Raw genomic sequence first — 69,415 nt, forward strand, 5'->3', positions numbered from 1 at the left:
AATCCCCTATGCATGGGGATATCCGATTTTTCTGCGTTTTTCATATAAGGGGGGAAATCATAAGGTTTTCTCCCTTCAGCAAGGCATGGAGCTTCTGGAGAGCTTAGGTTTGGGTCCGCATGGAGAAGCTGGTGGTGACGCAAAGAGTGATGATGAAGAAGAAAGAGGTGCAGTAGGGGGAGTGGTGTAAAGTGGATATTATAGGGATGATAAGAAGTATAACCATATTAGATCCTGCTGGCTTTGGGTTCCTGGCTGCCTTCCCCCCCCAAAGGGTTAAAATAATGGCCGGAGTGTTAGACTCCCGGAGATATATTGGGGGGAAAAGAGATGGGAGGGAAAGGGAAAGTGGGGTGGGAGGGAAGGGTTTGTGTGGGTTGTTGTATTTTTATGTATGTAAGTTAAGTTTTCAACACGTTCGGGATCGAGAAGAAGTTCAAAGAATTAGATATGGATAAGAGGATAAGAATCTCAACACTCAATGTTAAAGGTCTGGGGGCGGTCGTAAAAAGGAGAAGGATTGAACAATTGTTAAATAGGGATGGTTCTGATATAATTTTTTTGCAAGAAACTCATCAATTCAAGGAAAAAAATAATGTTATTCGCTTGAAATGGCCAGTGTATTATGAAGTGTCTTTGGGGACATCAAAAAAAAATGGAGTGGCCATCATGATTTCAAAAAGAAGTGGGTTTGTGATGGAAAATATTAAAAAAGATGAGAATGGGAGATATCTCATGATAAAGGGTCAATTGGAAGGGAAAATGTATACTTTGATCAATATGTACGCTCCAAATAATAAACAAAAAGAATTTTATGAGGCGGTATTAAGAGAGATTGAAGAATTTAAGGAGGGGTATGTTATTTTGGCTGGAGATTTTAATATGGTTATGAACAATAGACTAGATAGGTCAAATCCCTCTGAGATAGAAAAAAGAAATAATATCACTATGTTAAACAAATTAATTAAAGAAAAGGACTTTGTTGATTCTTGGCGAGTTCTTAGAGGGGCAGACCCAGGATTTACATTTTATTCTCCAGTACATCATACATACTCTAAGATTGATCATATTTTCGTATCCAGAGATTTTTTAACTAAGATATGTAAAATGGAATTGGGGACAATCAAGGTAACGGATCATGCATTGGTAAGTTTGGATTTTGCAGTTAGTAAGGATTACAAACAAGCATTAAGGTGGAGATTGAATACTAAGATATTTAAGCATGATAAAGTAATTGAGAAAATGCAGAAGGAACTGTCAGAAACATGGGAAATAAATGAGAAGGGGGGAACAAGAACGGCAGTGGTTTGGGATACCATGAAGGCTGTGTTTAGGGGGAATTGTATTAGGGAAATGTGTAATCTAAAAAGACAACAGGAGGTAAGGCAGGTTACTTTAGAGAAAGAGATAATTAAGTTGGAAAAAGAATTTTGGCAAACTAAAAATAAATATAAATTAATAGAAGTACAGGCAAAAAAAAAGGAACTAGAAAATATTAATTTAGAAGAGGTTCAGAGGAACTTAATTTATATGAAAAGGGAATACTTTCAAAATAGTAACAGGAACTCGAAGATGCTTGCCAAGCTTACACAAAAGGAAAAAGCTAAAAATGGGATAGGGGCAGTAAAAAATAAGCAGGGTAATTATTGTCACATGATGAAGGATAAAATAAAAAATTTTCAGCAATTTTTTGAAGATTTATACAAGGAAAGAGATACTCAAACGAAGAGGAAGGAAGAGTATGTGGGTAAATTTTTGAAAAAAGGATTAGAAAAAGAGCATAAGAAAATTATGGATAGTAACATACTGCAAAGTGAAATAGAGGAGGTCATAGACCAGCTTAAAGTAGGGAAATCACCGGGGGTAGATGGCCTGGGACCAGAGTTTTATAAAAAAAATTAAAACATTAATAGTGCCAAAGTTGTTGAAATTATATAACGCAATAATGGAAGGGGAGAAGATTCCAGAGTCATGGGAGCATTCTATAAGAATTTTAATCCCGAAACCGGATAAGGATTTGACTCTCCCTGATTCATATAGACCAATTTCGTTAATAAATCAAGATGCTAAAAAATTTTCAACTATTTTGGCCAAAAGATTAAATAAATTTATAGCTAATTATGTAGGGGAAGACCAATGTGGTTTTATAGCAGGCAGACAGATGCATACATTAATAGGGAGAGTCTTAAATGCAATACAGGGGATAAAAAAGTCAAAGAATAAGGCGGGTATTTTAGCGTTAGATATTTTTAAAGCTTTTGATTGTGTGAGTTGGCAAACTTTAAAGTTGGTTTTAATCAAAATGGGATTTGGTAACAAATTCAGAGCAATAATAGAGCAGTTATACTCTAAAAACACAGCTGTAGTGGTAGTAAACGACGGAATAACGGATAAGATACGACTAGCCAGAGGGACAAGACAAGGATACCCACTCTCGCCAGTCCTGTTTGTATTGGTGATGGAATTGTTGGCAAACGCAATAAGAGAAGATGGGGAGATAGAGGGGATAGGTAGTAGAAATAAAATTAAGTTGAATATGTTTGCAGATGATACATTGATGACTATTAGAGATCCGATAAGCAAAATGGAAAGAATTAGACAGCAGTTAAAAGAATTTGAAGAAGTTATGGGGTTAAGAATAAATTGGGCAAAATCCGAATTGATGTTATTTAATTACACTAAAAAGGAAGAGAAGGAATGGGAAGGGAAGGCTTCAGTTTTGAATAGTAAAGAAAAAATTAAATATTTGGGTATTAAGATTACTAAAAAATTAGAAGATTTGGAAAGTGAAAATTTAAATGGATTGAAAAAAGAGGTAATAGAAAAGCTAAAGAAGTATAAGAAACTGAATCTTTCTTGGTTTGGAAGAATAGCTTTAATAAAGATGAAAATTTTACCTAAGATCAATTTTTTTTTCAGGATGTTACCAATAAGAATTTCAGATTTAGAGTTAAAAAGTTGGCAGAATCTTATAAATAATTACTGCAATGCGGAGAAGAAAGCAAGAATTAACAAAAGTAAATGGTATATAAATCAAAAGAAGGGTGGATTGGGTCTCCCGAACCTTGAGTACTATTACATAGCAAACAGGTTAAGACATATTGTTGAAGCAATTTTAGGGGTAGGGGACTTAGAATGGATGGAGGAAAATACATTAGATAATATTGAGCTAAATTTGCAGAATGTATTTTTTAAGGAAAAAGGGAAGGGTAATTGGCTTAACGAAATAGATAACTACTTTTTGAAGTTCCATTGGGAACTTTGGAATAAATATAAAAAGGAATTGCTTTCAATTAATTCCCCTTTAACACCGGTGATAATGCTAAAGAAATTTCCTGAAAATTTAAAGAATAGATTAGGTAAAGTTTTAAAGGAAAAAAATAAAATGAGATTAAGTGAATGGTTAAAGGGGATGAATACAAGAGAGAGATTGGAAGATGTTTTAAAAGATTTGAAATTATCATGGTTAAACTATGGGCAATTGGAACAATGGACTAAAAATTGGGTAAAAGAAAATTGAGAGTGTGGAGAGAGGACGAAATTTGAGGAATTAATTGAAAAAAAAGAAATTGATAAGGGACAAAATATAGGGATAAAAGGGTTAATGAGTCAACTATATAATGTATTAACTGAGAAAGGAGTGTTGGACAGTGTCGGGAAAGTAGTTTGGGAGACTGATTTGAAGATACAGATAGGACAGCAGAGATGGGAGGGACTATGGAGACAGAGAGTGTTGAGAAATATGTCAGTAAGAATAAAGGAGAATTACTACAAACTGGTATGGAGGTGGTATTTAACTCCGGTCAGATTAAATAAGATTAATAATCAGCTTTCAGCAGATTGTTGGAGGGGTTGTGGTGAAAAAGGAACGTATTTACATATGTGGTGGGACTGTAAACATGTGCAAAAGTTGTGGAAGATGGTTTTTTATGAGACTGAGCAGATAGTGGGATTTAAAGTAGAAGTCACACCAAGGATTGCACTACTTTCACCGCAAGAAGAACTTAAATGTAATAAAGAAACGAAAGAGCTAATAACGAATCTGTTGACGGCTGTGAGGCTGATTGTAGCCAGGAACTGGAAGATGCAAGGAGACTATTGTACTGAAGAATGGTATAAAGAAGTGTGGGACATTGCTATAAATGATAAATTGACATGTAATATCAAAATGAAAAAAGGTATAGTAAAAACAAATGATTTTGAGGGTATATGGGAAAAGTTCCTGGAGTTTGTATTTTCTAAAGGAAGTGGGAAACCACCAACAGAAGAAACTATGAGTTTTTGGAAACAGGAATGAGATCCCGAGGTGGGGGGAGCACTGTTATGTTTAGTATTAATATGTTTAATAGGCAAAATTTGAATATATGATATTAAGGTAATTTTATGTTTGTGTAACAAGTGATTTTTTATTTGATGTTTTGTTGTTGTTATATATTGTTTAATAAAAAATTAAAATAAAAAAAATAGAAAGATAACGAAGAATATATATATATATAAAAAAAAGCCTCTTGGATCCAGAATACAACTAAAACCCTCAAAGGCCCACTTTGGACATTTTGCAGATAAGATAGTTTGCATTAGGGCTGTGCTCCACTTCGCTTTGGATCGTAGAAGCAGCATTGGATCGGCCTGATTCGCCTCCGTTAAATGCGGATCGGGTCGGGGGGGGGGCAGCGGAGCAATGCAGGTTGGGTCGTCCATTTGCAGATCGACCTGCTTCCTCGCGGAGCTCTGCCCGCCATGTTGGAAGGTTTTCCAACATTGTGAGAACAAAGCACGTATAACTTTATTTATTTATTTAAGGATTTTTATGCCGCCATTCAGCCAAAAAAGGCTTTCACGGCGGCTTACAAAAGTATTTCTTGACAGTCCCTGCCCACAGGCTTACAATCTAAAAGACATGACACAAAAGGAAAGGGGATTGGGAGGGAGGAGGAGGAGGGGTAAAGGAAAGCAAATTCAGGCACTACAATCTTAGTTGCAAAGTTCAGCAGTTACAGTTGACAGCAGGAGGGAGGGGGCTCTCAGCTGGAGCTGGACCCAGGCATGGTGGAGAGGTGCCTGGCTGCTGCTTCCTCCCTCACTGGTGGCCTCTGCAGAGACAGTTGGTAGCAGGAGGGAGGGGGCTCTCAGCTGAAGCTGGACCCAGGCACGGTGGAGAGGTGCCTGGCTGCTGCTTCCTCCCTCACTGGTGGCCTCTGCAGTGACAGCTGGTAGCAGAAGAGAGGGGGCTCTGAGCTGGAGCTGGACCCAGGCACAGTGGAGAGGTGCCTGGCTGCTGCTTCCTCCCTCTCTGGTGGCCTCTGCAGAGACAGTTGGTAGCAGGAGGGAGGGGGCTCTCAGCTGAAGCTGGACCCAGGCCCGGTGGAGAGGTGCCTGGCTGCTGCTTCCTCCCTCACTGGTGGCCTCTGCAGTGACAGTTGGTAGCAGGAGAGAGGGGGCTCTGAGCTGGAGCTGGACCCAGGCACGGTGGAGAGGTGCCTGGCTGCTGCTTCCTCCCTCACTCTTTTTGTTTTAAAAACTATGTTTTTGAAACTTACTGTGCTTAGAGAGTGCTTGTTGGGGGTCATTTGTGTCGATTTTCAGATTTTTTCATTGTGCGGTTTGCTTGCTATTAATTTTTATAGAATGGGTAAAACAGGAGGGGGAAGCTCTTCTTTTCCACCTGGATTGACAGATTGAACTCCCAATCGTGATGATAATGTGAAGCATCTTCCAATCCTAATGTGGGAGGACGGGACTAAGCCAGAGGGAGCCAGAGACAGTTTCCTTTCTCGGAGGGTTAGTTAGTTCTGTACTGTAGCTGCGTTTGTTCGGAGGAGATAGGATTTAGCTTGGGGTGTGGGTGGGTGTGTTTGCTGCACACTGCTTGTTAAGTGCAAAAAGCATTCAACTAAAGTTTGGGCAAAGCACAATACACACTTGTCCCATTTCCCCAAATAATAAATACATTAGTAGTATTAGTCCTTCCTTGTGATGAAAAAGTCATTGTTGCCCAGTTGTATCTGTAAAAAATGTCGGAGCTATTTGCATTTTTGAAAGTGGGGTGTGGGATTTTGAAATATTCCCCAAAAGTCAGTGGATGCTTGGATTTGATCCAAACTGGCCATGAATGTGGATAAGCTCTCATGGTGCCAATTTTGAGGTTTCTAACGTTAAAAGTAACAGAAGTGTAGAAAGGTTTGTTAATTGGGGTTAGGGTTGAGAGTTAAAAAGTTTTTTAAAATTGCTAAAAATCAGGGCGTGCTCGGATTTCCTTGAAACTTGGCATGAATGTGGATCTAGGTGGAAGCTAGGATGGTGCACATTTTCAAGTTTGTATCTGGAAAAATGACAAAGATATTTGCATTTCTGAAAATGGGGTGTTTTTTTATTTTTTACATATTTGCTAAAAATCACTGGATGCTCGGATTTGCTTCAAACTGGCCATGAATGTGGATGCATGGATAAGCTCTCATGGTGCTGATTTTGAGGTTTCTAATTTAATGTTAAAAGTAAAAAAGTTATAGGCATTTGATTTTCAAAGCATGTCTATGGGGGGGACGGGACACGGAGCTCTGATCCGGATCCGGAGCCCCACCACGGATCATAGGCGGATCGGACCTGATCCGGAAGTTGCGGATTGGGATCCAGAGCGGATCAGGGGGTCCATGCACAACCCTAGTTTGCATCCATGCCATTGTTTTGACAGAATCTAGTGTGCCAACTAGTCATGTTATAGATGCCTTTTAGCTTGTACAGCCTGAAGATATGCATACATTGCTTGGAGAATTGAGGGATACTATTTGCTCCTTATTTCCCTATCCATCCTGGCTTCTTAAATCTGCCAAGGGCAGGGGATCTGGACTTCTGAGGTGATCAATGCCTCCTTGAGGGATGGTGAGGTTCCTGTAGCTATGAAAGAAGCAGGTGGGGAGGTCCTTGTTGAAGAAACCATATCTAGATTGCATGGTTTCAGAAAACATCAAATTTGCCATTATTGGCAAGGTGATGGTGGTCTGGTCTCCCAAGCAGTGTTGGATGATACTGATGATTTAGAATTATTCCAATCAGGTTTCAAATCTACTTATGGGACGGAAACAGCCTTGGACTCTCTGACTGATGACTTACACTGGGATGTGAGGAGTGCAACCCTGTCGGTTCTTTTCGACCTCTCAGCAGCTTTCGATACTATCAACCATGGTATCCTTCTGGCTCGTTTATCTGGGTTGAGCTTAGGAGACATAGTGTTAAAATGGTTCTGGTCTTTCCTGAAGAAGAAGGTCTTAGAAAATGGTGCTGGAGTTTTGCTTCACCCCACGGCCACTTGCCTGTGGGGTGCTGCCAAGTTCCATCCTGTCCCCCATGCTTTTTAACATCTACATGAAAGTGCTGGGGGACGTCATCAGGAGGTGTGGGCTGAAGTGCCATCAGAATGCAGGTGATACTGAGCTCTACCTCTGGTTTCCATCTACACATCCCAGGGAGGCTGCAGGACTCTTGGACCAGTAGCTGAAAGTTGTCTTGGGTTGGTGAGGGTAAAGAAGTCAAAAATCCAGACAAGGCCAAAGTACTATGGGTTGGGAAACCAACTGCTCTGGATGGAAGTTTACAACTGGCCTTAAGAGGGATTGCATCCCCCTAAAAAAACCAAGTGTGTAGTCTGGAAATGCTCATGGATCTCAGGCGGCCGTGGTTCTCAGGGGAGCCTTTCACCAGCTTAGGCTGGTGCGCCGGACCTAACTGGAGAGGACGGGACCTCGCCTCCGTCATCCGTGCCTTAGTGGCGTCCAGGCAGGGCCGCCCCACCGACCGCGCGCGCAGTCCTTTGCATGCTCCGCAGCAGCAGGCTCGGGAGGGAGGCCGGATGCTCAACCGTCCTGCAATGCAGTGCCGCCTTAGGTGCTGCCGGCGGCTGCCGCGGCCCCCCCTCCGTCGCAGGCGCTTGCGGGAGGCGCGGATGCCAGGCCGCGCGTGGGCTTTCCAGCGGGGGGGGGGGGGGCGGCGGCGGCAGCGGCGGCGGCCCTGGCAGTGGCACTCCACCGCCCGCCGCCAGGGGCGCCCGCCCGACCGCCCACTCCAGCCCGGCCTTTCGGCCTCTGGGGTGGGGCCGGAAGGGACGGCATCCCGGCGTCCCCTGCGCCAGGCGGAAGCGCAGATGCCTGCGGGAGCCCCCGACGCAGCGAGCCAAGGGACAGGCGGCCGGGCGGCCGGATGACCGCGGGCGCTCGGACTGCGCGTGGCGGCGGGCGGGCGGGCGAGCCATGGCGCCGACGCGGACCGGCCTCGGCCCGCCGCTGGGAGGAGCCGGTGAGGCTCGTTCTTCTCCCCTGGTGAGGCCGGCCCCGTGCTCCGCCTCTCGGGCCGCTGCCTGCCAGCCCTGCCCTCCACACACACCCAGCCGCCGGCGAGAGTTGCTAGGGGGCGGCGCGGGGATGCCCGCCGCCCCTGCCGCGTGTGGGGGGCGCCGGGACGGCCCGGCAGCGCGAGCAGCTGCCGGGGGACGGTGGGGGCGCCAGGCCGCGAGCCCTGCCTCCGCTGAGGCCGCTTCCAGCCTCCTCCCGAGCCCCTCCAAGGCCGCGGCGGGCGACTCGTGGCCCTCCGGGTGTGTTCGGCTTCCGACTCCAGGCAGCCGCCGCCATCATGGCCAGTGGTGAGGGTGATGGGGATTTCAGGCCAAGACTTCTGCAGGGCCACAAGTGGCCCTCCCGGCCGGGGCCGAGGCCGGGGCCGGTGCCGGTGCGGTCAGCGTGCCTGTGTATTAGCCGCTGGAACTTTCTGGATCTGAAAACTTGACTCAGGCCTATGCATGGTTATTGCTTGAAAATCTGAGGCTGTCTCCTATGTATTTGAAATACGTTGGTTTTTTTAAAAAAATTAAACAATCAACAACCACCACTTGCTGTGTCAAATGTCCCAGGGGAAAGGGGTGAACTCTCACACTTGAGTACAATAGCAGGTGAGGTTTGGTTGTGATTATGTTATCCTAATTTGTTTTTATTATCTGAAAATAACTTTTCTGCAAAGTGCCCAAAGCGACTGTACAATGTTAAAAAAATAATCATCAGCAAAAGATCACCTAAACCAAATGCAACCTCAAAGAACGTAAATAAAAGTAGATCCTGGAAAATAATGACGCTTATTGGATGTTCAGGGCTTCTGCTTCAGATTTGACCTGACTCTCCTCACCATGCATTCTATATTATTCTCTTTACAGATGAGTTGTCAAGTGTTCATTTTATGAGTCTACCTGAATTCCACTAAGCCATGGGGGAAAACAGTCCTGAGAATGTCATCTATTACAAAGTAGAGGAAGATGACTTGGCCCAGGATAATAAACTGTTGAGGTGGGTCGACAAGAATGGCCTTGTCCCATCGCCATCCAGGACAGTGTATGACAGGACAATGGTTCTCATTGAACAAGACCAAGGACCACTGGAGGATGAGGAAGAGGAAGAGGAAGGGCAGTGTGGGGACCATCTGCCTTTTCTACCTGATAATCATGAGGACAGGTTTATTTTGATAGCTGACCATGAAGGAATGTCCCAGGGTTATGTGCAGCACATTATTTCTCCAGATCAGATTCATTTGACTATCAATCCTGGCTCAACGCCCATGCCTCGAAACATTGAAGGAGCCACCCTCACTTTGCAATCAGAGTGCCCGGAGACCAAGCTCAAAGAAGTAAGTAGTAGACTTTAATCTGACTACATTATCCTTTCTGGATGCCTCTTGTCTGTCTGTCTGAACTTCTTAACACAATGTATTACTTTTTATGTTGCTTTTAAAATCTATGGGGTCACTTTTGGATTTCATCTTTGTTCTAAGATGCATGAAAAGTGAAAGTATGGATTTCTTGTTTTGCATTTGTTCTTTGGGGTCAACAACTGCCTTTCCCTAAACTTCAGTCTGCATCAGAGAGGAGGTACCTGAGCTTCCAAACTGATTCTGGATGTTTTCACATGTTCCTTTCCAAGACAGGCTTGTGGAATGCAAGTCCAGGGTTACACTTCCATGCATCTTCAGGTAAAGGAAGATTTCTGAGGTGCACAATTGTGTCTCTTCAAAGTGAGATGGAAAGCAGGCTTAAGATTCCCAGTAAGACTCTTACGTTTTTGGTGTGATATGAAGCAATGCTTTTTCTTTTATAGCAGACCAGATAGTCTTGACCACTCTCTCCATAGTAAGTTGAGTATGGTCATGGGTGGGCTTTCACTTCTCTTACGTGCTGTTTATCCTCCTTGGGAATTTTCACAATACTGAAACAGCATAATTTATTTATTTATTATTTATTTATTTATCATACTTATACCCCGCTCCTCAGCCAAAAAAGGCTTACACTTAGCAAAAAAGACAGTCCCTGCCCTCAGGCTTACAGTCTAATAAAGACATGACACACAAGGAAAAGGAGTCAAGGAGGGAGGGAGGGAGGAGAGAGAAAGAGAGAGAGAGAGAGTCCAGCAGGAGCAGGCCCCGATGTTACTTCTGCCTGCTCCTGTCCCCTCGGTCCTTCTTCTTCCCCACAGGGCCAAGATGGCAGTTTGCCCTGTGGGGGGGGGGGGGGAAGAGTCCAGCAGGAGCAGGTCCCGATGTTACTTCTGCCTGCTCCTGTCCCCTCGGTCCTTCTTCTTCCCCACAGGGCCAAGATGGCAGTTTGCCCTGTGGGGGTGGGGGAAGAGTCCAACAAGAGCAGGCCCCGATGTTACTTCTGCCTGCTCTTGTCCCCTCGGTCCTTCTTCTTCCCCACAGGGCCAAGATGGCAGTTTGCCCTGTGGGGGGGGGGGAAGAGTCCAGCAGGAGGAGGCCCCGATGTTACTTCTGCCTGAGCCTGTCCCCTCGGTCCTTCTTCTTCCCCACAGGGCCAAGATGGCAGTTTGCCCTGTGGGGGTGGGCAGAGAGTCCAGCAGGAGCAGGCCCCGATGTTACTTCTGCCTGCTCCTGTCCCCTCGGTCCTTCTTCTTCCCCACAGGGCCAAGATCTTCTTCCCCATAATGTATGCTAAAACAAGGAAAATAGTTATGTGACCTGTATAAATTAGGGTTGCCTGATTTCTCCGTTTTTAAATACTTCTGTTAGTCACAGATTAGGGCAAAGCCAGTGAAGCCCTACCCTCTGACCACTGGAAATTTCTAGCTATTAACAGTTAAGCAGACATTTATTGCCCATGATTTCAAGTGCACATCCTTGGCCCAGAAAACCACTATTTAGAAACTAGAGAAGTTGAATTATACACTGAATACTACAACAACACTCCTGCAGAATAGCTGGGTATATTCAAGCCTGAAAGTAGTTAGGCTAAACTATAATGGAGAAAAGCTCCAAATTGTCCTGATACTACTTCATGGAGCAGTGGCAGGGAAAGGGATACTTAGAGCAGGAATGGGGAATGTATGGCTCTCTGGGTGATGATGGATTGCCCCGGTCAGCATTACTAATGGCGAGGAATGATGGAAATTCCTATCCAACAACATCTGGAGGGACAAAAGTTCTTCATCTCTGCTTTAGAGGCACAGTCAAGAGACACTCCTTGGCTTCAGATAGCAAGAACAAAGCTTCAGTATTGGTGTGTTTCTGAAAATGGGTGGGAGGTAGAAGATTTATTTCATCTATCCCTGAACAGTACAGAAGCAGGTGGCACTTACAAAGTTCCACAGAAGTAAATATGCCATCCACCTTTGATTATCTGTTTGCATGTTAGGCTGCAGTCCAAACATTCTTCAGAAAGGAAGTGAGTGGTTGCCTTATTCACAAATCCTAAACTGAATTTTCCAACTACCTACTTTCAATTTCTTTCCATAGAATAGTGTTTAAAATGGCAAACTCTCTTTAATTCTCTATTCATGGAGCTGCAAGAGTGACTATGCCTGTTCTGGGCATGGTTGATCTTGCAATCTTCCACTGAGGTGCTGCTGCATTCAGTTGCATCCTTCCCAGTGATGGGCAGCTCCTTTTGCAGCTGTTGTGTGGTCTGTGCTGCTCCTTGGTTCCCTGAGGCTTTTTGGACTAGATATAGAGCAGATGAATTTTCTATCAGGAGCAACATGTCCCTGTGGAGCGGGAAGACTTCAGTTAACAAAGCCACACAAGTGGATTTTCTCAAAATGAGCAGCTACGATACTTTCCTGTGGCAGTGAGCAAGGCATGAAGGCTAGAGCACATTGGAGGAAAATTCAGGATGAATCTGATCGAGCACAGACTAGAATCCAACTGGAGACCTACTTTATAATGGTGAAGGCAGCTAAGTAAGCTCTGCCATCATCACAACCACACAGAATAGAGTGCCAATGCTTTTTTACACTGGGCCTGTTCGGATGATATGCTATACCATGGTTAGGCCACTAACCCTTTCGCAGCAAATGGATAGTGAGTGTGTTTAAACCATGGTTATTTATTACATTTTATTAAATTTCTATACTGCCCCATAGCCGAAGCTTTCTGGGCGGTTTACAGAAGATTAAAACATGAAACATTAAAATCGATATACAAAATTTAAATCATAAAAACAGACAATATCCATTTGAAAACAACTTTGAAGTCTCAGCCAGACCTAAAGATAGATCTGGGGTTCTGTAGCCGCCTTGGTTTACCCGACACGCTAAGCCATAATATTCTAGATAGTGTCACACTCCCCTTGAACGATAGATTCGCCATTTGGGAGTGCTCCTTGGTCCTGCCCTGTTCTTGGATCTTCAGGTGGCAGCAGTGAAAAGGAATGTGTTTGCACAATTACATCTAGTGCTCCAGTTGCAACTTTTCCTCATTCAGACTGTTCTGGCAGCTGTTATCCATGCCTTGGTTACATCACAGCTAGGCTATTACAGTGTACTCTTGTCTTAAACTAGGGGCCTTGTTCAGCTAGCACTCATACACTAAATAGATTCAAGGATACCAATATGACTCAAGCCCAGTTGAGCGAAAGTATGATAGTATTGATGGAAAATGGATGCAGAGGATAAAAGCAAAGAAAGCTTACATATCCTTAAGTCTTAGTTCAGTCACTCTGGTTCCCAGGGAAGTGATGGATGTGCCTAATGGGGCTGGGATCTGAGGAGGTGGCGTGCCTTCCCCCTCTCAGATGAGAACAGGGACCAGGCCAATTTACTCAGGATTTTACAGAGCAAGTCTCACTGAGTTAGAAAACTATCAGGGATCACGCCCACACTGCCCTCCCCCTTTACCAAGGCCTTTGCCTCTGGGAACAGAGAAAGGAGCATCCTTTATTAGGTGAGAAAGTTACAGACCGTGCAGAGCTGTGCAAAGCAACACTGCATTGTCTGTTAGTAGCAAAAGACATGGCCCTTCACTGTATGTGAATGCAGCTATGAGAACAAAGTCTAACATCATAAAAATTGCCAACTGCTCTAACAAATAAGTGTAATGCCATTAACTATTGCTTATGACTCTGGGCAAGTTCACACCTAATGCCTCAGTGTTGTTTTGAAACCAAATCCAATGAACTCCACCCGTGGAATTTTCAGAGATCCTATATGCAGTTATCATTAAACAATTAAAACACATCATAGATCGTTAAGGGTACACATACTGCTAGGCTGTTTAAATTTTTTGGTAAATGAATTCCATTAATCCATTCACAATGTCATACTGTTCCAGAGATTTCTGTAAGATTATTTTTCTCCTTCCAGTAAAGTACAGCAGAAAAGTTATCCAAATATGAATGATTAACCTATTAAACTAGAGATAGTTCACCTCACAATAATTTCATAATTATATATCTAAGATGTGTTTCTAATAGTATAACCAAATCAGTATTTTTGATATAATTGTAAAACTAATCTGAAAAATTGCTATTCTCAAAATGAAACCTTCATCTGGTTGTAAATATTAAGATTATCCCAGCAAGAATGAGTCTTTGGTAACTCTGAGTTGTGTAAAATATAGCGAGGAAGAGTGCACTTTTTTTGCCGGGGGGGGGGGGGGCAGGGAGTCATATGATTAAATCAAATCTTTCTGAGTAGTGATTTAAATCAAATCCACCCTGCTGCTATCAGTTAAGCAATTAAGATAATAGAATCCCAGAATAGTAGAGTTGGAAGGGGCCTATAAGGCCATTGATTCCAAGCCCTCCTCAATGCAGGAACCCACATTGAAGCATACCTGACAGATGGCTGCCCATCTGGAATGCCTCTAGTGTAGGAGGGGGCCCTACCTCCTTAAGTAGTTGGTTCCATTGTCGTACTGCAGTGAGGAAGGTTTTCCTGATGTCCAGCCAGAATCTGGCTTCTTGTAACTTGAACCCATTAGTCTGTATCCTGCACTCTGTGATGATCGAGAAGAGGTCATGGCCCTCCTCAGTGTGACAAACTTTCAAGTAGTTGTAGAGTGCTATCATGTCTCCCCTCAGTCTTCTCAAGGCTAAACATGCCCAGTTCTTTCAATATCTCCTCATAAGGCTTTGTTTTCAGACCCCTGATCATCCTTGTTGATAGATAAATGTATGAAACACTTATGCCAAATTCAAAGCAAAAAGATAAAGCAAGAAAATAACAATAATCAATGCAACAATGGAATAAAGCATAATACATAAGATTTCAAATCCAATGTTATGACAATGTACAAATATATCCCACCAAAGATTTTCAGTAAAAGTTTACTCTTGTTTAGACCATTTTAAAAATCTCATTCTCATCTTGACAGCATCACTCCAGCATATGCAGCATCCTTCAATGAACATTCAGTTTAGCTTGCATTTTCTTACATACAGTTCAAAAGGCAGCAGTCTTCATTCACCTCACTGAGATGGCCAGATCCCACATCTATCCTTGTTAAGATGTTTTCTACCCTGACAAGTCAGGGTACAACTTGGGAAGCTGCTGGATTGGGGTCTCTTCTTCACTCCACTCACGATCTGGCTCCGGTGGTACAGTTGGAGTTGCTCCCCATGATGTGCTCCAGATTTGCATTTGTCTACACCATGCTCTTTTCAGAGTTCAAACAATAGAGGGGTGAGTTTCTCATCAATCTCACACAGCGACAATCCACCTTTAATCAATGCCAAAAACTTGACTCTGTCAGGACTTGACTTCCCAGAGATGAAGCCCAGTTCACAGTAAAACCATTTATTGCCATAATTCCAGACAACAGATTTAAACCTTTGCAGCCCCAATAAAGATGTACAGATTACGTTTCTCAGCACACGAGTTAAACCAGGTTCAGTTCATGATCAGCAAAGCAAAATCCCCAAACAGTCGAGTAAAGAGCTGGCAGAATAAATCCCAATAAGTTCAGAAAGTCCAATAACACATAGGGAACCTTTGCAGGCTATCCAAGCGTTGTCTTCAGCAAAGACTATTGCTAAAGGCTCTTGCTTAAATATAGGGGAATGGCCACTAAGGTTCAGAATGGGGCATTCGGCCCTGGCAGGTGAACCTGCACCTTAGGCAACGGCTATGCCTCACAGGATGCCTTGACTCAGTCCTCTTTAATTGACGACACCATAAAGGAGACACTCCTGAACCACCCTCTCCTGGAGAGACCTCCTGTGGCCCTGTTCCCATGGAGGGCTCCCCTGGATGAGAAGCAGGGGCCTCCATCAAGGTCAGGTCTCTCAGCTGCGGACATAGGCTGAATCCGTGTCCTGCGTCTCTCCCTCCCTGCCCCCAGGGCTGACAAGCCAGTGGGAGGCCTGGTACAACTGAGTTCTCAGGCTCCCGGCTTCCCACACCTTGGCCTGATTCTGCAGCTTCTCCTTCTGTCAGACTCAGAGTTTATAGCACCCCCTGAAATAGGGTAAGGCACCTTTGTGACACCATTCACTTCTTTTTCTCCTCCATCCCTTGTTTAGTAGCTCTTTTTCAATACCGCACAACTGTCCAAGCAATGAAATCATTTTTCTCTCTGGCTGTCCCAGGGCAGTTCCAGAGAAGCAAGCAAGGCTCTTTTCAAATGTGGCAGCCACTATGTCTGAGTCAGAACTTCATGCTGGCTGTAAAATCCTTTTCATCTGGCTCCTCAAAGTTGCCAGAATAAACTGCAGCCTAAGTTGCCATAGGCAGTAACTGCCCAGCCTCTACTGCAACCTTCTACGACTGGATTGTTCTCTCATCCCAGTGCAAAACATTAAGGTATTGACCCTGCCCAGCAGTTAGAATCCAGTCCATTAATGTCATCATATCAAATTGAACACATTGCAAAATCTGATGAAGATTTTGCTTGTTAGACAAAACTCCCAACTTCTGCAATTCTGCTGAACTAAGGAACAAACCCTGTGGTTCCTGCTCCCAGACATAAGAAAGCCAAGTGCCTAGGTTCTCTTTCAGCAATCAATGACTTCATTTACCTAACTCCTGCAATTGAACTTAAAAGGAATCCTGCACAGTGCATACATCTGTGCTCCAGGGCCCCCCTTAGCTTTCTAAATCAGTGGATAAAAAGAGCCCTGAGGATGGATCAGACCAAGGGTCCATCTAATCCAGCACTCTGTTCACACAGTGGCCAACCAGCTGTCGACCAGGGATCCACAAGCAGGACATGGTGCAACAGCACTCTCCCACCCATGTTCCCCAGCGACTGGTGTATACAGGCTTACTGCCTTTGATACTGGAGGTTGCACTTAGCCATCAGGACTAGTAGCTATTGACAGCCTTCTCCAGGAATTTATCCAAACCCCTTTTAAAGCCATCCAAATTGGTGGCCATCACCACATCTTGTGATAGTGAATTCCAAAGTTTAACTATGTGTTGTGTAAAGAAGTGCTTCCTTTTATCTGTCCTGACTCTCCCACCAATCAGCTTCATGTGATGACTCTGGGTTCTAGTATTATAGGAGAGGGAGAAAAATGTCTCCCTATCCACATTCTCCATTCCATGCATAATTTCGTACACCTCTATCATGTCTCCCCTCAGCCTCCTTTTTTCCAAGCTGAACAATTCCAGCTGTTGGAACCTTCCCTCATAGGGGAGATGCTCCAGTCCCCTGCTCATTTTAGTTGTCCTTTTCTGTGACCACACTTAGAATACTTTACAGTTTTGTTCACCACACTTTAAAAAAGATATCGTTATGCTGGAAAAAGTGCAGGAAAAGGCAACTAAAATGAACAGGGGACTGGAGCATCTCACCTATGAGGGAAGATTACAACTGCTGGGATTGTTCAGCTTGGAAAATAGGAGGCTGAAGGGAGACATGATAGAGATGTACAAATTTTTTGGAGGAAAAGGCTATCATAGATCATACAATCATAGAATAGTAGAGTTGGAAGGGGCCTATAAGGCCATCAAGTCCAACCCCATGCTCAATGCAGGAATCCACCTTAAAACATCCCTGACAGATTCAAGCTGCCTCTTGAAGGCCTCTGGTGTAGCCCAAGACCTCCCTAGGTCATGGGTTCCATTGTCGTGCTGCTCTAACAGGAGGTTTTTCCTGATGTCCAGCTGGAATCTGGTTTCCTGTAACTTGAGCCCATTATTCCATGTCCTGCACTCTGGAAGAGATCCTGGCCCTCCTCTGTGTGACAACCTTTCAAGTATTTGAAGAGTGCTGTCATGTCTCCCCTCACTTCTCCAGGATAAACATGCCCAGTTCTTTCAGTCTCTCCTCATAGGGCTTTTCTATCAATGGCTACTAGTTCTGATGGCTAAGTGCAACCTCCAGTATCAGAGGCAGTAAGCCTGTATACACCAGTCACTGGGGAACATGGGCGGGAGGGTGCTGTTGCACCATGTCCGGCTTGTGGTTCCCTGGTCAACAGCTGGTTGGTCACTGTCTGAGCAGAGTGCTGGACTAGATGGACCCTCAGTCTGATCCAGCATCAGGGCGCTTCTTACGTTCTTAACCAGGTGTTCCATTTGAGAAACATCCCAGCTGCTAAGTGGTGATGAATGTGAAGGTTTTTCCAAAACAAAACATTTTCTGATGTTTCATTTCCCGCCAGGAAATTTTCCATTTTATATGTTCATTAGTAACAATGAATGGATGCCAATTACAAATACAAGGCTAGGCCAGCTCAGCAATTTCAAAGTTGTAATTAAAGTTTTTTAGATGATTATCCTTAGCAAACATGTGGGAGAATAGGTACATGTCATTGAAATGCATACATGTCAGACTGAAATGGAACTAATAAGTAGTAAAAATGAAACTGAAGGTGCTCCAACAGTCATGGTGGGAGAGAGTTCAAATTCACTGAAACAGATGAGCAGTTGTCAGCTTATCATTCACAGGTCTTTGGGTTGCTAAAATGTATTAGTATGTCACCAGTTTTCAGTACCTTTCCCCCCTTACATTTGAAGAATGTAATACTTAGACAATTGGAATACTTGTAAAAATGTATTTCCCTTACATTGTTTAAATGTAAGAGAAATGCATTTTTACAAGTATTCCAATACGTTCTACATAATATAAAATTTAAATCACATTAAGTGTGTTTAATGAAATGAGGCAATCTGTAAGATGACTCAGAGATGCCTGAGGGTGAGCGCTGGAGTGAGTTTTCCTCTCACAGTTTGGCACAAGGTTTTGCAAGGCTGCTGCTGTCCATGGAAGTGGCTGGCTTGGATTGCAGCGCCAGAGCGAGACTGGTCAACGGGTGCTTTAGGGAAGGCAGGCCGGCCGGCAGGCCCCTTCCTCCCGAGGGAGGGATTCCTGGGCTACGTTGCATTGCATTCTGTTTTCTTAACTTTTGCTATCTACCGAGAGACATTTGTTATTGGGAAGATTAAAAATGTAATAAATAAAATAAAATGAGTGTGAGGGGGCTGGGGGCAAGGTAGGCTAGTTATTGGATCTAGTCCTGTTGAGTTGTGCCAGCTCTTTGCTTCCCCTGGATTTAGCTGCTGTTTTTCTTGGCCTGGCTGAGATTTATTTCTCACGTTAACACCCTGCTCTCTCTTTCTCCAAGGAGCTCTCTCTTTCTCCACAGGATTTCACTGTGGCCCTCCAATATTTTTTCCCTCTCAATAGTCCTGTGAAGGAGGTTGGGCTGATAGATTGGCTTGCCAGGATTCTAGTGTGACGTTTAAATTGCATCATGTCCGTCTGTCTGACAGGTGAAGCGCTACCAGTGCACGTTTGAGGGCTGCCCTCGTACCTACAGCACAGCAGGCAACCTGCGCACCCACCAGAAGACACACCGGGGGGAATACACCTTTGTGTGCAACCAGGAGGGGTGTGGGAAAGCCTTCCTGACATCCTACAGTCTCAAAATCCATGTTCGAGTCCACACTAAGGAGAAGCCTTTTGAGTGTGATGTTCAGGGCTGTGAAAAAGCCTTCAATACACTGTACAGGTAAGAACAGGAGTATTCCATCCTTCCAGACTGTGAGCTTCTTACCTTCCCCTTCCCACCCTCCACCCCTGCCCCCACGCAGAAGAATTTAGTAAGATTCTCCTGGATAGAAACATCAAAAGTGTAAGCACTTCATTTACATAAATTATTTTCTAGTGGGAAATACTTTATTTTCCCTGCAACAGTCTCTCACATACCCACATCTATGCTTCTTAACTACTCTGAAGTTAATTCTCTGAGGTGTAGCTTCCCCACAGCCTCCTCTTATGGGCTGTGGCTGTATTTGATGGAGCTGCAAGGTTTGCAGGGGAAACCATGCTTCACCACCGGAAAGCTGGGCCATTTCTGTTTGCAGTTCCCTAGCTTGCATTTGGGATTGTGTCCAAATGGAGCCAGCTGTTTTATGTGCCTGTAGGAGTTTACGCTTTGTCCCTGTAGGGCGGGTCTCAGTCTGGCAGTAACGGAGAGCCCTTGTTCCCCATTTGTAGGTTAAAAGCCCATCAGAGGCTTCACACGGGGAAAACATTTAACTGTGAATCAGAGGGTTGCAGCAAGTACTTCACTACGCTCAGTGATCTGCGGAAACACATTCGGACGCATACTGGAGAAAAGCCATTTAGGTGAGCCTTTGGCGGGGGAGGGGGAGCAGGGGGGATCTTGGGCCACTGGCCAAATACTGTGCAGTGCCCTGTGCTGGATCTCCTCTCAGGCAGTTTTGGGAGTTTGAGCTATGGCTCATTTTGAGATCCAAGGCTCTCTGTGGAAAGGCCAGGCATTCACCCTAGCCTTTGAGCTACGCATTCCCAGACTTCCTCTTCCTGATTCCACAGTGTGGTTTGCTAATTGCTCAGGAGGTAGAGTTTCAGCATCACCTACAGATTCAGGACAGTTAAAAGGAAGGACTTCTTACAGTTAAATTACAGAATTCGCTACCTCAAGACTAGAGATGGCCACCAAACAGAGGCAGTAAGCTGTTGCACTCGTGTCCTGCTTGTGGGTTTCTGGCTGATAGCTGGGTTGGTCACTGTGTGAACAGAGTGGTGAACTAGATGGACCCTTGGTCTGATCCAGCAGAGTTGTTCTTATGTACAAGTTTTTCCTTTCTTGCGAAAACTCAAAGGCACAAGAATTCCATCATGCCTTGAAGCTAGGCCCAGTGCTGCTGCCCTGGTCAGCCCCTGACCTCCTTTTCAGTGAGCTACAATGAAATTGCAAGGGCTAATATTCTGCTTGTCTCCTTGATTTCTTTCTCAGTGATACTGCCCATCCGGCAGAGGTTTCTACCACTCTGTGTGCAGATTAACACCTGTCCTACTGCTGCAGTAAGAAGCAAAACGTATGATTAGAAGTGGCTTTTGCAAGAAACTTCTTGCTGACCTCTTCTCTTTGCTCTGTAGGTGTGATCATGATGGCTGTGGGAAAGCCTTTGCTGCAAGTCATCACCTGAAGACGCACGTCCGGACACACACCGGTAAGACACTGGGGACAGGTGGCTTTTGAAATTTGTTTGTGACACCAGGAGACCAGAAGCATCTTTAGCATTGACACAGCCTAGGCTTTGCTGGTTGGGGATGATGGGAGATGGAAACCCACACACCTGGTGGGTACCTGGTTGAGGAAGGTGAATGTAGCCACATGGCCCAGATGTTGGATGCAACTTCCAAAATGGTAACTGGATTGTTAGGTGGTGTTGATTCAACATTAAGGGCAAGTTAAAATCTTAGTAATACTGAAAACAAGCCCATGTGCTGGCAGTGAGGTCAAATGCAGAGGTGTTGGAACGTGTACACTAGCATCTCGCACACAAAGGGCCTTGCAATGCACATGGGAATACAACTTGGCCTCCGCCTAGGCATCAGCTGAGCAACGAGGAACTCATAGACTGCTGGATTTGTACAAATCTATGGGTTTTTTTGTTGTAGGTGAGAGACCCTTCTTCTGTCCCACTAATGGTTGTGAGAAGACCTTCAGCACACAATATAGCCTCAAGAGCCACATGAAAGGACACGAAAATGGCCCCTCCTACACTTTGCTCTCCAACAGCAGCCTCTCTGAGGTGAGCGCCTTCCAGCCCAGTTGAAGAAAGTGTGACTAGATAGCATGGTGTGCTCTGCTTCATGTGAAATGTCTACAATATCTGGAACTTTTCCAGAGCACCATTTTTTTAATTTATTCCTTTAAAAGATCTATATTCCACCTTTCTGCCCCTCTTGCAGTTGACATAAATAGGAATATCCACTCCCCGGCCTTAGATGCTGATGGTGGTGTGACTGTTTCAAAGTGCTCCTTAGGCATTTTGCAGGTGAAATTGTACAATGGGGAATGGTATCCAGCAGAACTCTCTGCCATTGAACCAGATAAATTATCTGAGTAATACTTACCAAATCTTCAAAATATGGTATACAGTAATGCTTTAACCTTGTCACGCTGGAATTTATGATCTTATGGAAAATCAAAGGTGAACGTAGTCAAGTACGTACCTTGGATTTCAGGAAAGCTGATTTTAATAATCTTTAAATGTTAGGTGGGATTCTGTAGCTAGATATATTAACAGAGAAAAGAGACCAAGGTGGCAGGGAGGTGTCTAAAAAAACCCAATGTGGCTGCACTAAAAAGCATAGTGCTGAGCTGAAAATAAAAAAGGAAGAGGTGGAAGGAAGCTCAGATCACCAAGGGACAGTGCAGGTGTGGAGCTCATACTGGTAGAGTCAGTGTCAGGAAAGCTCAGAACAAGGTAGAGCAACAAAAGGGGCTTTTCAAGTATATTTGAAGCTAAAGGAAGGAAAGGGCTCAGTAAGGAGGGTGAAATGCCAGTGGGTAACAAAGAGAAGGCAGAACTCCCTTTTTGCCTCCATTTTCTTCCCAAAGGAGCATTGTATGCAATCTCAGAAAAGTATCATGAATGTTGAGGATTATAATGCACCACAATTCAAGAAGGATGCAGATAAGCTGGAGGGGGTTCAAAGGAGGGCAACCAGGATGATCAGGGGTCTGGAAACAAAGCCCTATGAGGAGGGACTGAGAGAACTGTGCATGTTTATCCTGGAGAAGAGAAGATGGAGGGGAGACATGATAGCACTCTTCAGATACTTGAAAGGTGGGGGCACAGAGGAGGGCCAAGATCTCTTCTCCATCATCCCAGAGTGCAAGACACAGAATAATGGGCTGCAGTTACAGGAAGCCAGATTCCAGCTGGACATCAGGAAAAACTTCCTGACTGTTAGAGCAGTACGACAATGGAGCCAATGACCCCCAGGGAAGTGGTGGGCTCTCCCACACTAGAAGCTTTGAAGAGGCAGCTGGACGACCATCTGTCAGGGATGCTTTAAGGTGGATTCCTGCATTGAGCACGGGATTGGACTTGATGGCCTTATAGGCCCCTTCCAACTCTGCTATTCTAGGATTCCCAGGCCGCCTGAAAGAGGCGGTAGTGAGAGCACTCCTGACAGAATCTTCCCTGGACCCTGATAATCTTAATAACTATAGGCGAGTAGCAAATGTTCCATTCCTGGGCAAGGTCCTTGAGCAGGTGGTTGTGAGCCAGCTCCAGGCATTCTTGGATGAGACCGGTTATCTGGATCCATTTCAGTCGAGTTTCAGGCCTGGGTTTAGGACGGATACAGCCTTGGTTGCCCTGTATGACGGCCTATGTCGGGAGAAAGACGGGGAGTGTGACTGTTGATTCTCCTTGATCTCTCAGCGGTTTTCGTTACCATCGACCATGGTATCCTTCTGGGACGACTGTCCGAGTTGGGAGTGGGAGGTACTGCATTGCAGTGGTTCCACTCCTACTTGATGGGCTGGCTCCAGAAGGTGGTGCTTGGGAGACATTGCTCAGCCCCGTGGATTCTCCAGTATGGGGTTCCACAGGGGTCAGTCTTGTCCCCCATGCTGTTCAACATCTACGTGAAACCGTTGAGTGCGGTCATCCAGAGTTTTGGAGTGTGTTGTCATCAGTATGCTGATGACACACAGCTTGATATTTCTCCTTTTCATCTTCATCAAGTGAGGCTGTGGATGTGCTGAACTGGTGCATGGCTGCGACAATGGACTGGATGAGGGCTAATAAACTGAAACTCAATCCAGACAAGACTGAGATGCTGTTAGTGGGTGGTTCTGCTGACTGGATGGAAGGTGTTCAACCTGTTCTGGATGGGGTTGCACTCCCCCTGAAGAGTCGTAGCTTGGGTGTTCTCCTAGAACCATTGCTGTCACGGGGCTCAGGTGGCCTCAGTGGCACGGAGTGCCTTCTATCAATTTTGGTTGGTGCCCAGCTACGCCCCTATCTGGACAGGGATAACCTGTCTTCAGCCCTGGTAACCACCAAGTTAGATTACTGCAATACACTCTGCGTGAGGCTGCTTTTGAAGATGGTTCGGAAGCTGCAGCTTGTGCAAAATGCAGCTAGAGTGATAACAGGGATCAGAAGGTTCGAACATATAAGACTCACTCTGGCCTGCTTGCATTGGCTACCTGTATGTTCCTGCCTGTATGTTCCATTCAAGGTGCTGGTTTAAACATATAAAGCCTTACACGGCTTGGGACCACAATACCTGATGGAACGCCTCTCCCAACATGAATGGATACTGTTGTTTTTATGTTTCTGATGGTTTTTAAATCTTGTATACTTTTTTAATGTTTACTATTTTTAACTGTTGTAAACTGCCCAGAGAGCTTCGGCTGTGGGGCGGTATAGAAATGTAATAAATAAATAAATAAAATAAACCTACCCATACACTGCACTCAACATCAAAGGTCCTCCTCTGAGTGTCTACTCCGAGGGAAGCTTGGAGGACGGCAACAAGAGAAAGGGCCTTCTCTGTGGTGGCCGCCCAACTGTGGAACAACCTCCCTGAGGAGGCTCGCCTGGCGCCAACATTGTTATCTTTTCGGCGCCAGGTCAAGACTTTTCTCTTCTCCCAGGCATTTAACAATATGTAAGTAGCCTGGGTTTGTTTTTGTCTGTTTTTGTGGTTTTAAATTGTATGTTTCTGTGATTTAAAATTTTTGTATATTGTTTTTAAGTGTTTTATCCTATGTTAACCGCCCAGAGAGCTTTGGCTGTGGGGCAGTATAGAAATGCAAATAATAATAATGATAATGATAAGGAGTTGGTCAGGAGATAACCGAGCTCCCATAAATGATCTCAGGTCTTTGGGGTCAGATGAATTGCATCCTAGGGTACTAAAGGAACTTGCTCTTGGAAGCTCTATCTATCAGCCCTGAGAAACCCTAGCGAACGTGTGGGGTGCAACAAGGCTAGATACGGCCAAATGTCTTCCAAAAGGGGCGAAAGGATGATCTAGAAAACTCACTTTGATACCAGGGAGAATGCTAGAACAGATAAAGCAGTCTGTATGCAAGCATCTTGATAACAATGCCGTGATTGGTAGAAGTCAGCATGGATTGGTCTGTTATAGATCCTGCTGGTTCAATCCTTGGAAAAACCTTTGCCTGAAACCTGGAGAGCCACTGCCAGTCAGTGTTGACAGTACTGGCTAGATGGGCCAATGGTGTGATTTGGTATAAGGCCGCTTCCTCTGTTCCCCTTGAGAGAAGAGATGAGGCTTGATTGGTTATCCTTTCCTTCCCCCTTGGGTTTTAGTCTGGAATTGCTGCCAACTCCAGTTAGCAAAGATGATGAGATAACTGGATTGGCATTCTCCTACTGAGTGACTTTGCCTATCTTCCTGTATCGCCATGTCTTTTGAATTTAAGTTAAATCATTTGAACAATAGTACTTAAACTTCCTTGGAATCTGAAACAAGACAAGGGACACTACTAGCCAAAGCAGGGATGATCAGTCGCTATGGCAACTGTGGTGTGCACTGACCTTCAGTCATTCCGTTTTGAAGTTTCTTTCTGATGCAGACAGTCTTCCTCCTTAAGGGATCAGTGGTGTTTCTGAATTAATGTTTTACAAAGAGCCAGAAGATGGATTTTGGCTGGAATCCCTGATCGCCCTCACTGAATGTTCCTAAAGCATTCTGGATCTTACCCTGCTTATAACTCGGGGGCGGGGAGGCAGTGGCCTTTCTGGTGTTGGATTCCAGCATCTCTGACCATTGAACATATTTATTTATTTATTTATTTATTTATTTTATTTAAAACATTTATATCCCACCCTATATCATTAAGATCTCAGAGTGGTGTACAGATAAAAACATACAATATAAAACAATAAATATACACAGTTAAAAACAAATTAAACCATGATCCAAGTTAAAACAATATATAATTTAAAAGCAATAAAGTTGGGGTTCAGCCACATCTGGAGGTGCCTTTCCCCCCATTTATTTATTTATTTATTTATTGCACTTACATACCGCCCCCATAGCCAGAGCTCTCTGGGCGGTTTACAGAAATTCTAAAATTGAGATAAAAACAAGTATACAAAATTTAAAAATTTAAAACACAGAACATACATAAAGCATTAAAAACCGTTAAAAAAACTAAACATGTAGGTGATTAAAATGTGCAGCCATATGCCTGGGCAAAGAGGAAAGTCTTAACCTGGCGCCAGAAAGACAGCAGCGTTGGCGCCAGGCGAGCCTCGTCAGGGAGATCATTCCATTCTCAGTGGTACGCAGCTTAACGCAGGGCATCCCTCTCCTTTCGTGCAGGACACAAACCACTCACTCTGCCTGAGCGACTTGAGCCTCATGTCCACAGATTCGGAACTGCGGGATAATTCAAATCCAGTAAGTATCTCTTGTGTGGGATTGTACAAGAGGCAGTGTGGAGCATATGATGGTCTCGCCATTTCTTTGGATAAGGACTTGTGTTCTCATTTTCATCAGTAAACGTCTTTCTTGCTGATGAAAGCAAGCAGCTTTGGTCTGTCTGAGCTCCTGTGAATTATTTTATTTATTTATTTATTTATTTCATTTTTATACCGCCCAATAGCCGAAGCTCCCTGGGCAGTTCACAAAAATTAAAACCATTCAAAGTATAAATCTAATAGTATAAAATACAATATAAAAGCAGCAGTGCAGAAATACAAATTTAAAACAGCAAAGTTAAAATTGAATTTATAGACTGTTAAAATGCTGAGTGTGCTCTTGGGCGTTCTGTCCCAGTATGTGTAGGGCTGGCATTGCCACCAAGCTCAGCTAACTAAGGGCCTCACTGATTCTTCCTTTCCCTAGATGCCTGGACAGGACCTGAGTACGATCTCACCAGCAAGCATCTTTGAGTCCATGTTTCAGAGTCCAGAGCCTCCCGCAAATCAGGAAGACTCTCCGCACACAGGTATATGTACTCTGCATCACTGGGTCCTCTGGCCTATGGATGATCTTAGAAAGAATAGGGACCCTCAGAACTGGCGAACTATTCCGAGGCTTAAGAACTGCATTGAGCAGGAGGTTGGGCTCGATGGCCTTATAGGAGCTGTGGCTGAGTTCACATGGCACGACAAACCACCCTCCGAAATAAACCACGAAGGTTCTTGTCCAAACAACCCACGGCGAGCCCAGCAGACGGTTGTGCTTGCTATGGCTCCTCCTTCTCCCTTGGCCCTTCGGCTGGCTCGGCCAGCAGAATGCGTCTTGTCTGCTACCAAGCCCCCACCCCCATTCCAAACAACTCTTATACTTTTCTTGTACAGAAATAGGGCTGGAAATGTTTTTTCTGAATTTTCAGTGAATGTGTGCAAAAGCCTAATAATAATGATGATGATGATGTTTGCCTTGCCTGGATCCTTTCATGTTTGAGCTGTCAATCATACAAGGTACAAGGTACGAGGGTACACTGTGTATAGGCTGGTTTGACAGCTGGTTTGACAGGACTGTCCTTGACCACAGCCGGCTCAAGTGCCGCTCGGCATCTCCCCAAGAGTTCTCACCGTGCTTCTTGTTTGGCAGATGCCTTGACGGACGATTTTGGTGGTGATGCAGACCCAGCCCCTGCCATCCAGCCCCCTCCAGGAGAGGCTGCTCCTTTATCCCTGCCACTTGTTCTACAGCTGGGCATCTCTGAGCCTTCTCCCCCGGCACTGCCCCCTGACCCCACTGGTACTCAGCAAGCAGCATATGGATCCCCTGCCACTGTCCTGCAGTCCCCAGAAGTGCCTGCTTCCAACAGCACACTGTTTGCAGCCAATCCTCAGGATTTCCTGCAGCACGTTCAGACTCCTACGCAGCCCGTTGGGACTGGACTTCCTGTGCTCACAGGCGCAAGCCCTGTGCGGCCGGCAGGGGGTGCTGCAGAGGTCCTGTCCGGTGGGGTTCAGCCTGTGCCTGTTGGAGGGAGCTCTGTGCTGGCCAGCAGCCCAACTATCACCATCACCCCATCGCAGAGCGCAGCCATTCTCCAGTCCAGCATCGTCATGGGGGAGCAAAACCTCCAGTGGCTTTTAAATGGTGCCGCCAGGACGCCCCAGAACCAAGAGCAAATGGTGAGTAACATCCATCCCATGCTCCAGCACATGAGACGCTCGCAAAAGGGGCTGGCTGGTCAACCAGAGTGGGCTGGGCTGGGTTGGCACATTGCCTGCCAGGGTCTGTGACTCTAGCAGCATGGTTGCTGCAGCCAGGATGGCTCTGCCTTGCTTTCCAGAAGGCTGATTGGCTGATCTTTTGTCCTCTTCCTAAAGCCACAGGCTCCAGTGGTGGAGCAGGTCTTCTTTACGACGGCCCTGCCTGTTGCAAGTAATGCAGGTAAGCAACACGTCCTGGGGTCAGGTCTTCCTCTTCTCTCATGGCGCACTGGATGGGGCATTGGCATTCCCACCAGGTTAGCCTGATTCCTACCCCAGAGACGGGCATGCAGACCCAAAGGACCCACTGGGGAGTGGGGGGGACGTGCTGTTAGCTTCCTTTTTCATAGTGGGTTGATGCTTCACAGGGGAGGGATAATCCACTCCCCACAACTCCTCAATGAGTGAAATCCACCCCCTTCCCATGTTCATAGTCTGTGTGTGCCCCCCTCCCTACAAATGCCTAGCAGGCATACTCAGCTCTAAGCGAAAGAAAAAAGATGACAACACCCTTTCGGTGGGAGAGGTTGGGACATGGGAACATCCACCCCCGGGTTCATGAGGAACAGCAGAGGAGCCAGAGAGAATTTTAATTTCCCTCTGAGCAGGAAATGGATGCTTGATTATGCATTCTTCCGAATGCTGTGGCTGAGTGAAGAGCCGGGAGACTCAGCCTCCTGTGTTGGTTGCATGCCTCTTTTGAACGAGGGAAGCCTGCAGTGGTCACATGGCTCACCCGGGTTGCTCCACAGCAGGTGCCTTCTGCTGCTGCCGGCACTAGGACCAGGTGAACGGCTTATGCAGGTGTTCTGCTACCTTGGGAGCAGGCTGGCAGCCCTTTTCTGCTGCTGAGCCCTTCCCAACCATGGCTGCCACTCTTACCATCTGCGTTTCTGTGGGGAAGTTGTGGAGGACGGATGGGTTTGCCTCTGAGCTGACGGGGTGTGTTTGTCTTCAGGAAGCTCCGTGCAGCAGATTGGCCTGAGTGTGCCCGTGATCATCATCAAGCAGGAAGAGGCCTGCCAGTGCCAGTGTGCCTGCCGGGACTCGAGCAAGGGCAAAGCCAGCAGCAGCAGTAGCAGCAGCAGCAGCTGTTCCTCGCTTGGCACCAAGACCTCGGGGGAGCGTCCTGCGCCGGGGCCTCAGCCTCCAGCCTTCCCTGAGGTTGTGGCCCCCAGCACCTCCTCTGCTGCTATCCTCTCATCATCGTTGCCTCCTTCTTGCAAGCGCAGTGCTCTGGTGGGGAACCCGTCAGGCTCACAGAACCAGTCCCTAAGTGCCATGGATGTCGCAGACTTTCTCTCCCTTCAGAGCCCTGAGACCCCCTCCCCTCTGACTCCCATTGAAGCTCTGCTGCAAGGGGAGGAAGAACTTGCTCTGGGCAGCAGCTTCCCCAAGTGAAGCCCTCCTACCTGGCCCAAGGGGATGGAGGTTGAAGGATGAGCAAGAGCCTGTTGCTCCCTAGAAGCTGGGCCCTCGCCCTTATAAGGTGAGGCCTGTCCATAGGGAAAAGGCAAAGTTATGTCTGAATGGCTGGCTGCACTGTCTTGTCACTTTGGCTCAGGGTGACACAAACGCAGGCATCGGAGTCGTCTTGAGTGGATTTGGGCGGCTGGCTGCTCTCGTTGCACCTTGCTTTAGTGGTGATGGAGGAGGAGACGGGGAGCCGTGCTGGTGGCACGTGAGGGTGTTGCAGCTCCGTGGGGTGTCTTCCGGTCTACGTGTGCACTATTTGTATTCTTATACTGGGGGGAGGGGGAGGAGATGTTTATGTGGGAGGAGTGCAGTGGCAAGGGGGCTCTCGTAGCAGCAGCTGCACTTTGCAAGGTGGGCAGCTGGGGAGAGGTGGGCCTGGGCCCCACAGGGGCTCACTGTTTTACTAGCGTTCAGCGTGCTGCAAATACAAGGCGGGCAGATCATCCCTTCAGAGTTTGCACAGGTGCAGATGGACTTGCTCCGTAGTAGCTGCTGAGTTTCTGTGTCTTTTGTAGATATGTTTCTTGGCAGTGGAACGCCACCCTCTCTGCCATGCGTCAACATGGGTGTTTACACAAGTTCAAGGGCTCAGAGGATTTGCACTGTTTCAGCTTTCCCAAAACCACTTGCTCAGCACAGCAGCTTGTGGCACAAAAAGGCGCCCCTACAGGCTCAGCAGACTTTGGCTCTGTGAAGGTATTGGTGTGGATCAGGTGGAGCTGCTCCTGCATCCCACCAGTTCTGGCAGAGTGTGCCCCTTGAATGTGCGACACAATCCCGCGGCTGCTCCGTGCTGTGGTGCCTGTAGAGCGACTCCCTTCCTTGGCAAAGAGCTGGTGCTCAGCCAGCTAGGCCTCCCACCCTTTCCAAAGCCTTCCTCTTTTTTTTCCTGCCCTCAGCCTGCTGCAGTGGAAAATGCATCCTTTTGTATCTTCTAACTTACTCAGGGTAAAATCCTAACAGACTCTCCTCCATCCAGCAGCCTGTAAGGGTTTGATAAATCTCCTTTGTAATGTTTTATTTATATGCCATTGTTCATGTTAAAAAAGAAGTGAACAGCCTTCCCCAACCTGTTGTCCTCCTGAAGTGTTGGACGGCATCTCCTGTAGATTGCAACCTGCATTGCCATTGGCTTGCAGTTATGGGTGTTGCAGTCCCACACACCTGAAAGGCACCAGGCCAAGGAAGGCTGCCCTACATAGTGTTCTTCCATCAGTCTGGATTTTGCAGCTGCTCCCTTGTTCTAGGAGGGTCTTCATTCATTCACTGTGTAGCTTGATATTTGTCTAATAGACAGTAGCTGTGAGGAAATGTCTTGCATGCAAATAGGCAAGCAGGGTGGCCATGGAGCTGCTCCTTCCAGGAATTATTGTGGGCAGGAGTGAGACGGGGCAGTGCTGGGGCTGGGAACCTTTGGTCCGTCGGTCGGTTGGTCTGCCTGCTACGGGGAGTTGGGAATGTGCAGCCTCAGGGTCTTGTCCCAGGTCCTGCTGCAAGTGACTGCTGACCTTCAAGGAGCCTCCCCGGAGCTCTGAGTGTGATGGACCTCGGCCCCTCTTGGGGACTGCCTAGCTGCTTGGTGCGTGCTCCCCGCCCTCTACACCCTCAATGACTTTGGCAAATAGTAGGAGACACGGCCTGGACTGAAGTGGGAGGGCACCCTATGGAGGCAGCCTGTCTTGCAAGGCAGCTGCTCCTTCTTTCTGTAAGCGTGTTTTGGCTTGGTTTTCTCTGGCAGGGCTGCACATGGTGGTGGAGAGCAGAATAGGGCCTTGGGGAGCATTCTTGCAACACCCCAGTAGTGATTTTCACTATTGCTCCTAATTTTATTTATTAAGTTGGACACAAACCTGGACTTCATGAGTCCCCCTTTCCCTCTCATGTGCCGATGAGACCAGCAAAGCCAGAGGGCTCCTTGATGGGGCCTGAAGCGGCCACCACTTGGGCAGTCAGGACACTCGTGTTAGACTGGTCTGCCGGTGAAGTGGGAGCAGCCTTGCCTCTGGGACAGCAGCCCCCTGCGACTTCCAGGCCCGGCTGGTCTTGCTACTTGCTCAGCCGCCTCTGCTAGGGGCTTGGGTCTGAGCACATGGTTATGCTAAGCAGCTGGGACGTGGGTAGCAACTGAGGACTTCTTTCTGGCCCAGATGGAGAACCTGCCGGGGTGGAAGTCTGATGCTTTTGCTGGAAGCTGCTGCTGGAGTCTAGAGAAGGGAAGTATTTTGCTACGGCTGCTCCATTGACACATGCTGGGCTTTAAAATGCACTTTAGTTCTCTTTAAGCCAACTGCTGCAATTTCATTTGTAAATAACTTCACAAAATTTATTAGGGTGTTTCTGCCGCCCCCCTTCTTTTTGCTCTGAGTAAAAGTTAATGTGGGTGTGCAAAAGGAAGAGCACTTAACCTCAGTGCAATATGTATAGCTAGAAATGGTGTCCACATGTGCGCTGTGTGTGTGCCCGCGCGTGTGTGTGCGCATGTGACTGATGGATTGGATGTGGGAACCAACTTAGCTGTGCCACCTTCTGAGTTACGCACCTCTAAGTAAATGTCCAGTCTATGCAAAATTCCATTAGGAGCCTGAGCTGCATGGAATCAAGTTAGGTCACTCATGTTTCTGCAACAATTTTGGTCCCTGCTCAGATCCAGTGATAGGTTGTTACAGCTGCCATCCTTTTCTCAACTCCCCACAGAGGGAAAGGCAGACTAGGGGAAGGAGACATGGCTGCCGTTTCATGGCATGTAGCACCTTCTGGAATGGATCTTCCTGATCTTCTGGATGTCACATTCCTGCCTTACTTTACAGCAAGGGACTCTACGCCAGAAGTGGGGAAACCTTTCAGACAGTGTTTTTAAAGGATTTCCCTTCTCCTCTTCACCTTCTCCTAGAACATGCCAATCGTTGATCTGTAGATGCAAATGATTCAAAAAAAGAAGCTGCTCTTGAGAAATTGGGAGACAGAGGAGGTGGCAGCGCAACGAGAAGGTTCCTCTTTGCAAAGGCCATTTGGCTTGGGGTTAGATGCTACTCTTTAATGTTACACTCTCTGGGTTAGTTTTTTAATTGGGATATTCATACCTTTTTCTAGAAATAGTGTCTCCAGTTTTGTTTTTAATACACATCCCCTGAAGTTGGGGAGAAGGCTGACCTTACAACTTCTGCATTGTTTATTGTTGTTTCATTCTACAGTTTGGACTCTGGTTCTGCACTGAGAAATGCCAAGGAAACTGGATATTTATGTAGGGCATGCGTGTCTGAGTGTGCATGTGGAAATGGTGTGTAACCCACATTGTGTTTTTAGTGGTGTGCACGCTGGCCAAAAATGGTTTCTATGCAGTGGACACTTTCAAGTAATGCAGTTTATACTTAACATGTGGGTGTTTTGGCTTTTAGTTCTCCCCCTCCCCCAGTAAAGCCCAGGGAGACATATATTTTTCTTTTTGCAATTTGTTAATTGAAATTGCTCCTGCCTTTGCTCTGCAGTCTTCTCTTTCCAAATGCTAAGCTACTGAAACAATGTGGGGAAACAGTAGGCGCTGCCATTCTCCCTAGCAATGGTCTGGACTTGGGTGGAGGCAGATGGTAAGGCTCCATGGGGTGTCCATTTAAGGATTTAGCAGCCCCTTCCTACTTTGGACTAACAGGAGGCATAACAGGAGGTGGGTATCTTGCATTGCCCTTGAAAGAAAGGGCAGGCTTGTGGATATGTCTGCTTTTGTTGGACAGAGAAGTGTTACCAGCTACGAATACCACACATCCATGAGATGGCAGAATTCAGGGGAAGATCCCTTAGTTGAGATGGGGGTTTTCATGCCCCTTCCCACACTGGAATGGGGGAGGTGGAGACCCTCAAAGGGCCTCAGCTAACTTTTGCAAAGGGTCTTTCTGGGTCCCTCCTCCCAGCCTGGAACATCAGCTGAGCACCTGAGTTCCTTCACGGTGTTGCCTGGGGAGAAGCGCCAAGAGGTGCAGAACTCGGTCTCCTGTTGCTGCATGGATCTCCAGTGGCACACGAGGAGTGAAGGGGAGATGATTCGAAGTTGCCAGTTTCTCTCAGGAGTACGTGTGTTGTGTTTAAGCAAATTTAATTTAATTTGAAACATGGGAACAAATGTCCTTGCATTGAGTGATGTGAAGATGTGTTACAGGTACAGTACTTCCAAAGGAAGAGCCTCTCCAAACCCCACAAGCATAAACATGAATTTGTATTTTTGAAGAATGTAAAATGTGAAATAACAGTGTTTGCTTAAATGCTACTTTTTGTATAAAATTAATATTGTACTTTGAAATACCTGCAAGGAAGTGGAAATTAATTTTTTAATTGAAAGCAATATAACACCAATGGGTTCTAATTAAATGCTTATTTAAACCTGGTGCCTTTTGGAGAAATACTTTCTGAGATACAAGGAGATACAAGGGAAGGGCTGCAACTCAGTGGCAGAGCACACACTTTGCATGCGGTTTTGGCTATATGATCTGATGCATTCTGGAGAGAGTGACAAAGCCTTAATGGATTCCAGGCACTAAAAAGCAACTGCAGCTAATTTTCATGTAGTGTGCATAACCCTCCAGATTAATTCTTTTTTTTCTCTCTTTTTTGGCATGGTCCTGGTGGTGCCTGTGTCAGAAGCTGAAATATGTTTCAGAAGCTAGCACTGGCCAAAAGCCTGCAGGCGTTCTATTGTGGCAGGGGTCCTCAACACGGTGCCTGCTGACCTTTTGCTCTCTGCCCCCTTCCCCCCAAAAAATTGAAAAAAAATTGGGCGCCATGTTCTCCTTCCTGGTCCTGAACCTGCTGCTGATCAGCTGTTTAGACGACAGGAAAAGAAAGCAAGGCAAAGGGGTAGAGAGAAACAATGAGGTAAAGAGCTGGGGGAGGCAAAACAGCAAGAATCAGACTGCTGGTGCTTAACTTAAAATGGTGGCAGAAGCAGCTGTTCAAACAACGCTGGGGGAAAGCCAGACCTAGCAGCTGGGAAGCAGGCTGCTTTGTGTTAATCAGCCTTCCTCAACCTGGGGCGCTCCAGATGTGTTGGACTACAACTCCCAGAACGCTCCAGCAACACATCTGGAGCGCCCCAGGTTGAGGAAGGCTGTCTTAAATCATCCCCAGGGGATGAAGGGAAAATGCCTGATTGGCCTAAATGGGGATGGAGAGGGAATAGGCTGGAGCAGGTGGCAAAAGATGATACCCAGTCAAAGTAGCCAAAGGATGATGGCAGAAGATGGGCCTCCAGGAAACATTTGGGGGTTTGTGTGTAGTCACCACACCTAAAAAGGCATCATAGAGCTGCGGAAAGTGCAGAAAGGGGCAACTAAAATGATGAAGGGGCTGGAGCATTTCCCCTATGAGGGAAGGTTACAGCGACTGGGATTGTTTAGCTTGGAAAAAAGGAGGCTCAGGGGAGACATGATAGAGGTGTACGAAATGATGCATGGTGTGGAGAATGTGGAGAGGGAGACCTTTTTCTCCCTCTCAAAATACGAGGAACCCCCCCCCCCCCCGGTCATCCCATGAAGCTGATTGGTGGGAGATCCAGGACAAATAAGAGGAAATCCTTCACACTACCACAAGATGTAGTGATGGCCAACTATTTGGATGGCTTTAAAAGGGGGTGGATAAATTCCTGGAGGCGAAGGTTATCCATGGCTACTAGCTGATGGTTGTGTGCTATTTCTAGTATTTGAGGCAATAAGCTGCTGGGGAACATGGGTGGGAGGGTGCTGCTTTGTTGATCCCTGGCCGATGGCTGGTTGGCCCCTGTGTGAACAGAGTGCTAGACCAGGTGGACCTTTGGTCTGATCCAGCATCGGGGCGCCGCTTAGGTTCTTAAGATACAAAACAAGGAACTGGCTGAATGGATGTTTTCAGGAAAGGAAACAGGAACTGAGACAAGTGGTGATAAAATATGAAGTTCTCAACCTTATTGACAAATTGAAAGTTAATAAATCACTGCGTCCTATTGCAATTCCCATCAGCCTCTGAGCTGGGAGGCTGATGCGAATCATGCAGAGCGGGAATTGCCCGGAAGCGGCCTTCGGCTCTGCCCTGCAGCCTTGGGGATAGAGGGACGTGGGGGCGGCGGCCGTGAGGAACCGGCGGCCAGGGCTCCCGCAGCTCCCGGGTCCGGCAGCGGGGCGGCTCCGCTCCGGAGCGGCCTCTGGCCTGTCGGACAGCCTGCGCTTCCCTCGCGTGAGCCTGGCGAGCGGCCCGAGCCGGGAGGCCCGACAGGCGCCGCTCTAGCCCGTGCGTGGCTCTATGGCGGAGGGGCGAGTGGCGTCACGTCCGCGTCGCCGGAAGCGGCGGGCGCATGCTGGGCGGCGCGAGGCGGCGGGCGATGCTGGCGCTGTCGGGGGCCGCGGGCGGCGGCGGCGGCGGCGGCGGCGGGGCGGCGCGAGGCCCGCGTGGCGGCTCGCCCCCGGGGGTCGGCGCGGCGCCTGCCCCGCAAGGGCCGCCGGGCGCCCCCAGCCCCGCGCGGGTGTTGCCGGCGTGCCCCGTGGGCGGCGCGGTGGAGGCGGCGGCGGCGGCCCTGCGGGCGGGCGGCCTAGTGGCCGTGCCCACCGACACCGTCTACGGCGTGGCCTGCCTGGCGCAGGACTCGCGGGCCCTCCGGGCGCTCTACCGGCTGAAGGGGCGCGCCGGGAGCAAGCCGGTGGCCGTCTGCCTGCCGGACCTCGAGCACGTGTACAGGTGCGCGCGCGCCTCGCCCCGGGGCTCCCGCACCCCTCGACGGGCACGCGGGCGGCGTTTGCCCCCCTCCAGCGGTGCTCGCAGCCCTTGCGAGGCGAGAGCAGCCGGTGTGTCTCGCCCCCGCAGCTGTGGCCTCTTAAGGACCCCCCTCCCCCCGATTTATTCTGGATTAAGCTGCTGCGGATTAGCCTCCCGTGACTTCGACTCTCCAAATAGCCTGGCAAAAGGACGTGCTTGTATGAGCATAGAGATTTAACTTCTGCTTATTTATTTATTTAAGGATTTTTATGCCGCCATTCAGCCAAACAAGGCTCTCACGGCGGCTTACAAAAGTATTTCTTGACTTAAATATTGCTTCCTTTTGCCTTAACAACACAGGCAGCTGGAGGTGCGGAGAGGCTCTGCTGTTGAGCAGTGTTGCCCCAGTGCGAGGCCCTCTTTCCTCAACCCTTTCTGTCTTTCAGGTTTTCCCTGTTCATTTTGCAGATACTGCAACGTCAGCCTTCCTGATGAGCTGCTGCGTGATCTCCTCCCTGGGCCAGTGACGCTGGTCCTGGAACGCTCAGAGGCCCTCAACAAAGACCTGAACCCCTTCACCCCAGTAAGAACATAAGAAGTGCCCTGATGCTGGATCAGACCAAGGGTCCATCTGGCCCAGCGCTCTGTTCACACAGTGATTCACCAGTTGTCGGTCAGGGACTAACAAAGCAGGGTACGGTGCAACAACCCCCTCTCACCCATGTTCCTCAGCTTACTGCCTCGGATAGTGGAGGTAGCACATAGCCATCAGCGAGTCTTGGAAAAATGGGACTTCTCTGTTTCCCCCCCTGGCCTTATGTAGCCAACTTCCTAGAATTTTAGTACAGAAACAGTTCCACATGGGGAAGCCCTCTATTTCCCAAGCCCACAGTGATGTTCTCTGAATTAGGTGTGGGAGGAAGGTTGTGTTTCAACTCCCATCACAGTGACATTTCTCCACTATAGACAAAGCTGATTGATTTTGAAGTTGTAAATGAGAGAAATAAAAAACACTTACTTTGCAAGTCTTAAACTAAAAGCAAGTGTTCTTCTACCAGAATTCTCCTAGCTAGTTTACCTGGCCTTGAGCTTAGAGCGGGCCAAATTTTGCACCAAGTTGCATGGAGTTTGGGGATAGAAGCAGTCTCCTCGCAATTGCTCTCTGAACCTTGAGTATGCCAGGCTTGCAGAGCAATCGCCCTCAATGGCTTGGGCCCAGGATACATAAGGGAGCAACCTCTGCAATGCCAACTTACTTGCTCCCCAAATTTTTCATGTCCTGATGGTAGCTGGGGCAAGGGAGGCTCTACTTTCTCACTGAACTTAAATTATGAAGCTCCTTCAGAAGATCTATATAGTCTCCTCTCTCTTGCCAAGACGTCTTTGTTCCAGCTGGCATTTGACTTGCAGGGTTGAGATTACAGCAAAAAACAGTTTTGTTTGCGATGTGGATAAAGACCAGGACCTTAGCTGAGTTGTAGAAAGGTCCCGATCTTCATTCCCAGCATGCCATGGACAAAGCTAAGGGGGAAGGGTAGCAAAAAGAGCCAGATTGGGGAAGCTGTTTTACTTGGATTAGCCCCTCCTGTCTTGTTTGCTGCACCTATGTTTATTGTTTTGCTAATGAGTGCTGGACTTCATTGTTTTAAAACTGTTAGCTGCCCTAAGTGCTGAGCAAACAGCAGAGAGGCAGGATTCCCCACCCACCCCCGGTAAAAATAGAAAGAGAAGCGTTCATTCATTTCCTCTCTCACCACAGCTAGTTGGTATTCGCATCCCCAGTCACTGGTTCATCAGAGAGCTGGCCAGAGCCTGTGCTGCCCCTCTCGCGTTAACGAGTGCAAACCTCAGTGATGAAGGCAGCACCCTCACTGTCCTGGTAAGAGTTGCATTGGACCTTCAAGGGTGGCGGCAGTGGTGGCTCGTCTCTTTCTCTGGTTCCACATTGAGAAGGAAAACTTGGGGGACTTGTAGCAAATCTGCTTTGCTTTTCTCTGCTGAAGGGCAAGGGCTCCTGCTCATCCAAGCAGGGCCTTCCTGTCAAGGAAGGTGCAAGAAGGCGGCCCGGCTTTTGAAGCTGTCATCAGGAATGGGCAACTTCGTGCCTTGCAATTCCTGTCTTGCCCTGGCCTTGCTCAGTGCTGCTTGCTCATTTGAATGCTCTGGGTTCTTATGCTTCTCATTGTTTCTTTAGGAGTTCCAAGATCTCTGGCCTCACCTGTCGCTGGTCATTGATGGGGGCCCAATTGGGAACATCCATAGACCAGAGTGCCGCCTAGGCTCCACTGTGGTTGACCTCTCTGTCCCAGGAAAGTTCAAGGTTATTCGGCCAGGCTGGTAAGCTTCCTATTACTTCATGGTCATGTAAGTGGATTTTGAAGGCACATCGTTCCCTTCCTTAAAGAATGGAGCTATGCAGGGAACTTGGGGCCCCAGATGATTCCCATAAACATGTCTGTTCATTCCTGCGCATGTCATGTGAATTGGGGCAAACCTCCCATCCTGCACTGGCCAGCTCATCCTATTAGCATTTAGGATTCAGCTGACATTAAATCAACATTCAAGGATATTAGTGATAAGAATGCAGCTTCTCTCCCTATCCCCACCACCTATACATTTCCTGTTCTTATTTTTCTACAGTGCGCTTCCTCAGACTATTGAAATCCTGGTAGCCAAGCATGGCCTGTCAACTGAGCTGCATGGTTTATGAAACACATAGCATCAGGCAGCTAAATGCTCTTTGGCTCTTCAGGAAGTTCTTCCCAGTGAACGTGTTAAAGAAGAGTACAGGATTTAATACTGTCCTTCTCTGGTCCAAAGGGAGCCTCCCACAAGCTGATTTCCACGACTCCCTTATTGCTTGAAAGCCTGCCCTGCCTGTGACTCATAAGGGCATGGCCTGTGGAGGAAGCCCCGTCACCACCATCCCCAGCCCCACACTCTCTCGGATTTAAAGAAGGACCCACATTGTTTTCAGTACCTATAAGCATTTGCTCCTTCTAAATAACCTCTACACAGCAAGTTAGTTTTCTCTCTGTTCTTGGAAGAAGCTGGATTGTACAAGTTGAACACTGACAGATCCTGCTGTAGAGCATTTGAGTATCTGGGTAGGGAAGAACAAATTCAGTTGAGACAATGGACTTGTAGCAAGCAGGGAGTTGGGAGGTGGGGCCAATCTTGTTAGTGGGAACCAGGCTGTCTTGTGTCCCCGGGCTCTGTGGAAAACGGAGGCAGAGTCCAGCCTGACCCTGACAGACCACAGGCTGCTTCTGGACCAATGTCATTAAATGGAATCATTGTGCAGGTGTTGTGTTCTTCTGCCTGCGTTCTTTCCTATGCAGAGAGATGGGAGAGGCCGCCATCCTTTTTCCTGGGGGACGAGTGGGGTTGGTCCTGAAGATAGTGGGCCTGTGGTGGAAAGATAATTCATGCAAGCCACCCTGAGAATATATGGGTGGGTGGCATACGCTACAGTACGATAACAACAATGGCAGCACGAGAATGCAGTTTCCCCAGTCTGCCTCAACGAATCACTATAGAGCTCCAGTAGTAACTTCATCTTAGCTGCAAGACTGGGGCCTGTGCAATGTGCTTGCTTGTCTTTCCAGGCCTTACACCAAATCAAGAGCTGTTAATTCTAGGTGGAGGCAAGTTGGGTGCTCCACAGAATCCGCAAGAAATGAGATCAGGGTCTTGAGCTGAAGCCAAGGTCAGTGCTTGCAAGGAGGTTGCCCCAAGCTGTAACTTGCACCAGGCAGGCTTCTTCCCCTGTCCTCAACCCATATGTGTTTTTTGCTAGGCTACTGCCATGTATTGAAGGAACAGATGCTAATGCTAGTGGGATTTTAATTTTATTGCAAGATTGGGTGCACTTTTGATCATGGGGTTCCAAAGCATGATATATATTTTTAAAAAACTTTGAGGACTGTCCACCATACACAGCTTGTTCTATCTTTTGAAAGGGTGGGCTAAAATAGCAGGCTAAGCATTTGTCTGCAGGATTGGGAGCTCTTCCATAGCAGTGTCACGCTAGGAATAAATACCCCTGGGGGAAAACAACAGCTGGTTTTGGAACATTGGGAGTGGGGCTGCTCAGCTTAGCGTTCCTTGCACAGCCTGAATTTTGCTTGAAGGGAAAGGGAGAACAGCTGAGGCCACAGAGCAAGGATGCTTTTGAAAGCAGTGGCCTTCCTTCCGACACCTTCTGCCTTCCACAGTGGCATCAGTGTGCTGCTCTCCAGGAGTTTAGCATTCCTTTCACAACGTATCTGAACCGTCAGGCAATGAAGCCCCTTCCTCTTCACCCATACATTTGGCGTTTGCAGCCCTGAGAGTAGGTTCCTTCACTTGCATTTTTACCAGTTTCTTTTGGGGGCTTTGAGATTGTTCACATGAGCCATTGTTCCTTCTCCTTGTTGTAGTGCTCTGCCCACCTGCGGGTCAGTTCCAGGTATATGTCTGGCTGGTGGGGTGCGTAATCCAGGTAAAGCCGTCTCAGGGTTTTCTTGGGCACGGCTTTCTCGATCTGGGTGCCCTCGTGCCACTCATTGAAGGAAGTGATGGAAACAATCTCTGGGCGCACCATGAGGGCTGCCTGCAGGGCTGTCTCATAGTATTTGCCGTTCACCCTGTTGCGTGTGTTGTGGTTATTCCATGGGCGGATACTGGTATCTATGTACCCAGGCCCCACACTGGGAATGAAGAGAAGATTGTTGGAGTCACAGAATGCTTTGATTGCTTTCCAGTTCTGGTGGGAGGAACCATAAGAGAAACCATTGGAGGCAAAATAGGTGTAGATCCCATCGTAGCCTGCTGAGAGGATGTCATGTTTGTGGCCCTCCTCCACCAGCAGTCCAATGAAAACAGCATCATAGGGAGTGTTGCGCAGTGAGTGGGAGCCAGATGGAGCGAGCAAGTTGGCCCACGCTTCAGGTGGTGTCAGATAGGAGTCATAAATATAGAACAAAGGCAGGCTCCGGCCTGTGCTGGTCTTATACCTGTAGAAAGCTTCATGTGCGCCATATCTGCAAAGAGAGCCAAATTAGGCATGTAAGAGCCAGCGCCAGCTAAAGCACTTGCTCTGAGCCATCCTAAAGCAACTTGGTCCTGCTCTCAGCAGAGCTAGCATGTTGCTGGATATGCCCTACCCAGATCTGTACACTGGTAACCACCCCTGGATTTTCCACATGCTGGTAGAAGCCCAAAGAAGGCTGACCACTGGAATGTGTGGTCAAGCAGCATGGAGGCTTTTTGCCTCTCAGAACTGAGTGGTGCACACCATTCCCTACTCCCGAAATCTCCAACCAAATGGCTGTTGTTGGCTCCAAGCATAGAGCTCCAGCTGAGTAAGCAGCATTCAAAAGTTAACTTTTGAAAAAATATTAAGAAATAGAATCTCCAGCATTGAGCTTTGAAGATTTCACACAGGCTGCAGTGTGTCTTCATTCTTTGCAAACCTTAATTTGGTTTAAATCTGCTCTGTGCCATCCAGTTGTACCTTTTAACTCAGGCAAGACAGTTGGTGCTGCTTTCAGAAGTCGGTGAAGCTGTATGCTGGCATTTGGACTCAAGATGCTGTCTTTGAGGTGTTCAAGCACTTACTTGTCAAGGATGTATTTCACATTCCTGTGTAGTGTGTGGTCATCACGTCCTTTATACGGCTGTATATGGAATGTGACCTGCAGAAGAGGAAAACACGGTTCCAAGTGGAGGCCTGTAAAATTTTACGGATATTTGTGGAGCACCCCCAGCCATATTAATGGTTCAGTGGGGAGGGAGCAAACTTCCAATAGTTCTAATCCCACACACATCATGCACACCTTGACCCAATTCTTTCCCCCGCTCTCAAACTATCAAATAGCCTATTTTCAACTTTCCTGAGATGGTCTGATTTGGCAACAGTTATCCATTACTTGATCACATCAAGATTATTGCAATGTGCTCTACATGGGGCTACCCTTAGCATCTGGAAGCTTCAACTGGTGCAAATTGGCAGCTAGGCTGCTAACTGGTGCGCAGTATCAAGATCATGTTACTCCATTATTGAGAGATCTGCACTAGTTACTGATTGTTTTCCAACTTCAATTCAAAATGTTGTCTAACTTTTAAATAATAATAATAAGTAGTAGTTACCCACCTCTCCCTTTGGATCAAGGCGGGGCACAACACAAATGCAAGCATCATACAACTAATTAAACCATTTTAAAACAAAACATCGCTAAAAGCACATCATTAAAAGGCAAATTTAAAATTCAACTGGGTAGGCCTGCCGGAAGAGATCAGTTTTTATGGCTTTCTTAAATTCTGGAAGACGACATGACTTAAAGTCCTACATGACTTAGATCCTGGCTATCTAAAGGACCATCAGTCATGCTCTGAACCTGCCTACTTACTAAGAACTGCAGAAGTCCTTTTGAGGACACCATTGCTCATGGAGGCCAGCTTGGCAGGCACATGTGATGACTTTGTCCTCTGTCACTCAAATGGTGGAATGCGCTCCCGTTGGGAATTACAATTGCTATCTGCTTTTTAGAAAAAATGTGTCAAAATACTTTTTAACCTGGTCTTTTAAATAACCGTAGTTGTTATTCTTTATTACGTTTATATCCCACTTTTTTTCCTCTTGCAAGGAACAAAAGGTGGCTCACATGGTGGTCCTCCTCTGTTTTATCCTTACAACAACGCTGTGAGGTAGGTCGTTGACTGGCCCAAAGTCACTCCGTGAGCTTGCATGGCCAAGTGGGGACTAGATCCCAGATCGCCCAAGTCCTAGTCCGTATTACACCACACAGGTTCTTTGGTGCATTTTATTGTTATTTTTAATGCTTTGTTTTTAACTGTTTTATTGCTGGTTTAATGTTTTCAATTTGTTGCTCATGGCTGGTGGTTTTTACAGAAAAGCCAGCATGGCCAATGGTGAGAGACCATGAGAGCTGGAGCCAAAACATCTGGAAGGCCACAAATTGCCCACCCTTACATAAATAAGCTACTCTACCCTAAAAAAACACAACCCCAGCTTTTAAAGTGGTAAATACAAGGTGCAATTCTTTCCCTTCCAGGACACTCATTTTAAAAGAATGGATAGAAGCAATTCTTTTCTTTTATTTCCCCCACCCCAATCAGTTGGAAAAACCAGAAGGTTCTCTGAGCTGCCACAGGCATGGTTCTCCAAAAGTAATAATCCCATCAATGTCCCACCAGGTTCCCTTCCCTGCCCCCATAATACCATTTCACCCATGCCAAGAGGCTTCAGGTAGGGGTAAGGTCAATGGTGGAAGTAGCACTTTACTGCCCTAAGCCAGCTTGGCAGCTGCCTGGCCAGCACTCCTCCCCTTCGCCCTTCATGTGCTCCCTACCGGTCCATGGAACCACAGCCTCCTCTGAGTTCCAATGAAACTTGCCTAAGAATTCCAAGCAGTGAAACAGAGAGGGGGCACACCTGGATAGTGTATCTGTGTGCAGCATCCAAGATGAAGGGTACCAAGCTCTCTGAAGGTTCCCCGTTATCATCTGCCAGGCCAGGCGGGTACCAGGATAGAACCATTACTCCTGCAGTAAGAAAGAATTGTGTTCAGCCAAGTGACATCAGACTGCTGTGGAATCAGAAACCTTGCAGAATAATGTTTATTGGAGAGGATGTGGGGAAAAAGGAACGTATTTACATATGTGGTGGCAATGCAAATATGTACAAAGATTATGGAAGATGGTGTTCTCAGAAATTGAAGAAATAGTGGGAATGAAAATAGAACAAACACCAAAAATAGCATTGCTGTCACTATTTGAAGATATAAAGTGTGGAAAAGGAACTATAGAGCTGATATCGAGTTTGTTGGTTGCAGCACGATTGATGATAGCTAGGAACTGGAAGATCCAAGGGGAATATTCTATTGAGGAATGGTATAAAGTAGTATGGGACATAGCCATTAATGATAAACTGACATGTAATATTAAGTGGAGAAAAGGCGTAACTAAAATAAATGAGTTCGAAGGAATTTGGAAACAGTTCCTAGTGTTCGTGTTTACTAAGGGAAGTGGGAAACCACCAGCAGAAGAAATGATTAGATTTTGGACTCAAGAATGATCCCGAGGTGGGGGGTGCACTTTTATGTTAAGAATGAAGATGTTGTAGTGTGATAAGGCATATGTAATAGTTTCTGATATTTGTACTCAACAATTATTCAATATGTATGCAGCAGATATTTGATGTATTTTTTTTCTTATTGTGTTTGTTTCAGTTATATTTTGGAAATGTTTATCTATGTTTATATAGTGTTGAAAATGAATAAAAATTATTATAAAAAAAAAAAAGCAGAATAATGTTTATCCCTCCTAAAATCAGGCTACTGGAAGCCACTACCCCAAAGGCAAGAAAGCCCCTGTGCTACTGCCCCCCAAACACTCTCCATTCGTAGTGCAGAGCAAAGGGCATTCTGCAGTTGTCTGGGGAAGAGGTTTCTGCAGCATCCCTCGAAGCTGCTCTTAGTGGGCGCTTCCACCTCATTTTAAGGCCTTCGGTGACACCTGCACAAGGGGCCAATCGGCGACCTACTTCATGCCCGGCCGATCTGGTCTCTGCGGAAACGGATGAGCAGAGGCCGCGACTGAGGGCAGCTGTCCAGGGCGGCGTGGTGCTGAAATCTCACTCGCGCCTCCGGGGCCGGAGATTGAGCCGCAGCCTTACCTGCTTCTCGGACGCCGGGCGGCGTTGCTCGGGCCCAGCGCTTGGAGGCCCAGGCGCGTCACCTCTCCACTGGGCGGGCCGCGGGTTCCAGCGCCCGCCCGTCCTTCCGCCCTCCCCAGCATCCCGAGGCCCTTTCGACGGCCTGGGCTCCGGCCACCCTCCCCTTGCAGGTATCTGAGGCGCCGCCGCCGCGGGGCTTCGCCAGCCGCGCTCTGCTGCGCGGGAGCGCCCGCAGGCCTCCCCCCGCCAGGGCTGCCGCCAGGGCGACCTCCAAGGCCCCGGCCCGTAATTACCGATGGCGGCGGCTCGCAGCTGGCGCATGTGCTCCTCAAGCACGGCCGGGTCGCGGGAGCTGTAGGGCCCGAGCGCCGGGTAGAAGCTGGCGCCGAGGTCCTCGGGGGGGCTGTGGCGGCCCTTGGGGTAGCTGGCCGAGATCTTGGGGTCCCAGTGGGGCACCATCGCGTGGTCCCAGTGCACGTAGCGGCTGTCGAAGCGCGGCGTCCCGTACCACGTGTAGTAGAAGGCGTGCAGCGCCGCCGCCGTCGAGGCCGCCGCCGCCGCCGTTGGGCCCGGGGCGCCGCCAGCCGCCGCCGCCCGCGCCTCGCTGCTCCGCGGGGCCGGCGCCAGGGAGGCGGCGGCGGCGGCGGCGCGCTCCGGCCAGCGCGCTGCGGGACCTGCCCGTCCGTCGGCCCCCAGCGCCAGCTCCAGCCCGGGGGCGGCGGCGAGGCCGTCGGGGGGCTTGAGGCTGCGCAGCGCCAGGAAGGCGCCGAAGACGAAGAGCGCGCAGAGGAAGAGCGCCAGGCAGGCGCGGCGGCGCAGGCGCACCATGTGGGCGGACAGCCAGCGGCCGGCCCCGGCGAGCGGGCAGCTAGGGTGCTCGTTGGGCACGCCCCGGCCTGAGCTGCCCCCGGCCCCGCCGGCGGCAAGAGGCAGGAGCAGCGCCGGCGCTGCGGTCCGCCAGGCTCGGCCTGCCGCTCCTCCTACCCACCTCTCCGGCGGAAGGGCCCATCAGCGGGCCGGGCGGACGCTCCCCTCCCGCGCGGATGGTACGGTCCGCTCAGGGGGGAGGCCCGACGTAAGCCCTCGCGCCCCCGCCTGGCGCGCACGCGCAGCCCGCTCCGAGGCCGCCGCCGCCGCCTTCCGAGGCGCTTGGGCGCAGGCCTGAGCAGCAGCCGCGCGACGAGCCCGCACTGGCCCGGGATCGAGCATCTGCCCGGGGCCGAGTGCCGGGGCTGCTGCGCGCCTTCGCCCGCTGGCGGCTGAGCAGCCGGTCTTCGGAGAGCGGGCCGGGAGCAGCCCTGCTGGCAGGGAGGGCTCCGGCGCGCGCCGTCTCCACCCGCTCCGCCTGTGCAGGCAGCTGGCTCTCCAGCAGCATCCTCGAGCGCTGCACCGGCAACGCAGCCTCCACGCCCGCCCGCGCCCTGCGTGGTGTGGGTGGGTGTGTGCGTGTGTGTAGCACAATACGCAATATCCCCCGGGTGGGGCCCAAACCATCCCTCTCCCCCTTAGCCCAGGCTGCCTTCTCCCTTCATCCAGAGCTCGGATGGAGCGTGGCCTTTCCCATTGCCCGCTCGCCCTCACCCCCCGCGTGACGAGGGAGGGAAATTGAGCCTGAGTGTCTCTGTGCGGCCAGTGAGAAACTTCCCAGACATGCACTCAGCAACGAAACGTGTCTTCCTGGAGTTTGCCGGTTTGGGAAAGATGATCTTTCAATAGTGAGTCTAATGTTCCTGCAGCCCTTCCTTGGCTCACCTCGCAACTCCCATTCGGAGACCATGGATTAGCCAAAATGTCAGCCCCTGGCACTTGCTTCCTGTGGAAATTACCCATCACGCTGTGACTATGAAAGATTTTTGGAGGTAACCACAATAGGGGGACATGAACATGCAAAATCTGATATTGACGTCTTTTGATGGTCCGCTACAGGAATCTTTTGCCAAAAAGCCTGTCCTGTCCTCCATCTAATTGGAGGTTAAGTAAATTGAATTTTATTTCTGACTGGGCATGCCTTCCAGATGAAGCTTTTATTGTGGAATTTTACCCAGGGAAAGGGGTGTCCAGGCAATGTCTTGCATTTATTAATTTATTTGTGACATTTATTTACCGCTGAATATAATAGACTCTCAGCAGTAACAACATTCAAACACAGTATTAAAACATAGCATAAAAACCCAGCCAACCACAATAATAGAGCAGTAAAATGGAGTGGCATAGTTAATTTATTTAAGGCCCCGGGAAGGTCTGGGTGAACAAGTGTGTCTTCAGGAAGCCACATTTTCTGCTTCCTGAACTACATGAGGGTTTGGATTTTCCAGATGGAGAGTGGGTGCTGCTATGGAGAAGGCATTTGTAACCCTCCTAAGTTTACACACCACTTAAGCCTTTCTTCTTTGTGGTCTCTATGCATCACACATGTGGGCTCTGCACCTGCGCAGAGCTCAACTTTGGGAAAACTTCCATAGCTGAGGAGATTTGGCAAGAACCCTTCCCCCACCATCCCATTGTGCATGGTGTAGCGGGTTCCCACCCAGTCCCTCAGTTCTTCGTTGATCACCATCCTGGCAGCATCGACCACGATGGGCGGACTTTGTCCATTACAAATTTGTTCTCTCCTCTTTCTCTTCTGCTATTTCACTGGCCAAACAGCAGTATTGCTCACTGTTGATCCAGTCAAATGCTACGCATCCTCAGCGGCTCTTTGCGTCCTTAAATTCTCTTCTGAAGCCTAATCCACCATCTCTCCCCGCCTCTCTGTCTGCTATAACTTTGCCTCTTTTTTCAGTGCTAAAATCCAAACTATTTGCTCTGATCTTGCCAGCTCTGCTCCTCTTCCAGTTCCTGTTCCTCATCTGTCAGTTCCTCCTGCAAATTTCTCTGCATTCCCTTCGGTCTCAGCTGATGAACTGTCTACAATACTGTGCTCTTCGACGCCTTCCACTTGTTCTCTTGATCTGATTCCTTCTTGGGTCTTTATTAATCTTATCCCTGCTATCCTTCCTTCCTTGCTTCATATTATTAATTTTTCTTTGTCCTCTTGTTCATTTCCTTCTTCTTTTAAACATGCTACAGTCTCTCCTATTCTCAAAAAACCTACTCTTGATGTGCTTTCACTTTCTAATTACTGTCCTGTCTCTTTGTTGCCTTTTGTTTCAAAGATACTGGAACATGTGGTCTACTCTCGTTGTTTTGATTTTCTTTCTAGTAACTCTGCTCTAGATCCTTTTCAATCTGGATTCCATCCTTTGCATTCCACTGAAACAGCCCTTACTAAGATTACCAATGATCTTCTTATTGCCAAGTCTAAAGGCCTTTATTCTGTTCTTATTCTCCTGGACCTTACTGCTACCTTTAACACGGTTGATCATGATCTTCTTTTGGATTCCCTTCATGACCTCGGATTTTGTGGCTCCGTCTGTAACTAGTTTGCCTCCTATCTAGCGGGTCACTCTTTCAACGTGTTGGCTAATAGCAGCTTGTCTTCTTTTCTCCTTTCAGTAGGGGTTCTGCAAGGCTCGGTGCTTGGCCTGTTGTTGTTTTCTTTATACATGTTATTATTATTATTTATTTATTTATATAGCACCATCAATGTACATGGTGCTGTACATGGTGTTGTCCTTGGGTAATCTTATTCAATCTCATGGTCTCCAATATCATCCGTATGTCGATGATACACAATTATATCTTTCATCTCCGGAACTTTCTCCTGATGTTCATGATCGTATCTTAGCATGTCTTTCGGATATCTCAGCTTGGTTGCTTCATCGTCGTTTGAAACTTAATATGGCAAAGACTGAATTGCTTGTTTTTCCTCCTAAACCTTCTCATCTCTCATTCTCTCTTACTGTCAATGATGTTACACTTACTCCAGTCAAGGAAGCTCGTAGTCTTGGCTTTATATTTGACTCCTCACTCTCCTTTATTCCTCATATTGAGGCAGTAGCTAAATCCTGTCGTTTTTCCTGCATATTATTGCCAGGATTCGATCATTTTTGTCTGTCTCTTCTGCCAAGGCTCTTGTTCATGCATTGGTTATTTCTCGGTTGGACTACTGCAACCTTCTTCTCACTGGCCTTCCTTCTTCTCACATCAGTTCGTTGGTTTCTGTTCACCACTCTGCTGCTAAGATCATCTTCTTGGCTCACCGCTCTGACCATGTTACTCCACTTCTGAAATCTCTTCATTGGCTTCCAATTCACCTCAGAATCCAATATAAACTTCTCCTGTTGACCTACAAAGCTTTTCACAGCCTAGCTCCTTCCTATCTTTCCTCTCTCATCTCACACTATTGCCCCACTTGTGCTCTTCGCTCCTCTGATGCCATGTTTCTTACCTGCCCAAGGGTCTCCACTTCCCTTGCTCGGCTTCGTCCATTTTCTTCCGCTGCCCCTTACGCCCGGAACGCTCTTCCAGAACATTTGCGAACTACAAGTTCAATTGCAGTTTTTGACGCTCAGCTAAAAACTTTTCTTTTTTTCCAAAGCTTTTAAAACTTGATTTTGATCTTTTATACTGTTAGTTTTACTCTACCCTGTGCCTGTTTGGTGCATTCTCTTCCCCTTCTTATTGTTTTATTATTATTCTATTAGAATGTAAGCCTATGCGGCAGGGTTATGCTATTTTATTGTTTTACTCTGTGCAGCACCATGTACACTGATGGTGCTATATAAATAAATAAATAATAATAATCGACGATGAACTTCTCTCTCTTACAAGATAATTGCTATGGGGATCTTCCCCCTTTTTCTTCTATTTCTACCCATTCATTTTACCAGTGCTTTCACTTTCAACCTTTGCGTTTTTGGTCTTTCGGTTTTCCACTTGAGGCGATCTTGGATCTCACCATGCCTCTGGGTGCATGACCATTAAGACCCCATTTGGAAAACATGTCTGCTGCAAGATTAACCTTCAGTACTGACTTTGACACCATTGCTGGTAGCGTCAGCAAGAGAAGGGGAAATCCTTGACTCCCCGCTGACGCCAGCTCAGCCCCCTAAGGATGACATCAACCGGGATGCACCATTTTATTTATTCCAATGTCACCCCAAAATAGTGTCCACAACAATGTAGGCATGAAGACAGACTACAAAGCACATGGTCTTTGATATCTATATACTAATGCCCAGAGTATGGGAAACAAACTTGAACTCTTAATACATAAAGGCAAATATGACTTAAAAGGTATAACTGAAATTTGGTGGGATGACTCCCATGAGTGAAAATTAGCAACTGAAGGGTATAACTTGTTCAAAAAGAACAGAAGAAATAGAAAGGGAGGCAGAGTTGCACTATATTTTAAAAATACTTATCCCGGCTCAGAAATAAAGGTGGATGAGCCTGGGAGCCCCTTCGAGAGCATCTAGATTAAAATAAATGGGGCAAGGAATAAAAGGAGCATGATAGTTGGAGTCTACTACTGACCACCCAATCAAGAAGAAAACAAGGATGAAACTTTTGAAAAGCAAATTGCCAGTGTTTCAAGGAAGTCTGATGTAGTAGTGATGGGGGACTTCAATTACCCCGATATCAGTTGGGAGACAAATTCTGCCCAAAGTGGTCCCTCCAAGAAATTCCTGACATGTGTGATTGATTATTTTCTTCTACAGAAAGTGGAGGAAGGCAATCCTTGACTTGATACTGACCGATAGGGATGACTTAATGAATAAAGTGGCAGTTACAGGAACTCTGGGGGAACGTGACCACGTCATACTTGAACTCTTGATTTTAAAGGAAGCAAAAGCTGAGAGTAGCCCAACACGTACTCTGGATTTCAGGAAAGCTGATTTTAATAAATTCAGAACTATGATAAGTAAGGTCCCATGGCAAGTGAACCTAAAGAGAAAAAGAGTCCAAGATGGGTGGGAATTTTTCAAAAGGGAAATTTTAAAGGCACAATTATAAACAATTCCAACAAGGAAAAAAGATAGAAGACAACAGAAAAAATCAATGGTTTTACTATGGCTTTAATTTTTGTGAACCGCCCAGAGAGCTTCAGCTATTGGGCGGTATAAAAATGTAATAATAAATAAATAAATAAATGTGGCTTCACAAAAAGCTTAGAGATGACCTGAAAACAAAAAGGACACATATAGGAAGTGGAAGGAATGCCAGGCTACAAAAAAGAGTACAGACAGGTAGCACAGAATTGTTGAAATGGCATCAGGAAGGCTAAACCTGAGAATGAGCTAAAGCAATAAAAGGCTTTCTTCAGATACGTGAGTCGTAAAAGGCAAAAAAAAAATGGTGGTTCAACTGCTTAATGAGGACGGCAAATGGATAACAGATCACAAAAGGCTGAAGTGCTCAATTCCCACTTTGGCTCAGTCTTCTCCCAAAAGCAGATCTATGACACCCTTGGAAAAAGTGAAGTACAAGCTGCAGTTTGAGATTGATAAACAAATGGTCAAGGAACACCTGAATTCTTTGAACGAGTTCAAACCTCCTTTGCCTAATGAACTGCATCCTAGAGTAATGAAGTAGCTAGCAGAAGAACTCTCAGAAGCACTGTCTATTATCTTTGTGAAATCATGGAAGACGGGTGAGGTACCAGATGACTGGAGGAGAGCTAACGTCCCTATCTTCAAAAAGGGCAAAAAGGAGGAACCCGGGGACTACAGACCAGTCAGTCTGACATCCATCCCTGGGAAAATTTTGGAGCAGATTATAAAGAAGTCAGCACCTTGAAAACAATGCAGTGGTTACTAGAAGCCAGCATGGATTTGTCCTTGAGAATCAATCAGTTCTGTCAGACTAATCTGATCTCATATTTTTTTTATTGGATAACCTCCCTTGTGGACTGTGAGAATGCTGTGGACATAATATATCTTGACTTCAGCAAAGCTTTTATCCCATGATATTCTGATTAGCAAACTAGCTAAAAGTGGGCTAGATGGAACAACTATTAGGTGGATTCACAGTTGGCTACAGGATCAGACTCAAAGAGTACTTACCAATGGAACCTTCTCAAACTGGGGAGAGGCAACAAGTGGGGTACCGCAGGGATCAGTCCTAGGTCCAGTGCTCTTCAACATTTTTATTTGGATGAGGAGGTGCAGGGAACGCTTATCAAATTTGCAGACAACACAAAATTGGGTGGGATAGCTAATACCCTGGAAGACAGAAACAAACTTCAAAGTGATCTTGATAGGCTGGAGTGCTGGGCTGAAAACAACAGAATGACATTTAATAAGGATAAATGCCAAGTTCTACACCTAGGAGAAAGACACCAAATGCACAGTTACAAAATAGGAGATACTTGGCTCAGCAATACTACAAGCGAGAAGGATCTTGGAATTGTTGTAGATCCCAAGCTGAATATCAGCCAACAGTGTGATGTGGCTGCAAAAAAAGCAAATGCTATTTTGGGCTGCATTAATAGAAGTATAGCTTCCAATTGTTGTGAGGTACTGGTTCCCCTCTATTCAGCATTGGTTAGGCCTCATCTTGAGTATTGTGTCCAAGAAGGATGCAGACAAGCTGGAGGGGATGCAGAGGAGGGCAACCAGGATGATCAGGGTCTGGAAACAAAGCTCTATGAGGAGAGACTGAAAGAACTGGGCATGTTTAGCCTGGAGAAAGAAGAGAAGATTGAGTGGAGACATGATAGCACTCTTCAAATATTTGAAAGGTTGTCACACAGAGGAGGGCCAGGATCTCTTCTCGATCATCCCGGAGTGCAGGATATGAAATAATGGGCTCAAGTTACAGGAAGCCAGATTCTGGCTGAACACCAGGAAAAACCTCCTGACTGTGAGAGCAGTAGAACAATGAAACCAATTACCTAGGGAGATCATGGGCTCTCTCACAATAGAGGCCTTCAAGAGGCAGCTAGACAGCCATCTGGCAGTGATAGCCTAACTACAGTTATCCATGCTCTGATAACCTCTCATCTTGATTACCAGTGCATTATACGTGGGGCTGCCTTTGAAAACAGTCTGGAAACTTCAGCTGGTACAAAACAGGGCAGCATATTTACTAACAGGGTCTGGCCAATGAGACCACATTACGCCAGTCCTTTTCTAGCTTCATTCGCTGCCCGTACAGGTTCAGGCCCAATTCAAAGTGCTGGTATTAACATTCAAAGCCCTAAACGGCTTGTGGCCAGGCTGTCTGAAGGAACGCCTCCTCCCATAAGATCCTCAGGGGTCCTTTTCCGTGAGCCTCTGCCAAAGGAAGTGAGGTAGGTGGCTCCCAGGAGGAGGGCCTTCTCTGCTGTGGCACCCCAGCTGTGGAATAAGCTCCCTAAGGAAGTTCGTCTGGCACCTACACTATACTTTTTTAGATGCCTTTTTATTTTCTCTGCATTTTAACAGTCTATCAACTTAATTTTAACTTTGCTGTTTTAAATTTGTATTTTAAATCTGTATTAATTTCTTCTTTGCTGCTCGGTTTTAACCTGGTTGTGTTTTTATATTTTATTTTATGCTATGCTTTTATGCTGTTTGTTTCACATTTTGAATGCTTTTCATGGTTTTAATTTTTGTAAACCGCCCAGAGAGCTTTGGCTATTGGGCGGTGTAAAAATGCAATAAATAAATAAATAAAATAAGGTGGATTCCTGCACTGAGCAGGCGGTTGGATTCAAGCAACCATACAGGCCCCTTCCAACTCCACTATTCTTTGATTCCATGATCATGGGAGCGCTGCCAGTCATTCTCTGACAACAATGCCAACCATCTTACGTTGAGCCACCCCTCGCTCACCTGATTGTCACAGACCTCGGAGAGACAGATCCTGGTCCCCCTTATCAGATTGGGAAGGAGCATCTGAGTATTCCTCATACCATAGGCACTGGAGAGAGTGGGAGAACTGGGAAGGCTATCAACATTTTGACTATGAGGTCAACCGTCCTTGCTACCCAAGGGCACCGAGGGGCCCTTAAGGACTCCACCCTGGAGCCTTGCCATCCCAACAAGACACACACACCTTTCCACCAGCCCCACCACCACCTCCATCTCGGAGCCTACCCCCCTTTTGACATCGCCTTCATGGCTAAGAGACACTCTTTTATAACAGTCGACTCCAACACCCCCAACCTGTGGGCTCGGGTCGCCTGCTCCCAGGCCTCGACAACCCTCGCCATAGGCTACCATCACTCACGCAGATGAAGAGGTTGAGTCTGCTGGTTTCCGATGGACGACTACCATTCTGACTTATTTTCAGTGTCATCAGCCGCCCCATTGACACCATTCCCCAAAGGGGCAGTCGCCTCACAAGACCCTTCCTCTCCTTCTGAAGACCTCAGCAGTTTTTCCAAACAAATGTTATAGATGGTGAAGGCACTCGGACTCAAGACAAAACAACAAGTCGAAAGACTGAAAGACCCTGTCTTCGACGCAGAGCTCACGGAAACTGCCTCTTCAGTAGCGATCCCATATTTGCCAACTTTACTCCAAACAGTCCAACAGTTGTGGCACACCCCTTCTTCCATCTAAGAGACTTGAAAACATGTACCATGTTCAAAAGATGGATGTAAAGTTCCTCTTTATGTACCCATTGCCCAGTTCGGTGATCGTTGAGGCCTCTCTGGGCAGATCTCAGTGCGTCCATTCTTCTCCGGTGGACAAGGAAGGCAGACGCCTGGTCATCATGGGCCATCAAATCTACTCTTTAGCCTCCCTAAGCCTCAAGGTGACCAACTACCAGGCCACTGTAGCCTGATATCAACTCTTCTTATGGGACAAAATAGGCTCCCTGTGTGACTACCTCCCCGATGACCAGTGCGAGTTCGCCCAAGTTTTCCAGGCTGAGGCCTCTAAGGTTGCCAGACAACAAATTCACTCAGCCCATCACCAAATGGACTGTGGGACTAAAACCATGGTAGGGGCCATTGCCTTGCACAGGCATGCATGGTTAAGGTCAGTGGGCTTGACCCAGGAGATGTGCTCACGAATTGAGGACCTCCCATTTGATGATGTTGGCCTCTTCCACTCCAAAACAGATGAAATTATGGACACTGTCCACAAAACTAGAACCATGGCCAGGAAGATGGCCCTCTCCCAACCCCAACCACCTCAGCAACGGCAATGGTTCCGGCAATCCACCTACTCCATCACAACTCCATCACCAGGATCACCAGTACCACCAGCAACAACACTCTCAGCAACCAAAGCACCAAGCCTTTGGCACGTCCAAGTTCTCTTCCTCCTGCAGTAGGCAGGACTATTCAAAGGAACATCGCCTTTGACTCTCTTTGGCCCTGAGTCAACTGCAAAACCTACAAATTCCTATCTTTGGCTCTTGCCTGGGCGGCCATTACCACGGAGGCCTGGGTTCTCAAGACCATAAACTCCAGATACTGAATTGAATTTAACAGACTCCCCCTTTCCTTTTGGGGCATCCAAACCACACCTCCCTCACCAGCACACACCGGCTTTTACTTGTGCTATTTCACTGCCTCGAGAGAAAAAAAATGTCAAGGTGAAGAGGACAAAACAGCTGAAGAATGCCTTTGGATTGTTAGTGTCAGGAGCCCTCTGTCTGGAAATGCCAGTCATCCAGTCAAACATTACTTCAGGATATTCACAGCCTGACTTGCATCTGATGAAAAAGAGAGACAAAGCTGCATGTTACCTGCACACGGCTGAGCAGCTCAACCCAAGGATCCAGGTGACCTCTTGCAATGATTTCACGTGAATGTCAAACAGCCTGGGAGAAACAGTGGAGAGCCTGAAGTGTGGCTCCTGATGGATCGTGCAATGATCTCCCAGCACCACATTCTGGGCTTGGCCCTCTCAGTAAGTGTGGGACCACCTTGCAGAGCCAATCCAGAAAAACTGGTGAAAATGGCTTTTTTGCCCCTGAGTTCCCTCACCACAGAGGAGCTCATGAATAATGCAGGCGTGGCTCATGCACAGTGAATTCCCCCCCTCCGAAATGTGCATGCAACGTGACCCCTCCCCCTCCCTTGCACACCCCAATTGGCTGCCTTTCCCCCCTCCCCCTCCCCACATGGCTGAGCTGGGCCCTGCCTTCAGGCTACACTGATTGGCCAAGCGGTGCTGTCCATCATCCTGCTGGCGGAGAGGCTGCCCAACATGTTCGGTGCTGAGGAAATTAATTGCTATTAAACCTCGAACTTTGAACTTTTTCAAACTTTCTAAATTTCTGCACATCTACACTGCTGAGCCGTCAGTTTAAAACAAAAATGATCAAAGTTGGTCTGGTAGATCTCAAGTAATAAGCCTTGCACTAATGTATTCTTATATAAGAAGATTCCACTGAGTGGTTCAGCAGAACTAACAGAGTTGCTCTCCCCCTTTCCCCCAGCAAAGGTCATCATATGGTCGTGTGCAATGCCTGTCTCTGAGGGCCTTGGAATGTGGGCTGAATCAAGTAGGCAAGGCAAAAAATGGAGGGAGAGAAGAGCAAAAACATCTGTTGACAAAGAGCGGTTGAGTTGGGAGAGAGGGAGAGGGAGAGCTGGATGAAAACAAGAAGAAATGGACAACATCGAAAGAAGGAGGAGGAGACAGGCAGCAGTTGACTGAAGAGTGCTCCTACACAAAACCTGGCACCGAAAAGATAGCAATGTTGGCTCCAGGCAAACCACGTTGAGGAGATCATTCCATAATTGGCAGGCCACCACTGAAAGGGCCCTCTCCCTTGTTGCCATCCTCCGAGCTCCTCTCGGAGTAGGCACCTGGAACAGGACCTTAGATGTTGAGCGTAGTGTACAGGTAGGTTCATGTTGGAAGAGGCGTTCCATCAGGTATTGTGGTCCCAAGCCATGTAAGGCTTTATAGGTTAAAACCTTGAATTGGGCTTGGAAATGTATAGATAGCCAATGCAAGCAGGCCAGAATCGGTCTTATATGTTCGAACCTTCTGGTTCCCGTTATCAATCTGGCCGCTACATTTTGCACAAGCTGCAGCTTCTGAACCGTCTTCAAAGGCAGCCCCACGTAGAGCGCATTACAGTAATCTAATTAGGAGATTAGGCATGGACAACTGAAGCCAGGTTATCCCTGTTCACATAGGGGTGTAACTGGGCCCCAAACTGAAGTTGGTAGAAGATACTCCGTGCCACCGAGGCCACCTGAGCCTCAAGTGACAGCGATGGTTCTAGGAGAACCCCCAAGCTATGAACCTGCTCCTTGGGGGGGGGGAGTGCAACCCCATCCAGAACAGGTTGAACACCCACTATCCAGCCAGAAGAACCACCCACTGATGTAGGGGAAATTGTTATCCCTCTCTTTGGCACACTTTCAGTATTGGCATACCATGCTGAGATGTGCTGGAACACAGGATAACACTTTTAAGATAAAGCCTTGCTAAGAAACATCTTGGTACTTGCTGGTCAATGCCTTGGAATGTGCTGACGCACTGACTCAAGAGCCACAGAATACAATACAGTATTGAAGACACTATGCTGTGATCACGTATTTCCTTAACCCTTATATGGTATATTCATGCTGAACACACACTAACCAACACCTCCTGTGCACCCCCTGTGCACGAGGTAATCATGCGTTTAACATGCTGTACATAACAACCAATCATAGCTTGTATACAAGAAATGTAACCACTTAATTCTTAATAAAAACCAAGACGGGGCCGCCTGTTTGGGATGCCTCCTCTTCATGCAGTTGGACTCCTTGCCAGTTATTCACATTTACACAAACAAAAACAAAAAGCAGGGATCCCCATAGGTTTGGGCTCCCGCCAGGAATGGCTGGCAAAAGTGTTGTTCACTATTCACTAGCAGCATCTCAGTCTTGTCTGGATTAAGTTTCAGTTTATTAGTTCTCATCCAGTCCATTGTCGCAGCCAAGCACTGGTTCAGCCACATCCACAGCCTCACCTGATGAAGATGAGAAAGAGAAGAAGGGCTGTGTGTCATCAGCGTTCTGATGGCAATACACTCTGAAACTCTGGATGACCGCACTCAATGGTTTCATGTAGATGTTGAACAGCATGGGGGACAAGACTGACCCCTGTGGAACCCCATACTGGAGAATCCACGGGGCTGAGCAATGTTCCCCAAGCACCACCTTCTGGAGCCGACCAGCCAAGTAGGAGTGGAACCACTGTAATACAGTGCCTCCTACTCCCAACTCACCCAGTCACTCCAGAAGGATACCATGGTCGATGGTATCAAAAGCCGCGGAGAGATCAAGGAGAATCAACAGAGCAACACTCTCCATGTCTTTCTCCCGACATAGGTCATCATGCAGGGTCACCAAGGCTGTTTCCGTGCCAAAACCAGACCTGAAGCCTGACTGAAATGGATCCAAATGGTTTCTGTGGCGTTACACCCCACAAGTCAGTTCCCTAATGCATGTCTGAAATTGGTAAGTCTGTGGTGCTTAGAATGTTGACCTGAGTGGGTGGAGTTAGAATGTCTGAGGAGTGGGGAGGAGTGTTATATAAGGGAATGATTGAGGGGATTGTTAGCGCTCTCTGTGCGTTAGCTCTTGGTGTTTAGAGTACTTGGGTCTGGAGAATTTGAGGTTCAGTGTAGAGAGTGGTGTCTTTGGAGTGTGGTGTGCACATAGTTGATGTATATTAAACAATACTGATAACCTTCAAAGTTAACCTTCAAAGCTGTTAACCTTCAAAGCTTTTCACGGTCTAGCTCCTTCCTATCTCTCCTCTCTCATCTCACACTATTGCCCCGCTCGTGCTCTTCGCTCCTCTGATGCCATGTTTCTCGCCTGCCCAAGGGCCTCTACTTCCCTTGCTCGGCTTCGTCCATTTTCTTCTGCTGCCCTTTATGCCTGGAACGCTCTTCCAGAACATCTGAGAACTACAAGTTCAATCGCAGCTTTTAAAGCTCAACTAAAAACTTTTCTTTTTCCTAAAGCTTTTAAAACTTGATGTTGTGCGGACTTTATACTGTTAGTTTTACCCTACCCTGTACCTGCTTACCCTACCCTGTGCCTGTTGGCATTCTCTTCCCCTCCTTATTGTTTTACTATGATTTTATTAGATTGTAAGCCTATGCGGCAGGGCCTTGCTATTTACTGTTTTACTCTGTACAGCACCATGTACACTGATGGTGCTATATAAATAAATAAATAAATAAATAATAATAAAGAAAGCTCAAGAGTGATTGTGTGAGAGAAAGGAAAGTGTGTATGTGAATGGGTGAAAGGATTGGATGAAAGGTTTCAAAAAGGGTTTTAAATGAAACAAAGCTTGTGAACTTTTAAAACAAATTTTAATTATTTTGTTTTAACTACCACAAAAATCCCACGTGACTATTTGGAATATATTATCTGAAGTTTATTCATTTAACACCCACTCTGACAATAATTCACCTCAGCACATATAATTCATAGCGCATTATTTTATATATTGAATTTTTTCTCCATTTAACTCCTTTCTCCACATAGTTTGGAGGAAGGTGGTTTTTATCCCTCACCTCAGGCATATCAAGTGGTGGTGCTTGGCTTGAGCAGGGAGTAGCCGCGGCCAGGCCTGGTGTTCAGAGCCTGTGTCTGGCAGTTTCATTCAAGAGTGCCTGGAGCTGGCTTGGATTAGTCAATGTAGCCTCATTCACCAGGGGAAGAGCCTTCAGCGTGGTGGCGCCCCTCCTGTGGAATTCCCTGCCTCTGATGGTCAGGCAGGCACCAACCTTGTACTCCTTTCGGCGCCTCCTGAAAACATTTTTATTCCAAGAGGCCTTTCCTTAATATGCAGCCTTGGATCTCTGTTTTTGCTTCTTTAAAATTTTGTTTTAACTGTTTTATTCTGTTTTTATTTTCATTTTATCTTGTACACCGCTCTGAAATTTTTCAATGGGGAGCGGTATATATTCTAAATAAATAAATAAATACATTTGCCTGGCCTTATTTTGGAACCAGTTGCTTTGAATCCTAAGACTACTCAAGCAGGAAAGGAGATTTTGCACTATCTATTTCAAATAAATAAGTAACAGCTGGTGTTGCAAAACTCAATTAAATATTTTTTCCTCGTATCTGAAACGGCGCCTCTAAAAAACCTAAAATTCTGAAGTATGTATGCCAATGGGTCACTCCCCTTCTCCTCTGCTGACAGTCTTCCTCCCATTTTCCCTTCCAAATGTGGGCTCTTAGCTTAAGCTGAAGCTCCCAACCAAACCCGAGGTTCAAAGAGAGCTTGGCAAATGGGAAGCCAAGGGGATGAATCCTCACCTTCTCCTCCCTTCCAAATGGGGGTTCTCCAGCCCAAGCCAAGGTTCCCAAACAAACGCAAGAGGCCTACAAATGGAGTAGCAAGATTCCACCAGACCCACTGGCTTTTAACACACTGGTAGTCACGGGAGTTATCCTCATAGCAGGCTCAGGGCGTCTTGATCTGGTTTCCTCCTGCACTCCTGCCCCTGGGCAAATGGAAAAGGGAGTGGATGTACCTTGAGAGGAGGCCAAAACGAATCACCAGTGTTCCAAAGACCGCACTCCGGTCGTCTCCTTTACTGGAGTCCCTTGTTTGCCAGGTTACGGGGCGGCGCTGGATCAAGGTGTGGCGGTGGATCCCAAAGTCTGTCCAGACTACATTGCTAATGGTTCCTGGGTCACTCAGGTCTCCTGGCTGGCTTTGCCAGAATTGTTGCAAAAATAGCTCGTTCCCTGGTGTACCAAGTCCAATTCAGCACACAAGGAGGAGAGGAGATGAAGTATAGGTCAACAATGTTTATTCTGCAGAATAAAGAGACACAAGAGCTAATTGCTCCCAAAGCATGTGCCTACCTCGCAAGGGAGGTAGCTAGGTTTTTATACACTATCTTCTCTGGTGCTACATACTAGACACCATCTAACAGGAAATTTCTAGCTGTTCTGGCCTGTTCTTTTGGCAAGCATCAACACAAAGAGATAGGTACTCACTGTTCTTTAAGAGAACATTCACTTGATTTTGCTTATGTAGGAATGTCTTGGCTCCTTAGCAACTCTGGTTCAGAGCTGGGCACTTTCCCAACAATTATTCCTTGGAACACTGGGGTTCTGTTCTGTAATTACCATTGGGTGGATCAGGTTTCACACCATTTGCAATTCTGAACTGTTGCCCGTTTCTGCCACCTGCTGGCCCGAGCCTTGCAAAACCGTTGCAAATGCAACCCACCAACGAATGCTAAAGAACACAAAACAGCTCTGATGAAGGCGGCGGCAGGGCGGAGCGGGGGGGGGCGGGGGGGGGGGGCGCGTCAGTCTCCAGAGCTTTTGGACTTGGGCCAAGAGCCAGGAGTGCTGGGAGAGAGAGGGCATCCGGAACATCTGGAGCTCCGCGTTCTGCCCACTCCTGAATTAAACCACTGAACTAAGGTGAACCTATGAAAAGGAGGACAGGGCTCCTGTATCTTTAACAGTTGTATTGAAAAGGGAATTTCTGCAGGTGTCATTTGTATATATGGAGAACCTGGTGAAATTCCCTCTTCATCACCACGGTTAAAGGTGCAGGAGCTAAACTAGAGTGACCAGATTTAAAAGAGGACAGGGCTTTAATTGCGATGAAGAGGAAATTTCACCAGGTTCTCCATATATACAAATGACACCTGCTGAAATTCCCTTTTCAATACAACTGTTAAAGATACAGGAGCCTGGTCCTCCTTTTCATAGGGTCACCCTAACTGAACTCTAATTTATGTACCAAGAAAGTTTTCACATACATGTTATGACTAAGGGTAAGCAGGAATAAAACCTCATGTCTAAACTCAAGCATTGTCCAAACTTAAGGCTAGTGAAATGCAGCCCTGGGAGGGAGGCTGGCTTGCGACGATGCCCTTGCCGGAGGGCTCCGCAGGGCTTGGGCGCTCGGTACCGCTCCTCCCTTGCGGAGCACACTCTGCACATGCCTTGAGGGACTCCAGCGGCGGCGCCGGAGAAGGAGGGAAGGGGCCGCGGCCTATTCACACACTGTCGCCTTGGCAACCGAGGGGGGAAGGCTCGAGCGGCTCCGCCTCTTCCCCAGAGCTACATTTCCCAGCAGGCACCGCGGCCAAAGCCTGCGTCCCGTGGAGCGCGGGAAGGAGGCGGGGCTTGACACACACACACACACACACCCCCCCGGGAGCCCTCTGCAGGCGAGCGAGGGGCGAGACGGGGCCGGTCGGTCCGCACCAGGCAGCCCGGCCCGGCCCGGCCCCCTTCCAACAGCCCTGTGAGGTAGGGCCGGAGGGCCGCGCTTGATGTTGCGGCAGGGGACGGAGGTGTTCGGCGTGGAGTTTCGGTCGGGAGCCGGTTTGAGAGGTGGTGGTGGTGGAGGAGGAGGAGGAGGAGGAGGAGGAGGAGGAATAATAATAATGTGTGGGTGTGGTGGTGGGGTTGTACAGAAAAGGCGGAGGCGGGTGTCGGAAGCCCTTCCAGTGACCCCACTGCTGAGAGATGCTCCTCCGGGGAGCGCATGTGCGTCTCTATCCCGCCCGTCGGCCCGCGAGCCTCTCCCGAGGCCTTTGGCCAGGCAGGTCCGAGGTGCGGCAGAATTCTGTGCTGTGTGGGGCGGACTCTGGACAAGGGGGCGAAGAGAGCGGTCCGGGGACTCCTGCGCAGCGTCTGGGACCCACCGGGCAGTTTGGATCCTGGGATCCAAGGATGGAGACCCGGCTCCCACCTCAGGCCCAGGAGTCCGAGCTGCCCCCTCCCCCTCCCAGGCGACCTCAAAGAGGAGGGAAAGGGGGCAGTTCTGTGGGCGAGGGGGGAGGGGACAGGGGAAGCGGGGTACGAGCCCCCCCCGCCCCCCCCCCCCCGCCTGCCTCTTGCCGCCCCACATGGCAAAGCCCTAGCTACAGGGGGCGGAAAAGTTTGTGAATTCCTTATGATTGTCACATGTTTCTAACCTAAAATGGTAATAGCTCTTAATCTAACCCCATAATCCTAGATAAGAACAATAGATAACCTGACTAAACAAATGACACACCAACATAATGTGTTTTCAACATTTATCCTTAACTGATTCAATATCTATGTATGAAAAAGGATGTGAAACCTTTAGATTCAGTACCTGCGCTCCCTTGAGCAGCAATGACTGCAAGTAAGTGTTTCTTGTAAGCGTTGATTTTGAGGAAATTTTGGGCCAATCCTTACAGAACTGCTTCAACTGACATTTGAGGGCTTGTTTGTATGAACAGCTCACATCAGGTCCTGCTACAACATTTCAATGGGGTTTAGGTCTGGACTTCTAAAACATGGAATTTCTTCTTTTGCATGGATTCTTTTGTAAATCTGCTTGTGTGTTTAGGATCATTGTCGATTGCTTTTGATCATGGTGTGGCATGTTTTCATAAAGTTTCTGATCCTTTTATAGGGTGGGCCCTCCTAAACTCACCACTGAAGATCTACCTAATTACTTAAATACCTGGTTCTAATTTTTCGCTTTAATTGAGCTGATGCAACCAGGGGTTCACTTACTTTTGCACATACCCTGACTCTTAAATACTCCTTGTTTGCCTAATGTATACATTGTTTTATTTCACAAGACATGGAATTGGTTAATATAAACCCTGTTGGATATTTAGAAAAAGATTGGTTATGATTCACGAAAGCTATCATGGTAAAACCATGGAATTTCCATAACTACCTTTATTTATTTTTATTTACAATATTTATATACTGCTCCCCATTCAAATTTTGGAGCAGGGTACAAGATAAAATACAATACAATAAAATACAATCTTTAGGATTTACAAACGTTTTCTCATCATTGTAGATGGGCAAAAATGACCATGTAGCAAAAATGCAGAGCACGGGAAGCACAGAGGTGAAGATAGTCTCAGCACTCTTCTCACTCTGCATAGAATCCCTGTCAGTCTCCGAGTGCAGAGCTGAGGTGCTTCTGAATTCATATAACAGGAATACAGTAAGTCATATGGGTTTGGGTAATGATAGTGATGAAACACTGTTGGTATTAGAATCCTCATGCTGTTGATGACTTGCATGTTAGTTCCAGGGATCATCATCATCATCACAAACCAGGACTTTTGGGCCAGTTTGCATGATCAAATGGGCCACCATGGCTTAAATCTCTGCTTGTCATGTTGTCCAAACATAGGCAGTATGGCTTGTTTGAGGGGAAAAGGACTCTCAAATAAACCTACAACAGGTTATCAATAATTTGAGGGTTGTCTCCCCTTCAAACAAGCCATGCGTTCCAGGTTCATTTGGTATTATTTAAACCAAGGTCGCTAGTTTTGATTGTGCAAACTCACAATGCATGCTGCTCAGTCGAAACCCTACCTACCCAGATTTCTCATTGTCCTGGTTTGCACGTAAGAAGAAGCCACCATGGAGTAATTTCCCCACTGGGCTTCTTGTTGTGTCGGGGAGCACCTTCGTGGGTGCACACTGTAGCTTGCAATTGTGTGCAAACTGGGCGAGGGTGGGTTGTGGCGGTGTCTGTAAAGGGGTTAATTCATACATGGAATAGCTGTTCTTAAAAAAGGGAAGAATTGTTAAAGTCTTCTATTGTTATGATTTTAGGTAAGAACTGATAAGCCGCCAGCTAGTCGCCAGCTGTGAGTGGGCGGATGGGTACAGCCCGGAACCGCTTGGGGCCCAGGCCGGCTGGCCTTGGAGAAATTAACATCTGAGGAAAAAGTGCGAAATACCTCACCCGAGAAGGACCGGAGGGTGGGAGGGAAGTTGGAGTGGAAAGGGTTATAAAAAAGGCCTGTTTGAAATGGGGCTTTTGTCCTGAGCTGGCGGAACCTATGGCTGGGTGAAGTATGATACTGTATATAGCTTTTTAGTTTGCTGGTTGTGGGGTTCAATATATATCTGCATGTGTTGTTTTACTTGCTAATCCTGTTTGCTTGCCTCTTCTCAATAAATTTAAGTTTGCTTAACCCTCACTCTGGTGAGCTGTGTGCGTTATTCCTGGGATCTGTGCAAAATCCAGTGGTTAAGCCGGTTGGCTAAGTCTGGTCTCCTTTACATGGTGGGCAGCGCTGGGATTCGACACAGATCTGGAGGATAGAACGCTGGCAAGGAAAGGAGAGCGGTAAAGCAGAGGATTAAACCCAAACCAAGCAAAAATGAGTAAGCCAGCCAGGATGTTCCAGGATCAAGGGGCTAGGGCCCCAGGAGAAGAATTGTTATCTCAGAATCAAGGAGCGGAAGCTCCAGGAGTAGTGTTTTGGGGGACAACCTCCCAGGAAGGAGCGGAAGGAGAGTCCAATCCGGCCACTTTCGAGTGGGGGATGCAGTGGACACCTGGATCCGTGGAGAGAGCCTGGAAGAAATACACCGCACAGCTCTGGAGGCCAGAGGAAGGGCGGGAAAGAGCGTGGTTCGAGAGAGAGCCCAGGATGTCCCTGCCAACTTTATTGCTGGCAGGGGACATTCCGGAGAAGCCAGGGCCACGACGGTTAACGTCGTCCCGGGGGCCTGGAGGGCCGGGGGAAGATGATCGGAGAGGGAAGGGCCCTCGGTTGCAAGGGCCTCAGTCGCCCCTGCCCCCTCGCCCGCCAGGAGAGGCGGACGGAAACGGCCTAGGAGCAGGGGATGGAGGGGAGACCGAGGAGCAGAGAGTTTGGCGAATGTACTCCGAATGCATGGAGATGATGTTCTGGCATCTGCAGTTAATGGAAAGAGGGGGAAACCCCGGGCAACGGATCGACAGATGGGCGTTCCCAATGTTCCAGGAGGGCGACGATGTGGGAGCTTTTTTGGCCCTGTTTGAGGACACGTGTGAAGAGATAGGGGTACCAGTGGCCCAGAGAATGAGTTTGTTGAGGCCACAAGTCACGGGAACCCTGTGAGAAATGATAGCCACCATCCCACGGGAGCTGCGCCATAACTACCAGTACTTTAAAAACTTGGCGAAGGAGCAGTTTGCTTTGACAGCGGAGCACTGCCGGCAAAAGTTTTGTCGTTTGTCCAAGAACCCGAAAGAGACTCTTGCAGCGTTCGCCACCCGCATGTTGACAGCCATGGAAGCCTGGATGGAGGCGGAGGGAGTCCGAGACCTGAAGGGAGCTAAGAACGTGGTGGCTAAGGAGCAGTTGTATCGGCAGTTCCCCGAAAAATTTGATGCATGGGTAGGGGAAAAGAACCCCACCACGGTGATGGAGGCGGCAAAGATGACGGATCGGCTGCAGGCGTTCGAGCGGAAAGGACCCGGTGGGCCGAAGGCTCCAGAGGGGCGTCCGGGAGGAGCAGCGCTGGAGAAGAAGCCCGCTTGGCCAGGGAAGGAGCGACGAGAGAAAGGCGGAATGACTCCAGCTGAAGCTCCAGCAAGCGGAGGGTGCTTTTACTGCAAAGAGCCGGGGCACCTGAAGAGAGAATGCCCCAAACTGGCAGCCAAATCTCCAGCTGGGGGAGCGAAGCCGCCGCCTGTGGTTCGAGCCATGGTGGCACCATCGCCGTCGCCGGGGTCTAACGGGAGCGACAATAGCGGGGGTGAGACGGCCGACTTGGAGTGGGAACATATGCAGGCTGAGCCGGCAGGAGTGGCCCAGGCGGCGGCGGGCCACGGGAGTCCCGGCCCGGCAAATGCGGTTTCAGTGCGTCTGGTGACCCCGGCCCAACTCCGGTGGAGTCGTCGGAAGTTCTGTGAGTGCGTTGCAGTCAATGGGAGGACGGTTTGGGCTCAGACGGACACCGGAGTGGACCTTAGCTCAGCCCACATGGGGCTGCTCGAACCGGGACAGAATCTAGCGGGCCAAACCATAAAGGTGACCCCCTACGGAGCACCTCCCTTCGAAGCTCCGTTGGCCCGAGTGAACACTGAGTATCGAGGATGGAAGGGCGAACTTATTGTCCTCACGCACACGGAAGGGCCCGCCTTTCTACTGAGCAATGACTTACGTTTTAAAGTCACCCAGTTGGCGGTGACGACTCGGGGGAAAGCAGCTCGGCTGGGGAAAAGCCCAGGGGAAGGGGACCTTGGGGAGGGAGGTGAGGAACCCCACCGGGAGGAGGAAGGGGACGATCCACCAGAGTTAGCGGAGGGAGACACACCCGAGTTCCAAAGGGAGTTACAACAGGATCCCTCCCTGCAGTCATGCAGAGAAGCAGCAAAAAACCCCTCCGAAGGGCGGGGCCAGGCGTGTACAGCTGTTTTTACTTGGGAATGGGGAAAGTTGTATCGCCAGTTCTTGCCAAAAGGAGGGGCGGGGTAGAGAGGAAACAGTTGGTGATCCCCGCATCCGTAAGGAAGAAGGTGTTGGAAGCCGCCCATGAGCGACTGTCGGGGGCCATCTGGGAATACGCCGCACTTTGGAGCGGGTGAGTCGGGATTTCTATTGGCCCGGGGTGGCCAAAGAGGTGTGAGAGTTTTGTGAATCATGTGAGACGTGCCAACAGGTTGGGTTTCCCCGGGATCACCCTAAGGCCCCACTGCGGCCCTCGCCGATTACGGGAGTGCCTTTTGAGAAGATGGGGGTGGATATTTTGGGCCCGTTTAGCCCGGCTACCCGATCAGGGAAAAAAAATATCCTAACCCTAGTAGATTATGCCACCTGCTACGCCGAGGCGGTGCCGCTTTCAGTTATTTCCGCGCTGCAGGTAGCCAAAGCTTTAATGTCCATTTTTACGCGGGTGGGGGTCCCTCAGGTATTGGTCCATGATCAAGGCGGAAACTTTATGTCTATGCTGCTGAAGGCGGGGGTGCAGCAGTGTGTTACCGCAGCCTACCATCATGAGGGAAATGGGTTGGTGGAGAGGTTTAACCAGAAGCTGGGGAAAATGTTGAAAGCCTATGCGGTCAAGCACACTACTGATTGGGACCAAGCCCTGCCCTACCTCCTCTTTGCCGCGCAGGATGCGAAAAGTGATAGCCTGGGGTTCTCGGCGAATGAGTTGGTTTTCGGACGGGAGCTGCAGGGGGCGCTGAGATTGTTAAGGGAAGGTTGGGAAGGACGAACTACCCCCACCCCGGTGTCGGTTGTAGAGTACATGCAAAATCTGCAGAATGTGCTGCGAGACATAGGGGAAGCCGCACAGGAAAATTTGGAGTGAGCCCAGCAGACGCAGAAGAGGTGGTATGACCGGCAGGGTAGGCGGCGTGTGTTTCAGGTGGGAGATAAGGTGCTAGTGCTGAAGCCGGTTAAGCCAGAGAAGTTAGCTGTGAAATGGGAAGGGCCCATGGTGGTGGTGAAGAAAGTGAATGAAGTGAACTACCTGTTGCGAAATCCTGAGAGCCCCCGACGCCTTAAGGTTTTCCACGTAAACATGATGAAACCGTTCCGGGAAAGGGGAGTATGTGTGAGCCAAGTCGGGCGGGGGGAACTGGCGAGCGAGGACGCCGGCCTGGATGTGTTAGCTAGCTACCGGGGCAAGGAGGGAGTAGAGGATATACAGATCCCAGAAGAACTGAGTGGGGCGCAGCAGACCCAACTGAGGCAGTGCTTGCAGGAGTTTCAAGAGCTGTTTTCGGGGTTGCCGGGGAGGACGTCGTTAACTACCCATTCTATTGATACGGGAAAACACCCCCCCCCATCCAGTGTCCGCCGCACCGGTTAAACGGTAAGCAGCTGGAAATAGTTAATCGAGAGGTGGAAGAGATGCTGGCAATGGGGGTGATTAAGAAGAGCCAAAGCCCGTGGTCCTCCCCCCTGGTTCTGGCGGCTAAAAAGGATGGTTCGGTTCGGTTCTGCGTGGACTTTAGGAAATTGAACAGTGTTTCCACGGTGGGGGCGTATCCTATGCCCCGCACCGACAATTTGATTGAGACGCTTGGAAAGGCGAAATTTATTTGCACGCTGGATCTGACTAAGGGGTACTGGCAGGTGCCCTTAGATGAAGATGCCGCTCTGAAGTCGGCCTTCTCTACCCCTCGGGGCCACTACCAATTCACGGTTCTCCCGTTTGGGCTCTCGAATGCTCCAAGTTGCTTCCAGAAGCTTATGGACCGGGTTCTGAACGGTCTGGGGGCTTTTTCATGTGTTTATCTGGATGACGTGACGGTGTTCAGTGATACTTGGGAACAGCACTTGGAACATTTGGAGCAAGTGTTGGGGCGGCTGCGGGAGGCTGGGCTAACCGTGAAAGCCTCTAAGTGCCAGTTCGGGAAAGGAGAGGTTGTGTATCTGGGTCATCGCGTGGGGCAGGGAGCACTGAAGCCTATGGAGGCCAAGGTGGAGGCAATCCAGCAGTGGCCCACCCCGCGAACTAAGAGGCAGGTCCAATCCTTTTTGGGGCTGGCAGGATACTATCGGCGGTTCGTCCCAAACTTTAGCCAGCTGGCTGCTCCTCTGACGGAGTTGTGCCGGAAGAGGCAGCCGGTCCGGGTGCAGTGGTCAGAGGCATGCCAACTAGCCTTTGAAAGGTTAAAGAATCGGCTCTGACAGGCTCCGGTGCTGCGCGCACCTGATTTGGATCGCCCCTTCGTGCTACAAACGGACGCGTCGGAGGCAGGGCTAGGTGCAGTGTTGCTACAGGAAGGCAAGGCGGGGCTGTTGCAGCCGGTGGCGTTCATTAGTAAAAAATTGCTGCCGCGGGATTGAGCGCTGGCTACGATAGAGAAAGAATGCTTGGCCATAGTGTGGGCCGTGAGTAAGCTGAGACCCTACTTGTGGGGAAGGCCCTTTAAGATCCAGACGGATCATTCCCCGCTGTGTTGGCTGGCCTGCGTGAAAAATACGAATCAGAAATTGCTGCGCTGGAGTTTGGCCCTCCAAGACTTTGATTTTACTATCTCCCATATTAAGGGCAAGGAGAATGTAGTGGCGGATGGGCTGTCCCGGTGCTTCAATCGAGGGGAGGAAGGGGTGCGGGGAGAAGCTACCCCCCCACCCCTGCGCGGACTCAGGAAAGAGAGAACGAAAAGGGGTCATCGGGTAATTAACAAAGTATGAGGGTTGAGATGACATTTTTTAGAAATGTCATCTTGAGGGGGGAGGTGTAAAGAAGGGGTTAATTCATACATGGAATAGCTGTTCTTAAAAAAGGGAAGAATTGTTAAAGTCTTCTATTGTTATGATTTTTGGTAAGAACTGATAAGCCGCC

At 47.9% G+C, this 69,415-nt stretch overlaps 4 protein-coding genes across 10 annotated transcripts in view; 3 read left to right on the forward strand and 1 right to left on the reverse strand.

Annotated features, from left to right (window-relative positions):
* Nucleotides 1-8,234: 8,234 nt before the first annotated feature.
* Nucleotides 8,235-33,544, forward strand: MTF1 (metal regulatory transcription factor 1). 4 transcript variants are annotated; one of them, XM_063140504.1, is made up of 11 exons: nucleotides 8,235-8,289; nucleotides 9,197-9,663; nucleotides 18,978-19,216; nucleotides 19,705-19,836; nucleotides 20,614-20,687; nucleotides 21,139-21,272; nucleotides 25,840-25,917; nucleotides 26,365-26,467; nucleotides 27,079-27,611; nucleotides 27,810-27,873; nucleotides 28,651-33,544. In XM_063140504.1, exons 2-11 carry the CDS (start codon nucleotides 9,247-9,249, stop codon nucleotides 29,091-29,093), a joined length of 2,217 nt encoding a protein of 738 aa, XP_062996574.1. In that variant the 5' UTR covers nucleotides 8,235-8,289; nucleotides 9,197-9,246; the 3' UTR covers nucleotides 29,094-33,544. The 4 variants fall into 4 exon arrangements, with proteins under 4 accessions (XP_062996574.1, XP_062996573.1, XP_062996575.1 ...); XM_063140503.1 differs by having other exon boundaries at nucleotides 8,249-8,312; XM_063140505.1 differs by lacking the exon at nucleotides 8,235-8,289 and adding an exon at nucleotides 8,803-8,938.
* Nucleotides 33,545-35,481: 1,937 nt separating this feature from the next.
* On the forward strand, nucleotides 35,482-39,185 carry YRDC (yrdC N6-threonylcarbamoyltransferase domain containing). The gene is made up of 5 exons (XM_063140565.1): nucleotides 35,482-35,861; nucleotides 36,348-36,462; nucleotides 37,639-37,758; nucleotides 38,074-38,216; nucleotides 38,520-39,185. The coding sequence occupies exons 1-5, from the start codon at nucleotides 35,482-35,484 to the stop codon at nucleotides 38,587-38,589; spliced, it is 828 nt and encodes a 275-aa protein (XP_062996635.1). The 3' UTR covers nucleotides 38,590-39,185.
* A 525-nt stretch (nucleotides 39,186-39,710) lies between these two features.
* On the reverse strand, nucleotides 39,711-45,387 carry MANEAL (mannosidase endo-alpha like). The gene is made up of 4 exons (XM_063140507.1): nucleotides 44,853-45,387; nucleotides 43,318-43,427; nucleotides 41,481-41,557; nucleotides 39,711-40,903 (listed from the first exon to the last, which is right to left on the reverse strand). The coding sequence occupies exons 1-4, from the start codon at nucleotides 45,385-45,387 to the stop codon at nucleotides 40,267-40,269; spliced, it is 1,359 nt and encodes a 452-aa protein (XP_062996577.1). The 3' UTR covers nucleotides 39,711-40,266.
* A 16,162-nt stretch (nucleotides 45,388-61,549) lies between these two features.
* The window catches only part of AIRIM (AFG2 interacting ribosome maturation factor), a 17,049-nt gene continuing 9,183 nt past the window's right edge, over nucleotides 61,550-69,415 (forward strand). For 3 of the 4 annotated variants that reach the window (XM_063140440.1, XM_063140438.1, XM_063140441.1), the window contains exons 1-2: nucleotides 61,555-61,636; nucleotides 63,177-63,326. The gene's annotated coding sequence lies outside the window, so the exon portion shown is untranslated. Of the gene's footprint in view, nucleotides 61,637-63,176; nucleotides 63,327-69,415 lie in introns of all 4 variants that reach the window. The other variant, XM_063140439.1, reaches the window with a different exon arrangement.

Source organism: Elgaria multicarinata, chromosome 13 (assembly GCF_023053635.1).
Source record: "Elgaria multicarinata webbii isolate HBS135686 ecotype San Diego chromosome 13, rElgMul1.1.pri, whole genome shotgun sequence".
Lineage (NCBI taxonomy): Eukaryota > Metazoa > Chordata > Lepidosauria > Squamata > Anguidae > Elgaria > Elgaria multicarinata.

Coding starts and splice junctions, on each gene's coding strand:
- MTF1 (XM_063140504.1), top strand. CDS start 9,247: ATGGGGGAAAACAGTCCTGAGAATGTCATCTATTACAAAGTAGAGGAA. Junction 19,837..20,613: donor ACTGGAGAAAAGCCATTTAG/GTGAGCCTTTGG, acceptor TTTGCTCTGTAG/GTGTGATCATGATGGCTGTG. Junction 26,468..27,078: donor GGAAGACTCTCCGCACACAG/GTATATGTACTC, acceptor CTTGTTTGGCAG/ATGCCTTGACGGACGATTTT.
- MANEAL (XM_063140507.1), bottom strand. CDS start 45,387: ATGGTGCGCCTGCGCCGCCGCGCCTGCCTGGCGCTCTTCCTCTGCGCG. Junction 41,558..43,317: donor CACACAGATACACTATCCAG/GTGTGCCCCCTC, acceptor CCTCTTCTGCAG/GTCACATTCCATATACAGCC. Junction 40,904..41,480: donor GTGAAATACATCCTTGACAA/GTAAGTGCTTGA, acceptor CTCTCTTTGCAG/ATATGGCGCACATGAAGCTT.
- YRDC (XM_063140565.1), top strand. CDS start 35,482: ATGCTGGGCGGCGCGAGGCGGCGGGCGATGCTGGCGCTGTCGGGGGCC. Junction 36,463..37,638: donor ACCTGAACCCCTTCACCCCA/GTAAGAACATAA, acceptor CTCTCACCACAG/CTAGTTGGTATTCGCATCCC. Junction 38,217..38,519: donor AAGGTTATTCGGCCAGGCTG/GTAAGCTTCCTA, acceptor ATTTTTCTACAG/TGCGCTTCCTCAGACTATTG.